Genomic DNA, 72,089 nt, shown 5'->3' with positions numbered 1-72,089 from the left:
CAATTTAGTTGCATATATTTGGAAAACATTCAAAGTAATCTTAAAAATGGTTTATAAGTATTCTCGTATTTGAAATGAAGAGGTAACACAGAAACTGCCTTTATCACACACTCTGTTCAGTTCTATCGCCCAGTTATGTCCAACTCTTTGCAAACCCATGGACTGAAGCACACCAGGCTTCACTGTCCATCACCAACTCTCAGAGCCTGCTCAAACTCATGTCCATCAAGTCAGTGATGCCATCCAACCATCTCATCCTCTGTCATCCCTTTTTCCTCCTGCCTTCAATTTTTCCCAGCATCAGGGTCTTTTCCAGTGAGTCAGTTTTTCACATCAGGTGGCCAAAGTACTAGAGTTTCAGCTTCAGCATCAGTCCTTCCAATGAATATTCAGGGCTGATTCCTTTTAGGATTGGGAATAAGCAGTTTATTGAGACATTAATATTATAGCAGTACAGTTCAGTTGTAAATAACTAGAGAGATGTCAAAGGAACAAAATAAAGATGACTAAACATTAAAGAATAATAAATAATACTAAACATTAAGGACCAGGTTCAAATGGAAGAAATAATCAATAAGAGCAATGAAAAAATTAGCTTTCTTAAGACAAACTCCAATAAAATCACCTTTCAACATGATAAACTTTTTTTTTTTTTTTAATGGGAAAATATCACACTATGTTTGGTTGGCAATGACTCCAGGCCAGAATATACTTTACTAAATATTATAGTACTCAGTGAACATGAACTTGTCAAACTACTGTGAATGCCATGAGTGCTCTTTAAGGAAATAATCACAGTAAAAAAAAAATTAAACTAATTAGTCAAGGCCTAAAAGAACTTGCAAAGTTAAAGTGTGTCAGCCTCTCTGAATCTCCACGTGGAGATTCTTTCTACCTAACATGTCCATGGAGATTTACAATTTAATTTTTATCCCACAACATACTTCTTGTCCTGCAATGCTGACTTACATATGTCTAAACAAATTACAGTCTAAACAGAGCACATTTGTCTTGGTATTACATTTTTTGGTAACTTTAAAAACTTCTCATTACTTATCATACCCATTTCTAATCACCAACTGTGTCTCTCTCAACTCACTCAACCCTTAAATATCATTTTATTTCTTCATTTAAATTCTATCATTTATTTTATGCTTAAAATATACTTACAAAGAAAAGGATATCATTAAATTAATTGTATTTATGGGGCAACAATTTTTCCTTTCAAAATTATTTATTATAAGCCAAATTGGAAAGAAAGGATCTAATAGAAGAATTTTCCACAGTTTATTGTGATTCACACAGTCAAAGGCTTTGGCATAGTCAATAAAGTGAAGTAGATGTTTTTCTGGAACTCTCTTGGTTTTTCGATGATCCAATGGATGTGTCAATTTGATCTCTGGTTCCTCTGGCTTTTCTAAATCCAGCTTGAACATCTGGAAGTCACAGTTCACGTCCTGTTGAAGCCTGGCTTGGAGAATTTTGAGAATTAGCTCACTAGCAGGTGAGATGAGTGAAATTGTGTGGTAGTTTAAGCATTATTTGGCATTGCCTTTCTTTGGAATTGGAATGAAAACTGACTTTTTCCAGTCCTGTGGCCACTGCTGAGTTTTCCAAATTTGCTGGCGTATTTAGAACTGGACACGGAACAACAGACTGGTTCCAAATTGGGAAAGGAATATGTCAAGGCTGTATATTGTCACCCTGCTTATTTAAGTTATATGCAGAGTACATCATGAGAAATGCTGGACTGGATGAAGCACAAGCTGAAATCAAGATTGCTGGGAGAAATATCAATAACCTCGACAGAAAAGTGAAGTTGCTAGTCATGTCCGACTCTTTGCGACCCCAAGGACTGTACCGACCAGGCTCCTCCATCCATGGGATTTTCCAGGCAAGATTACTGGAGTAGGTTGCCATTTCTTTCTCCAGAGCATCTTCCCAAACCAGGGATAGAACCTGGGTGTTCCACATTGCAGGCAGACTCTTTACCATCTGAGCCACAAGGGGGCTTCAAAAAGTAAAGACAGAAAGTGAAGAACTAAAGAATCTCTTGATGAAAGTGAAAGAGGAGAGTGAAAAAGGTGGCTTAAAACTCAACATTCAGAAAACTAAGATCATGGTATCTGGTCCCATTACTTCATGGCAAATAGGTGGGGAAACTGGAAACAGTAACAGATTTTATTTTCTGTGCTTCAAAATCACTGCAGATGTTGACTGCAGCCATGAAATTAAAAGACACTTGCTCCTTGGAAGAAAAGTTATGACCAACCTAGACAGCTTATTAAAAAGCAGAAACATTACTTTGCCAACAAAGGTCCATCTAGTCAAAACTATGTTTTTTTTTTCAGTAGTCATGTATGGATGCAGGACTTGGACTATAAAGAAAGCTGAGTGCTGAAGAATTGATGCTTTTGAACTGTGGTGTTGGAGAAGACACTTGAGAGTCCTTTGGACTGCAAGGAGATCCAACCAGTCCATCCTAAAGGAAATCATTCATGAGTATTCATTGTAAGGACTGAAGCTGAGTCTGAAACTCCAATACTTCGGCCACCTGATCTGAAGAACTGACTCATTTGAAGAGATCCTGATGCTGGGAATGATTGAAGACTGGAGGAGAAAGGGATGGCAGAGGATGAGATGGTTGGATGGCAGCACCGACTCAATGGGCATGAGTTTGAGTAAACTCTGGGAGTTGGTGATGGACAGGGAGGCCTGGTGTGCTGCAGTCCATGCGGTCGCAAAGAGCTGGACACAACTGAGCGACTGAACTGAACTGAATAGAAAGAAGATAAGAAATTTGCCAGATGTAAAATAAATTTCAATATTGTCAAGAAGCCGGCTCATTTGTATTAAGAAGATGAGCGAGATAAATGTTGAGAAACTACAAGCAAAGCTCAGAGTTTTAATTTTAGATTTTAGCAATGCATTTCTGGGAAGGCACTGGGATTTCCCTGGTGAATCAGGTGGTGAAGAATCTGCCTGCAATTCAGGAGCTGCCACTGCTGCTGCTGAGTCGCTTCAGTCATGTCCGACTCTGTGCGACCCCATAGACGGCAGCCCAATAGGCTCCTCTGTCCCTGGGATTCTCCAGGCAAGAACACTGGCGTGGGTTGCCATTTCCTTCTCCAATGCATGAAAGTGAAAAGTGAAAGTGAAGTCGCTCAGTCGTGCCCGACTCTTAGCGACCCTGTGGACTGCAGCCTACCAAGCTCCTCCGTCCATGGGATTTTCCAGGCAAGAGTACTGGAGTGGGGTGCCATTGACTTCTCCAGCAATTCAGGAGGACCGGGTTCAATCCTAGGGTTGGGAAGATACCCTGGAGAAAGGAATGGCTATCTACTCCAGTATTCTTTCCTGGATAATTCCATGAACACAAGAGTCTGGTGGGCTATAGTCCATGGTGTCGCAAAGAGAGGAACATGACTGAGAGACTAACACTGAGACTTTCTTTTTATCAAGGTCTTGGGTGTTCTCGCAATGGTTAGCCAAACATAAATGTAAATAACGAGTGTCTAGTTGTCAAGAACAAAATCTCAGAGACTGGCTGTGACATGGTCATTTGTAAGATTGTTAAGTCATTAATGTACAATAATAGAGCTTAAATTTGAAAAATAATTCTAAGTCCAGTTTAGATAGTACACATGAGAAGAGAGGAAACACAATTTTTTGTTTTGCTGTTAAACTAAAGTTAGTTTAAATAAAGACAAGTAGTGATTATCTGGTATAAGATTCAAGGATATTTAGATGGAAATTTTGGAAGATGAAGCCTTTAAAAGGTTGTAATTTTTGCAGCTTGTCAGTTTTTTCTTGTCAGCAGGCTACAGTCTTGTTTAGCATTCTAAAAATAATGCTGTTGGGTCACCCTCAGGATCTTGAAAGGTAGGTGATGAAAATGTCGCTCTCCAGAGGCATGTAAAAGAACTTACCTCCCCTGACTAGACAGTAGCAAGAAAGAATTCTCTGATTCCACTGTTTTCTGATAAAAGCAAAAAGTGGTCTGGTCCATTTGAGATCTGATACATCATATTTTGAACTAAGAACCTTCATAAGCAGGTGAAGTTATTCAGTTACTGTAAGGAGTTATTCAGTGTCTCCTTCCAGTAAGTCTTTTAAACACATAGCTAATAGAGAATAAGTTGATATTTAAACTTTACTCTTTTCATTGAGTTAGTGAGAGTGAAAAATACCACTGTGTCCCTCTCATATTGCTTAAAACCATATAACATGTTAGATGTGAATAGAGTGAGGAAAGACATTCGTATTTTTCCATCTACTATATTCCTGCAGTGTAAAAAGTACTTAGAAATGTTATCTCAATTAATTGGATTGCAAATTTTGGTGGAAAAAGGGTCTCCTATTCATTTTGAATAACAAACAAATGACATTCAAAACACTGTTATGTTCAATAATAAACAAAACCATTAAAACTACAATTAAGCATTAAATATGTAATGTATTGCTTGCATGACTTCCACCGAATTAAAATTCTTAAGAATTAAACTTACAGATACACATGATCAAAAACACCCTGAGTTGTCATTTATTCAGGAGAGGTTTTCTCAGGCATCGCGTTCTATGGCCATCTGTTTATTCATGTTTTAGCAGAATTTTTGAATATTTCCTTTTTATCTAATTAGTTTCATATTTAGGATTTAGGATTAAACGCACATTATATTACCTTTTCCTGTTGGTCTCACTCATATACTGCTACTTTCCTAGTTTTGCTTGTTTATTTGTTTGTCTCTAGTCTGCCCTAGCGGAGAAGGCAATGGCACCCCACTCCAGTACTCTTGCCTGGAAAATCCCATGGACGGAGGAGCCTGGTGGGCTGCAGTCCATGGGGTCGCTAAGAGTCGGACACAACTGAGTGACTTCACTTTCACTTTTCACTGTCATGCATTGGAGAAGGAAATGGCAACCCACTCCAGTGTTCTTGCCTGGAGAATCCCAGGGACGGGGGAGCCTATTGGGCTGCCGTCTATGGGGTCACACAGGGTCGGACACGACTGAAGTGGCTTAGCAGCAGCAGCAGCAGTCTGTCCTAGAATCTATTTTGTTACTCTATAACAGGTATTTAAAAAGTAGTAAAGCAGCTGAAAGAATATAAATAAACAATATAGTTGAGACTTCAGAAGGAATATTGGAAATTGCTTCAAATCAAGAAAAGGCTTCTCTAGAGGAGAAGCCCCTACGTCGCACCAGTGGTAAAGAACCTGACTGCCAATGCAAGAGACTTGGGTTCAGTCCCTAGGTATGGAAGATCTCCTGGAGAAGAAAATGGCAACCCATACCAGTATCTTTGCCTGGAAATTTCCATGGACAGAGGAGCCTGGTGGGCTACAGTCCACGCGGTCCCAAAAGAGTCAGACAACTTAGCATCTGAGAACATCTAGAGAATATCTATAGAAAACTAAGGTGGAAATCAGAAGTACTATTTAGTAAAGAATAACCAAATGAAAACATAATGAAGAGTAATGCAAGATGAGTGAAAGGAACTACAGTAATAGGATCTAAAAGCTGATTAGAAGTTTCAATATTTGATTCAAAGAGTTACAGGCCATCCTTTTAAATTCCCAACCATAATGTATTACATGGCTTATTCAATCAACAAATAATATACTTACTCATTGAAAAATAACTTGCAAATGCACAATCAATGTATAATTTAATAGAAAGATTTTTTTCTCTTTTTCTTCTCCTTCCTTTTCTTTTTAAAGAAGAGATCAATCCAAGAGCAATAGCCTAGCAGTTAAAAGAGCTTCCCCAGTGGCTCAGTGATAAAGAACCCACTTGCCAATGCAGGAGGCTCAGGTTTGATTTGAGGTTAGAAAGATCCCCTGGAAAAGGAAATGGCAACCCATTCCAGTATTTTTGCCTGGGAAATCCAATGGCCAGAGGAGCTTGGCGGACTACAGTCTATGGGGTTGCAAAAGAATTGGACACAACTTAGCAAGAAAACAGCAAAAGCAGTTAGAAACTCCATAACATTTGACAGTTACTTAATCAATGAGTATAAATAATTATACAGTTCATTAATAGGAAAGCTGAGATAATTTAATGAGGTGATATATATTGAATTTTCACTTTATGATTCTTAATAGCCTGCTTTTAACTTTGTGACTGAGGACATGTCTCTGACATACAAATTATCATCCCTTCACATGTAGCCAAGTCAAGCATCATCTTTTGGCAGCTCCTTTGCTTCTCCCTCACAATTTTGCATTGTCCCAGGATAGCCTATCCTAGATATTCTATCTATACTCATTCCCTAGATAATTACATTCAGTCTTATGTCTTTAAATGCAATCAAAGTATTTAAAATGTCCACATTTATTATATCTCCAGCTCACATTGCCAACTTTCTCCAGCAATGCTTCTAGTTGGATGATTAATCAACATCTTAAACTTGAAAAGTCTACAACTGAACTTCTGAAACTGCTCAAAATCTTGTGTAGCCTCAGATTGTCATACCTCAGTTGATGGCAGCTTATGCTTCTAATTGCTCAGGCCAAAAATCTTAGTGCTATCCTTGAATTCTCATTGCTGAATGAAAGCCGAGTGGGGAGGGGAGAAAAGATTATTGTTACTTCTTTTAAAATGTTTGCTAAAGCCAAGCACCTTTCATCATCCTTATGCACTCTGGTAAAACCGTCACCAAAAGTTCTCTTGTGGTAATTCAATCTCTAAACTAGAAGTGTAGCTTCCTCACTGTCCCTTTTCAGCTTGTTTTCAGCAGAGTTACAGGAATAATTCTCTTACAATACAACTCATAACATGTCACTCCTCTGCTCAAACTCACAGTAAATGCTATTTATTATTTTTCCAACTTCATCTTTCACTACATTTTGCTGGGTTGCTATACTCACAAAAAACCTTATCTAGTCTACTTTATTTTTATAGCATTTATTACATTCCAAAATACTTGATTTTATATAATTAATATGTTTATTATTTATATTACCCCCCTCTTCCCCAACTAGAGAGGGGAAAGAGGACTTCACAAGGGAGGAATCTGGACTAATTTCTTCACTGGTGTGTCCTAGGAGGCTAGGATTGTGTCTGGCATGCAAAGGTACACAATCGATATTGGCCAAATGAATAATTTCTACTCAATGTCTCAGTTGTGCATGACAGGATTAACTACGCCTTTCTTTTTTTTTTTTAATTTTTTTCATTTATTTTTATTAGTTGGAGGCTAATTACTTTACAATATTGTAGTGGGTTTTGTCATACATTGACATGAATCAGCCATGGAGTTACATGTATTCCCCATCCCGATCCCCCCTCCCACCTCCCTCTCCACCCAATTCCTCTGGGTCTTCCCAGTGCACCAGGCCCGAGCACTTGTCTCATGCATCCAACCTGGGCTGGTGATCTGTTTCACTATAAATGATATACATGTTTCAATGCTGTTCTCTCGAAACATCCCACCCTCACCTTCTCCCACAGAGTCCAAAAGTCTGTTCTGTACTTCTGTGTCTCTTTTTCTGTTTTGCATATAGGGTTATCATTACCATCTTTCTAAATTCCATATATATGTGTTAGTATGCTGTAATGTTCTTTATCTTTCTGGCTTACTTCACTCTGTATAATGGGCTCCAGTTTCATCCATCTCATTAGAACTGATTCAAATGAATTCTTTTTTAACGGCTGAGTAATATTCCATGGTGTATATGTACCACAGCTTCCTTACCATTCGTCTGCTGATGGGCATCTAGGTTGCTTCCATGTCCTGGCTATTATAAACAGTGCTGCGATGAACATTGGGGTGCACGTGTCTCTTTCAGATCTGGTTTCCTCAGTGTGTATGCCCAGAAGTGGGATTGCTGGGTCATATGACAGTTCTATTTCCAGTTTTTTAAGAAATCTCCACACTGTTCTCCATAGTGGCTGTACTAGTTTGCATTCCCATCAATAGTGTAAGAGGGTTCCCTTTTCTCCACACCCTCTCCATCATTTATTTCTTGTAGACTTTTGGATAGCAGCCATTCTGACTGTCTTTGGTACCTCAAAGACAACCTCTTTAACAAGTGGTGCTGGGAAAACTGGTCAACCACTTGTAAAAGAATAAAACTAGAACACTTTCTAATACCATACACAAAAATAAACTCAAAATGGATTAAAGATCTAAATGTAAGACCAGAAACTATAAAACTCCTAGAGGAGAACATAGGCAAAACACTCTCCGACATGAATCAGAGCAGGATCCTCTATGACCCACCTCCCAGAATATTGGAAATAAAAGCAAAAATAAACAAATGGCACCTAATGAAACGCAAAAGCTTTTGCACAACAAAGGAAACTATAAGCAAGGTGAAAAGACAGCCCTCAGATTGGGAGAAAATAATAGCAAATGAAGCAACAGACAAAGGATTAATCTCAAAAATATACAAGCAACTCCTGCAGCTCAATTCCAGAAAAATAAATGACCCAATCAAAAAATGGGCCAAAGAACTAAACAGACATTTCTCCAAAGAAGACATACAGATGGCTAACAAACACATGAGAAGATGCTCAACATCACTCATCATCAGAGAAATGCAAATCAAAACTATGCCTTTCTTATGGAACTTTCCTCTCTAGCTTCTGATACATGAAACATTTGGGTTCATATGCTGCCTCTCTATCACTTTCCTGACTACATCTTTTATTCCCATATTGACATTCACACCTAATCTTTTTTCATTGTCCATATTTGCACTACTTTTGTTAATAACATCAATTACATGGGTTTCAATGTCAAATGCATGGTAACAAATTTATGCAGGTTTCTGCATCAAAAACCTAAACATTTTGTACCAGACACATGTATCCAACTTTCTACTTGATGATTTGGTTAACTCATCATTATTTCTAAATGAACAGAACGTGGTAATCACTGGTTTCCTCCTAAAAATCTATTTTACTGATTTTAATAAGTGATAGCACCATTTGTAAATTAAAGTTAGAAACTCAGAATTCTATTATAGACATTCATTTCTATTTAATTAAATTTTAACTATGTATTTATTATTAATTTTCTTTTAGTATTCTAAACTTCATGAGATCAAGGAAAATGCCTAGTTCTGTCACCACTCTAAATATGATTTGCATGTATGTGTGCATATTTATATTGTTTATAAACATTGAGAATGAACTATTATTATTTTTATGATTCTTGTATTATTATTATAAAACATAATTATTGATTCTTCTAAGGTGATTGCTATATGGTTAAACAAAAATTAATGCACAAAAATAATTTTTAACACCATAACTCCAGGAAAATTAAATCAGCTTTCTTGTTTCACAGGTAGTATACATAAGCTGTGACAGAATACAATCTAGAGCCCACTTATTCTTTCTAACCTTTTTCATTATTACTTTTTTGTGGCTTTTGATTCTGCTACATTGCTATGAGTATATGTCTTTATTTTCTAGTAATTATATTCTATTTATTCAAAAGCCTACCGTGCTCTTTGAAGTATTTGAAAATAAAATAATATGAGACTACTTATACTTTGACCTTAATTTCAGATGCCTAATAATCACTTTTTGAATTGAATATATGAATAAATTATCTCTTCATTCTAGCAGGTACAGCAGCATTTTCATGAGTTAATAAAGAGCGTGTAAAATAGAATTTTGTATTTTTCTAAAGGTGATACTCTTTTCCACACAGTATTTTAAGCATGAATCAAGGAAATCTTATTCTTACTTAAAATACTATAGTATTTCAAACACAAATTAAACTATATTAGTATTCTTTTATTAGTTTAATGTTCTGGATTTTTCCCTTTCATAACGCCCTGTATTCTTTCAGTATTTTTATACACAATAGACAGAATTTTCTTTTAAAAATGTTTCTATTCAAAACTTGAGTTTTCTTAAAGAATAAGCTACCTAGTTTGTGATAGATTGATTGAATTTAGTAGAAGTGTCTAATTCTCTCTAATTTTTCTTTCAGGTTTTCAGTACTTTAACTGAAGTAGCCAATAAATATCTCATATACATATGTAATACATAGTGTTATGTATGAAAAATACTATGTTATGCATATGTATCTATATAGAAATATAATGGTTACTTATTTGTGTGAATAGAAAAATAGATAGACCATTAAATTATGAAAGAAATGGAAAGAGAAATGGAGAAAGAGAGAATCAGGTTTAAAGTGGACATACGATAAAAGTGCTGGAAATCTAAAAGAAAAGCTTGCAAAACATCACATATTTGTTTTGACCTTACACAGAGATACATGTGTGCTAAAGTAAAGCTAATGTGAATCTTTATCTTCAAAAGCACAACTTTGAGAATTTTCCTTTTCTTGTAATGGAAAACAATATTATTCTATTGGTTTTCGCTTGGTGTTTTATTTATGTCATATAGCTGAGTTCAGATTAAGCATTCTCTATTATTCAAATATATTGTTTACATAGATTGTTTTGGGGATCCATTTAGAAACTCATTTGAAAAACTCAGAAAGCTGTGAAAAGTAATGTCGTGTTTATATTTCTTTTTTGTTTTTTTTATTTTACCAAAGATATTTAAATTTAATATATACAGAATTAAATATACCAAGGGATATCAAAATAATACTGTAGTACTATGTGAAAGCTTTAAAATATTTGCACCAACTGTCAAAAGCCTTTTCTGTTGTTAACTGTGGTTGCTTAAGTTACAGATCTACGAAATTTTCATCAATCAGGCCAAATTGTACATGGATTGGGTGAAAGAAAAACTTTACAAAAGGTTACATTGAAGAGAGTTTATAAAGAATGTGCCATAATCAGTGACCCTTGTTTCTCTGCTTGTTATGATTCTTTCACTCATTACAGTCCATTACCTGAATCCAACCAGTTTTCTGAGTTCAAAGAAAGTTCATTTGAAGTTGCCTTGGCTTTCCCCAATTTTTAAGGATATAATTGGCATAATACTATGTAAGTTTAAGGTATAAAACAAGTTGATTTGATACATTTACATTTTGCAATATGATTATCACAATAACCTTAGCTGACATCTTTATCACCTCACATAATTTTAATTTCTTTTATGTGGTTATAATAATTAAGATCTACTCCCAGTAATTTTGGTGTGTATATTATAGCATTTGATTATAATCACTTGACTATTCATTAGATTGCCAGAATTATTTTCCTTTTCTAGTTACAAGTTTTTACTCTTAAATATCTCTGTAATATCCCTATTCTGCAGGCCCTACTAACCACCATTCTACTTTCTGTTGCTACAAATGTGGCTTTTGTAGATTCCACATATAACCGTTATCATGCAATATTTGTAGCTTTCTTTCTGACTTACTTCACCTAGCATTATGCCCTTAAGGTCCATCCATGGGGTTGCAAATGGCAGGATTTCCTTCTCATAGGTGAATAATGGTCATCTTTAAGTATTCATTTGTGGACAGACCCTTAGATTGCATTTTGGGTATTGTGAATAACACTGTAGTGAACATGGAAGTACAAATATGTTTTTGATATCTTGTTTTTGTTTCCTTTGGATATATATAAAGAAATGGAATTGCTAGGTCATATGGTAGTTTTATTTTTAGCTTTCTGAGGAACCTCCGTCTTAATTCCCATAGTGCCTAAACCAATAGACGTCTCCCCCAACAGTGCACAAGTGTTCCCTTTTCTCTGCATCCTCACCAGCATTTGCTCTCTTATCTTTTTCACGACAGCCATTCTAACAGCTGTGAGATGATACCATCTCATGACTTCAACTTGCATTTTCCTGATGATTCATGATATTGAACCTATTTTCAGGATCCTGTTGACCATTGGATAGCTTCTTTGGAAAAAATGTCTATTCAGTTTCTTTGCTCATGTTTTAATTGGATTATTTTTCTGATACTGAGTTGTTTGAATCCTATACATATTTTGGATATTAACCCTTTATCTGACATATGGTTATAAATATTTTCTCCCATTCTATAGGTTCCATTTGGTTGATTGTTTCTTTCATTGTGCAGAAGCTTTTTAGTTTGATGTATTTCGACTTGTTGACTTTTGCTTTTGTTCCTTGACCTTTTGGGGTCATATCCAAAAAAGCTTTACCAAGACCAGTGTCAAAGTGTTCCTCTCCTATGCTTTCCTCCAGGAATTTAGGGTAGCATGTTTAATGTTTAAGTCTTTACTTCAAGTTAACTTCTGTGAGTGGGATGTAAGGTGGTTTGATTTCATTTTTCTCCATGTGGTTATCCAGCTTTCCAACACCATTTACTGAAGGAAGTATCCTTTCCCCATATGTACCCTTTACTCCCTTGTTAAATATTAGTTGACCATATACACATGGGTTATTTTAGGACTCTCTATTCTGTTCCATTGGTCTATGTGTGTTTTTATGCCAGTACCATATTCTTAATTACTATAGCTGTGAAGCGTAGTTTGAAATCAGCAAGTGTAATGCCTCTGACTGGTCCTTCTTTCTCAGTATTGCTTTGCTATTCAGGGTTCAGTACAACAAACCAACAGCGAATATCATACTCCGTAGTAAAATGTTGAAAGCTTTTCTTCTAACATCAGGAACAAAACAAAGAAAAGGGTGTCCACTCTCACTGTTCTTATTCAACACAGACCTAGAAATATATTTAGAAGAATTAGATAAGACCAAGAAATAAAAGGTATCTGAATTGGAAAGGAAGGAGTAGAATTGTCACTATTTACAATGGATATTATCTTATACACAAAAAACCTTAAAAAATCAATTATCCAACTGTTGCATTTAATCAAAGATTTTAGTAAAGATTCAGGATATAACATAAACATATAGAATCAATTTCATTTCTAAATGTTAACAACAAAATATCTGAAAAAAATAAAACAATCCCATTAAATCCCACAGAGGATAATATAAATTTATTATATTAGTCTTAAATTTAATCACAGAAGACAAACAAATGGGAAAACATCCATGTTCATGGATTGGAAGAATTAATGTTGTTAAAATGTCCATATTATATAAAACATCTATAGATTCAATGCAGTCCTTTTGAGAATTCCAGTAACATTCTTGAAAAGTTCCAACGACATTAAAAAAAATTTATTTATTTATTTATTTGATTATGTCAGGTCTTATTTGCAACATAAGAGTTCTTCATTGAAGCCCAGAAGGGCTTCTTTAATTGTGGTACAGGGGCTTAGTTGCCCTATAGCATGTAGGACTTTAGTTCCCCAAACAGGAATTGAGCCCCCCACCCCCTACATTGCAAAGTGGATTCTTGATCACTGGACCACCAGGGAAGTCCCTCCAGTGGCATATTTTCACAGAAAATAAATATCCTAAATTTTTTATACAATTACAAAAGACTCCAAATAAGCAACATTATCCTAATCTTTTAAAATTTTAACAAATGAAGTTAAACATTAGGGGATAATTATTAAATCATGAAATTTAAAGTAAATAAAGTAAAACCATTCTGATTGCTAGAGATAGAATAATCACTATAGATAACAGGATCCTACAGGCATACTTTGATTTTCAATATAAGAAAAGTCAAGGTTGCCAAAATCGTGTAAAAATCCCTGGTATTGCTGAAGTTAAGGAGGATGTATATTTTCAGTAATCTTCATATATCTACTCCATATGTGTTGAATTTTCATTTGGAGAAGATGGAATAGCTTGTGAATCCTCAGTTTTAGTGAAGAATAAAAAATCGCAAACATAAAACTAATGGCTATAATGTAGATAAAATTTTAAGAAAATTTGATACATATTGCAAACTGTATTATTTTAGTCACACTCTTCATTCAACTAACATATTTTACACCATCAGTTCAGTTCAGTAGCTCAGTTGTGTCCGACTCTTTGCGACCCCATGAATCGCAGCACGCCAGGCCTCCCTACCCATCACAAACTCACAGAGTTTACTCAAACTCATGCCCATCGAGGCGGTGATGCCATCCAGCCATCTCATCTTCTGTCGTCCCCTTCTCCTCCTGCCCCCAATCCCTCCCAGCATCAGGGTCTTTTCCAATGAGTCAGCTCTTCGCATGAGGTGGCCAAAGCACTGGAGTTTCAGCCTCAGCATCAGTCCTTCCAATGAACACCCAGGGCTGATCTCCTGTAGGTTGTACTGGTTGGATCTCCTTGCAGTCCAAGGCAATCTCAAGAGTCTTCTCCAACACCACAGTTCAAAAGCATCAATTCTTTGGTGCTCAGCTTTCTTCACAGTCCAACTCTCACATCCATACATGACCACTGGAAAAATCATAGCCTTGACTAGATGGACCTTTGTTGGCAAAGTAATGTCTCTGCTTTTTTTTTTTTCATTTATTTTTATTAGTCAGAGGCTAGTTACTTTGCAGTATTGTAGTGGTCTGCTTTTTAACATGCTATCTAGGTTGGTCATAACTTTCCTTCCAAGGAGTAAGCATCTTTTAATTTCTTCGCTGCAATCACCATCTGCAGTGATTTTGGAGCACAAAAAAATAAAGTCTGACACTGTTTCCACTGTTTCCCCATCTATTTGCCATGACATGATGGGACCAGATGCCATGATCTTAGTTTTCTGAATGTTGAGCTTTAAGCCAACTTTTTCATGCTCCTCTTTCACTTTCATCAAGAGACTGTTTAGTTCCTCTTCACTCTCTGCCATAAGGGTGGTGTCATCTGCATATCTGAGGTTATTGATATTTCTCCCAGCAACCTTGATTCCAGCTTGTGCTTCTTCCAGCCCAGTGTTCCTCATGATGTGCTCTGCATATAAGTTAAATAAGCAGGGTGACAATATACAGCCTTGACGTACTCCTTTTCCTATTTGGAACCAGTCTGTTGTTCCATGTCCAGTTCTAACTGTAGCTTCCTGACCTGCATACAGGTTTCTCAAGAGGCAGGTCAGGTGGTCTGGAATAATAAATGAAAAAATCTAGATAGCAGCATACATTAATTTTGTTCTGTCTGAGGAATTTTCCCAATGACTGTGCCTCTACTTCCTTTGGTAGTAGAGATTAAATAAATGTAAGAAGACCACAAATCTGAACTAGTTACACAGAAATAAGTAAAGTAAACATATTAGTATTTGACCATGGTGAATATTGTATAGATTATTATTATTTCATGGAAAAATATTTTAATTGTGGAGATATGTGGCTCTTAAAATAAAGTATGTGCTCTTAAGACTACTATAAAATCATTAATGAAACAGTAATTAATTTGAGCAATTCCTAAATAAACTTCTGAGTCTTATGCCTAAACCATGGCAGGTGTTAAACAACATGAGACATTCTGACATCTTGCCAGATGTCAATGATAATACCTACTTGACAGTGATAAATATAAAGTGTTAGAAGAGAAAATCACTTCAAGTAGATTATTCCTGTCAAGGCTCAGCTGGCTTTAACTAGGAGTACACATAACAGTTGCTTTGATGTACCCTAGGGTATGCTCTGGGAGAAAATTGGGTAGATGTTGGAAATTTTTCCCATAATTTCTATGAAATCTGTGTTCTGTGCTAAAAAGAAAAGTGATGGTAACATAAAAAATTATCATATTCCACTGTTTTGAAATAACAGATACTGTTAGTGTCTTATAGTTTTAACTTGAGCAACCCCACAAAATCTGTTCTTCTCTTCATTCTTCAATGTGAACAGTTTGTCTGATTTTTAAATGCTTGCTAGCCTCATCTTTGAGAATCTAAAAGAAGACAAGCATTGTACTAATATACTTTTCAGTCTGTAATTATGTGAGGAAAAGTGAAAAGAAAGTGAAAGTGTTAGTCGATCACTCATGTTTAACTCTTTGCAACACTATGGACTATAGCCCAACAGGCTCCTCTCTCCATGGAATTCTCCAGGCAAGAATACTGAAGTAGGTAGTCATTCCCTTCTCCAGGGCATCTTCCAAACCCAGGGATTGAACCCAGTCTCCCGTATTGCAGGCAGACTCTTTACTGTCTGAGTCACAAGGGAAGCTCAATTATGCCAAAAAATAAAGTAAAAAAAATTGAGAAAGACTCAACTCATACAATACTGTGTGTCAATTATATCTCAATAAACCTGGAAAACATAATTTAGAAGAATGCTTGCCCAGCAAATTAAACAAATATATATATATATATATACATATATATATAGGAAAGGATTGTTTCCCATCCCCCTTCTTTCTCCTGAGGCATGTAGGTGTCTTACATACCTTGATAATGAAGCAACTACGTTAAACTCAATTGTATACTAAGATATGTTTTGTGAAGTTAATTCTTGGAATTGTTGTCCAAATCACTGGCAAAAGAAAAAAATTCAAATGCTAAAAAGTAGGATATAATCATTCTTTAACTTCAGTATATTTTAAAATGTCATAAAGAGAAAAGATATTACCTGTATTGCCATAATTATTATTTAAGTCCCAAGTCATAGGAAACAAAATGATCACTCAATAGTTTTTGTAAATATCTAAATCTATAAGCAATTGCTTTTCTCTTCCATTTATACACTTTAATAGAGCTCTTAATATAGTGTTTATTTAAAACTGAACAATTCTCCAACACCAATCTTAGAAGTTCTCAGCTTTATTTTTTCCTGCTTATACATTTTGTGGATGGATTCCAAAATTTTATGGGTATTGAAACAACAGGATATTATGGATATTGAAACACAGTGAGGACCATAAAAACTCGGCAAGTTTGGCTTTTTGAAAGTAATTCTCTCTCTCTCTTTTTTTTCCCATCAGAGAATAGCAATAAAAACACAAGGAAATATCTTAATAGGCTATATGGCAATGTCTAGCCTTGAAGACAGAGTTTTTATCTTTTCTATAAGCTGAACCTGCAATTACCATGTTCTTCTGAGTGGTAAAATTGTGTGTGTGTGTGTGTGTGTGTGTGTGTGTGTGTGTAAAAGTAAGAGAGATTCTTAAACTTCAAAGAGTTTCAGTAACGTCTTGTCTTTCTTTTATTAAAAAATTATTATATAAAAGAACTACAAAATGATCACTTGATTAAGTTACTGAATGTATAAAAAAGAGACTATGGTATCAGAATTAGTATGTAGTTAATTGTATTTATAGCTCAAGAGTAGAAGAAACTCTACTCTCTTAGATTTATTTGGTACATGAAGTATTCAAAACTTATGGAGATGACAAAGCCTCAGGTTTATAAAGTGAAATCTAAATTCAATAAAAAATATTATTCAAGGATTACATCGGATAAAATATTTTAGTACTTAAAAATCACCATTGCAAAAGGGAAACATGCTGGAACTCTACTTCAAAGATTTTCTTTTTACTCCCTCTTCAGCTTGACTATTTCTAGTTTTTGGCCACTTTCATCTAGTAAACTGATGTCTAGCTGGTCATAGAATATGTCCTATGGTATTGTTGGTGGCCCTGTGTTTGGAGCAGTGGATCCTCAAGGGAAAATGAACTTTATAGATCTTTCCTTTTTGAGCACTCTCGTCTACTTTCTATGGATTCACAGAAAATCAGTTGTAACTGGGCTTTATGCTTTGCTTCTTTTCAACTGAGCATCCATTGCTTAAAAAATATGGATGACAAGATACTTTCTATCATTATCAAATACTCCTGTGGTCCTTATCGCTTTTCAGATTTTATTAATTTGCCATCCCTAATACATCCCTAATTAATATTATTTTAGACAGTCATTCATACAACTGCTCTGATTGACTATTTGTAGGAATCTTTGTATTAAATTCTTTGTATGTTATTTTAGAAGAATCATTCATAAACCATAATAATTAATTTAAGAAGTAAATATACTACATATAATCCACTTGCTATAAAACATAATAAAATAATACTCCTAATCCAACCACCTAATCTAACAATTAGAACCTTGCCAATAACTTTGCTGTGCAAACTTCCCCATTTCTTCTTTCTTCTCCCCAAAGGTCAGTACTATTGAAAGTTTTAGCACTATTGTACTTTTGTAAAGCATTGTATTAAAGGTTTGTGTGTATTATACCACAATAAGCTTTCTTCACAAAATATTATATTTCTGCCAGTAATCCATGCTCTTCCCTATAGGTCTCATACATATTTTGTGAAATTGAATATATATGTATATATATATATATATGTATATACAGGAGTGTTATGACCAACCTAGATAGCATGTTAAAAAGCAGAGACATTATTTTGCCAGCAAAGGTCCATCTGGTCAAGGCTATGGATTTTCCAGTGGTCATGTATGGATGTGACAGTTGGACTGTGAAGAAAGCTGAGCGCCAAAGAATTGATGCTTTCGAACTGTGGTGTTGGAGAAGACTCTTGAGAGTCCCTTGGACTGCAAGGAGAGCCAACCAGTCCATCCTGAAGGAGATCAGTCCTGGGTGTTCATTGGAAGGACTGATGCTGAAGCTGAAACTCCAGTGCTTTGGCCACCTCATGCGAAGAGCTGACTCATTGGAAAAGACCCTGATGCTGGGAGGGATTGGGGGCAGGAGGAGAAGGGGACGACAGAGGATGAGATGGCTGGATGGCATCACCGACTCGATGAACATGAGTTTGAGTAAACTCTGGGAGTTGGTGATGGACAGGGAGGCCTGGCATGTTGCGATTCATGGGGTCGCAAAGTGTCGGACACGACTGAGTGACTAAACTGAAGTGAACTTATATGTATATGCATATATATGTATCTATATATATATAAAATCTGTGTCCCAGTAATGTTGTGTGTGTGTGTTCAGTTGCTAAGTCATGTCCCACTCTTTGTGACCCCATGGACTTCAGTACAGCAGGCTTACTTGTTCTTGTCTTCCAGAATTTGCTCAAATTCATGTCCATTGAATTGGTGATGTTATCTAAACATCTCATCCTCTCCCACCCTCTTCTGCTCTTGCTTTCAATGTTTGTCAGCACCAAGATCCTTTCCAATGAGTCAACTCGTCATATCAAGTGGCCAAAATGTTGGCGCTTCAGCATCAGTCCTTCTAATGAATATTTAGAGTTGGACACGACTGAAGCGACTTAGCAGCAGCAGCAGAGTTGATTCCGTTTAGGATTGATCAGTAATTTTACTCCTAGATATATGCCATGGGCAGGGGGTGTGTGGGGGGCACTTGCTAATTTTCACTAGCAGATCTATAAGTCATGAGTAGACATTCAATTGTTTATTGCAGCATTGGACAAATCAGTAAAAACAAATGCCTATAAAATTGAGAAAAATTCTATTTAGGTAAATAAACTGTGCTGTACTCACACCTAAATGGTGCAGTAGTACTTTATTTTTGAAACACAGAAATAATTAGTTCCAAAAATATTTTCTAGGGCTTCTCTTGTGGCTCAGCTGGTAAAGAATCTGCCTGCAATGTGGGAGATCTGGTTTTGGTCGCTGGTTTAGGAAGATGTCCTGGAGAAGGGTAAGGCTACCCACTCCAGTATTCTGGCCTGGAGAAGTCCATGAACTATATAGTCCATGAGGTCGCAAAAAGGGACTTTCATTTTCACATTCAAAAATATATTTTTATCTAGAAAAGTTTTCTATCTGCATTTATCAGATATTCAGGTAATTCTGTATTTAGGGAATTCTGAAGTTATCATTTAGGAATTTACAATCTTTGATTGGACCTTCTCTTGTTTTTCAAACACTGCTTTGTTGAAATCAGCTTTCCTCCAGTCTCTTATCTCCCTTTCCTTTGTTAACATGGTTAGAGATCTGAACAAGATTACTTTGATCTGGATCTTTTTTTTCCCCAACCGCATCCATTTGCAGACAAAAATCTTTCATAGTGTCCATATGGCACTATCAATTATTGATGTAATATAGACCCCACAGCTGCTCTGCTTTTATAAGTGCTCTAAAACAACAATGAGAATGACATAAATAAGTAAATATCCACCAGTAGTTTTGCTGCTTGAAGAAAAATATGTGGGAGAAAAGAAATCTAACTTTTTTTTTTTTTTGGCAGCTGAATTACCTCTGCTTGAGTCAGACATTTTCCCTATGAGATTTGTGAATTAATTGTGGAATAGACCAGAAACTTGCAGAAAAAAATGTATGTCTATGGTAGCAGAAACCAGTCTAGAGGGGTTATAAAATAGATCTACAATAAGAATAATATGCACATGCATTAACATGAGGTTTTCAAGAAGATCATCTTGCAAACGAAGACATTAAATGTTATGAGCAGTGATTTCCTTCTATCAAAATAAATTTAAGGCTGTGGAACAGAATGCTTATAACACTTCTACTCTCATCTTGAAAATCTGCCAACCATCAGAGATGAGGCTAAAAGGATAAAGAGGAAAGAATAGAGGGACATAGGGATAAGTGATGCCTTAGAGAACTAGACACTTTTTTAGCTGCTCTCTTTTTCTGGATGCTCAGTTCAGTCAGTTCAGTCACTCAGTCATGTCCAAAGTTTTGCGACCTTCTGGACTGCACCATGCCAGACCTCACAGTCCATCACCAATTCCTGGAGCTTACACAAACTCATGTACATTGAGTCAGTGATGCCATCCAATCATCTCATCTTCTGTTGTCCCCTTCTCTTCCTGCCTTCAATCTTTCCCAGCATCAGGGTCTTTTCAAGTGAGTCAGTTCTTCACATCAGGTGGCCAAAATATTGGAGTTTCAGCTTCAGCATCAGTCCTTCCAATGAATATTCAGGACTGATTTCCTTTAGAGTTGACAGGTTGTATATTCTTGCAGTCCAAGGGACTCTTAAGAGTCTTCTCCAACACCAGAATTCAAAAGCATCAATTCTTCAGCGCTCAGCTTTCTTTATAGTCTAACTCTCACATCTATACATGATTACTGGAAAAACCATAGCATTAGCTAGACAGAGCTTTGTTGGCAAAATAATGTCTTGCTTTTTAATATGCTGTCTAGGTTGGTCATAGCTTTTCTTCCAAGAAGCAAGCATCTTTTAATTCCATGGCGGTGGTCACCAACAGCAGTGATTTTGGCGTCCAAGAATATAGAGTCTCTCACTGTTTCCATTGTATCCCCATCTATTTGCCATGAAGTGAATGATGCCATGATCTTAGTTTTCTGAAGGCTGAGTTTTAAGCCAACTTTTTCACTCTCTCTTTCACTTCCATTAAGAGGCCTTTTAGTTCTTCTTCACTTTCTGCTATAAGGGTGGTGTCATCTGCATCTCTGAGGTTACAGATATTTCCCCCGGCAATCTTGATTCCAGCTTATGCTTCATCCAGCCTGGCATTTCCCATTATGTACTCTGCATATAAGTTAAACAAGCAGGGTGACAATATACCCCCTTGATGTACTCCCTTCCTGATTTGGAACCAGTCTGTTGTTCCATGTCCATTTCTAACTGTTAGTTCTTGACCTGCATATGGATTTTTTTCAGGAGGCAGGGTTGGTGGTCTGGTATTCCCATCTCTTGAGCTTTTTTCCACAGTTTGTTGTGATTCACACAGTCACAGGCTTTGGCATAGTCAATAAAGCAGAAATACACATTTTTCTGGAACTACCTTGCTTTTTTGGTGAGCCAACAAATGTTGGCAATTTGATCTCTGGTTCCTCTGCCTTTTCTAAATCCAGCTTGAACATCTGGAAGTTCACAGTTCATGTACTGCTGAAGCCTGGCTTAGAAAATTTTGAGCATTGCTTTGCTAACGTGTGAGACGAGTGCAATTATGCAGTTATTTGAACATTTTTTGGCATTGCCTTTCTTTAGAATTGGAATGAAAACTGCCCTTTTCCAATCCTGTGGCCACTGCTGAGTTTTCCAAATTTGCTGGCATTTTGAGTGCAGCACTATAACAGCATTATCTTTTAGGGTTTGAAACATCTCAACTGGAATTCCATCATCTCTACTAGCTTTGTTTGTAGTGATGTTCTAAGGTCCACTTGACTGCATTCCAGGATGCCTGGCTCTAGGTGAGTGATCACACCATCATGATTATCTGGGTCATGAAGATCTTTATTGTATAGTTCTTCTGTGTGTTCTTGCCACCTCTTCTTAATGTTGTCTGCTTCTGTTAGGTCCATGCCATTCCTTTCCTTTATTGTGCCCATCTTTGCTTGAAATTTTCCCTTGGTATCTCTAGTTTTCTTGAAGAGATATTTAACCTTCCCCATTCTATTATTTTCCTCTATTTCTTTGCATTAATCACTAAGGAAGGCTTTCTAGTCTCTCCTTGCTATTCTTTGGAACTCTGCATTCAAATGACTATATCTTTACTTTTCTCCTTTGCCTTAGCTTCTTTTTTTTTTTCTCAGCTATTTATAAGGCCTCCTCAGACAATCATTTTGCCTTTTTGCATTTCTTTTTCTTGGGAATGGTCTTGATCATTGCCTCCTATACAGAGTCACGAACCTCTGTCCATACTTCCTCAGGCACTCTATCACATCGAATTCCTTGAATCTATTTGTCACCTCCATCACCTTCACTGTATAATCATAAGGGACTTGATTTAGGTCATACCTGAATGATCTAGTTGTTTTCCTTACTTTCTTCAGTTTATGTCTGAATTTTGCAATAAGGAGTTCATGATCTTGTCCATAGTCAGCTCCCAGTCTTGTTTTTCTGACTGTATAGAGCTTCTCCATCTTTGACTGAAAAGAATGTAATCAATCTGATTTTGTTGTTGACCATCTGGTGATGTCCACCTGCAGAGTCTTCTCTTAGGTTGCTGGAAGAGCATGTTTGCTATGGCCAGTTCATTTTCTTGGCAAAACTCTATTAGCCTTTGCCCTGCTTCATCTTGTAATCTAAGGAAAAATTTGCCTGTTACTCCAGGTGTTTCTTAACTTCTTACTGTTGCATCCCAGTCCCCCATAATGAAAAGGACATCTGTTTTGGATGTTAGCTCTGGAAACTCTTATAGGTCTTCATAGAACCATTCAACTTCAGCTTTTTCAGTATTACTGGCTGGGGCATAGACTTGAATTATTGTGATATGGAATGGTTTTCCTTGCAAACAAACAGATCACTTTGTCCTTTTTGGGACTGCATCCAAGCACTGCATTTCAGACTCTTTTATTGACTATGATGGCTACTCCATTCCTTTTAAGGGATTCTTGACCACGGTAGTAGATATAATGGCCATCTGAGTTAAATTCACCCATTCCAGTCCATCTTAGTTCACTGATTCCTAAAATGTTGATGTTCATTCTTGCTATCTCCTGTTTGACCACTTCCAATTTGCCTTGATTCATGGACCTAACATTCCAGGTTCCTATGCAATATTGGTCTTTACATCATTGGAATTTACTGCCATTGCCAGTCACATCCACAACTGGGTGTTGTGTTTACTTTGGCTCCTTCTTGTCATTCTTTCTGGAGTCATTTCTCCACTGTTCTCCAGTAGTATTGGGCACCTACTGACCTGGGGAGTTGATCTTTCAGTGTCCTATCTTTTTGCCGTTTCATACTGTTCATGGGTTCTCAAGGCAAGAATACTGAAGTGGTCTGCCATTCCATTCTCCAGTGGACTGCGTTTGTCAGAACTCTACAATGTGACCCGTCAGTCTTGGGTCACCCTACAAGGCATGATTCATAGTTTCTTTGGGTTAGACAAGGCTGTGGTCCATGTGATCAGTTTGGTTAGTTTTCTGTGATAGTGGTTTTCAGTCTGTCTGCCCTCTGGTGGATAAGGATAAGAGGCTCATGAAAGCTTCCTGATGGGACTCACTGTGGGGGAATTTGAATCTTGTTCTGATGGGTGAGGCCATGTTCAGTAAAGTTTAATCCAATTTTCTGTTGATGGGTGGGGCTGTGTTCCCTTTCTGTTGTTTGAACTGAGGCCAAACTATGGTGGAGGTAATGAAGATAATGGCAACCTCCTTCAAAAAGTCCCATGCACACAGTGCCACACTCAGGGACCCCGACCTTGCAGCAGGCCACCGCTGACCCACACCTCTGCTGGAAACTCCTGGACACTCATGGGCAAGTCTGGATCAGTCTCTTGTTGAATCACTGCTCCCTTCCCCTGGGTCCTGGTGCACACAAGGTTTTGTTTGTCCCCTCCAAATGTCTGTTTCTCCAGTCCTGTGTAAGTTCTGGTGGATCTATGGTGGGGTTAATGGTGACCTCCTCAAAGAGGGCTTATTCCATACCCAGGTCTGCTGCACCCAGAGCCCCTGCACTGTAGCAGGCCCACTGATGGCTGATATAGCGAGATGGCAGAATAGAAGGATGTGTGCTCATCTTCTCATGTGACAACTCCAAAATTACAACTCACTGCTGAACAACCATCAACAAGAGAATGTTGGATCCCATCAAAAAAAGACACCCCGCCTCCAAGGGCAAAGAAGAAGCCACAGCAAGACAGTAAGAGGGGAAAAATCGCATTTAGAATCAAACCCCATACCTGCCAGAGATCCTCGGAGGGTTCAGACAAAACCTTGTGCACACCAGGATACCCCATAGAGACTGAGCCAGACTTGTCTTTGAGTGTTTCTTGATTCTAAATTTTATGAATTCAAAGAATAATCATTCATTTTGCTTATAAATATTTACTGTGTTTAATACTGCAATGGACACTAAAATTATAATGATGAAGAAAATATAAACTGATATTGCTCATCACTCATGAGTTATATACGCTACTATTTTCTATACTTTCCCATCCATTTAAAGACTAAAGACAAATATTAGTAAATTGTCAGAGATGTTGTTCTTAGTAATTACAGGCTTGAAAATTAGATCATAATTTTTGTTTGACTATTTTGGCTATAGTTGTGTAAAACATAACAGAGAAAATGGTCAAAGTCTAAACGTGAATCAAGAGAGTTGTGGAACTGCAAAGAGTAAATTTCCAGTAAAAAGGAAACTCTAACTTGATTGACCTACCCATAAACACACACACTCACACCATATATGTGTGTGTGTATATATATACCTGCATTAATACATACATATTGTACTACTGAAATTTTCAACCTGATTCCTCAAATTTTTATCAAGTTATGCAAAGAATTTTCTTTGTTGAAATTCAGTTTTTCTGGGTAATCAAGTATGAGAATGCAGAACAAATAAACAGAAGTGACTGGATAGTGCATTTCCTATTACTTGAATTTAGATTCATTGAATAAACCCCTTCTAGAGAGCAATTTGAGTTGGCAAGACAAGAAACAGAAAAAAGAAAAAGAGGGAAAAAAATATCTGTATTAAGAAGAGAATTGGTAACACCAATAAAATGTGATTTACTTTTGGTTCATTTTATGGATGTACCTATACAATATATCAGAAAATATGAGAAGTAAAAGTAGTTGTGACAATCCTTTGTTGAATATTCCACATCAAAGAAGGAAAGCTGCATAAATAATACTGACATGGGAATAAGCCCTCATGAAAACACCATAGTTAATGGAATGGAATACAAATTGTGAGTGAATTAGGTTCAGTATTCTATGGTGAAATTGCTAGTGGCACAGAGAATCATGACATATAATATCTTCAGAAGACGTGACTGTGATACAGTGTGACAGGAGTCTAAGGCAAAATGGAAAGCCATTATACATTATTTCATTTTTCAGGCAGAATTAAGTAGATTTAGTTTCAACTCAATTTATGGTTGCATTTTAAATTTTACTGTTTACATTAGTAATTAGCATTTGGAAAGGATGATAAACAAGGAGATAGCATTACTATACCACACTAAAAATATATTGAATAACTCTAAACATATGCATATATATATTCTCACCACCTATATTATAAATTATTAACTTACTCTTAAAATTTCATCATATTCACATAGGACATTCTGTGATTTTCCACATCAGTGCTTACTGTAAACAACTATAATTATTTATTCAACTAAATAGGTAACTGAACTTTTTCTTAATTTGAAAGTCATATTGCAATCCTTAATCTTCTTCATAGTAGAAGTATAACCTGAATCAAAGGACATGAACAGACAATCCTTTAAAAATTAAAATACTTAGATAGTAACAGATGAAAAAAAAAAAAAAACAGTTTCACCACCTTTAGAAATCCAATAATTTAAATGATAACTAAAGAGGCCGTAAGAATTGATATGCCCCTCAAATTAGCTTAATTAAAAACAAAACAAAATAATGAAATTTGTAGTGCTCTTGTGTATTAAAAGATAGTGGAGATATAAATTCATAAAATATTTGGGGGAATCTTTTTGGAAATATATATCAATCTTGAAAGTGTTTATATTTTGACTATGGCATTTTATTCATTAGAGTATATCATAAGGACAGTCTGAAAACCAGACAAATATTTATTCATTTTGATAAAGTTCAGAAAAATATGTTCATTATTATTAAAGATATTTAACACAATGCCAGATAAAGTAGGGATATTTAAATTCAATAAGTATTTATTGCATCCATTTTTCTTCCAAGCTCCATATTGCAAAGATGGACAAACACAGCATAATGAACTAAAGGGTGTGTGTGAATCTCCTCATTTACTCCTGCTTTCTGAGAGTGACATATTTTTCTCCTTTACTATTTTTTCTCTGCCTATAATTCAGTGCTCCTTAAAGCTCAGTTGATATTCTCTTTATATAGAATCTTTCTAGCATACATACATTGCTGAGTGGAAACCTCCTCAGAAGCTTCCCATGTGTGATCTGAAATCATCCCCCTTGTGCCGAGGGCAGGAAGAGACAGAAGAAAGAGGCAGACCACTACAGACTGGTAACCGGTAGGTTTCCTAAAAGCAGGGAAACTTACAAGCTTGTTTTGGGTGGCCACAAAATGAGTAGTTTTCCACACTGACCACCCAAATCTTAAAAGTTATCTAAAGGCTTTAACTGGAATCACTCACTCATTACATCCAGATAGTCTCAATGCCAGGTTTCTATCTCAAGACTGTATCCTTGGGGAAGCTTCTGACAATGGGGAAGGCAAGTGTGGAATGCACATTCCAAAGATAGGTGAGGAGGTGGGGAGCCTCCAACTGCCTGGGTCCAGATTTCAGGCCACATCTGCTAGATAATCTCTCCCAAGTTCAGTGAATATTCTCCTGATATGACAATAACAACTTTAACATTATGTTTCTATCTCAGACCTCTTGCCTGAGCTCTGAACCTACATCTCCATTCCAAATCAGCTACTTAAATGTATCCCAGGAGATACAAGCTTCGCACTCCAAAATCAAAGTTTATCATTTCTCAGAAATCATTTTCCTTCCTTGACATATCTTTGTTTGGTAAATAGCTCCACGTTTTTACAGCAGCAGAGAGGGACCACATCCTTCTGCAACATTCTATCCAATCATTTTGAACTTCTGTAGAATTCAACTCTTCATTAACACCATTATCCAATCCTTTGCCCAAAAGGACCCATTAAAAAAAAAAAAAATTAAGCCAACTTTTTCTTTGAAAAAATTGTATATTTACATGCAATTGTAATTAAGACAGCAGAAATATCCTATGTACTTTTTACTGAGTTCCCCAATGGAGACATCTTGCAAAACAACAGTGTACTATTACAACCAGGATTTTGACATAGGAAAAATACTTTACAGTTCCATCAGAACAAGGATCCCTTATGTTGCCATTGAAAAGCCACAGCTAGTTTCCACACCCTCATTCCTGACAACAACTGGTCTGTTATCCACTTCTACAATTTTGTCATTTCAGAAACATAATATAAATGATATACTGTGTGAGATCTTTGTAATTGGCTTTTTTTTTTTTTTTTTTTGTCAATCAGCATAACTCTCCAGAGACTCATCAAGTTGTTAAGTATATAGATGCTCATTGTTTCTCATTACTGATTAGTATTTCTTGTCCTGGTGTACCACAGTTGGTAGAAGCATTTTTTCTTTGAAGGGAATCTATTTTCAGTTTATGGCTATTGCAAATTAAGCTGCTGTAAGGCTTCATGTACAGGTTTTTGTGTGAGTTTACATTTTTCATTTCTATAGGATAATCGTCCCAGAATGAAATTTCTAGGTCACATGATAGCTGCATATTTAGTTTTATAAGAATCCACCAGCTGTATCATTTTGTATTCCCACTAGCAATATATGCTTTATACATTGATTTTCTGCATGTTTGCCAACATTTGCTGTTGACTCATATTTTTTAAATGATATGTCTTCATGAGTTAGACTAGTAAGTAGTATAGTATTGCAGTAGCTCAATAAATGTTTGTTGAAGATTTGTTGAATGAGTGAATGAAATGCTTTGTTAATATCTTTAAAGATATTTCTATTTAGGTTAGGATACTTAGTATTTGGGGATAATTTAAGTTCTCCCAGAAGAATGTTATGATAAAAATTAACAAAGTGAACTGGATTACTACTTAGATAGTTATTGATTAAAATTGATTTTGTTTTCACAGCTATAGAAAATTTAAAACAAAATTGCCATCTTTCACAAAATAGAATATGCATCATAAAGGCTTTTTTAGAATATCCTGGCCATTAAAATGTATGTCATTTATATAAACTGTTAACAAAACAACATGGAAATGCAAGCTATTCTGAGTATATTAAATTGAGGAAAAATTAATTCTACTGCTAATAAAGCTAATATGGGTGCTTGTGTTTTTCACTGAAACTTATTTTAAAAGACTGTGTTAGATCCATGAGGTTTGCATTATAAAGACAAAAGGAGAAAAATCTTTAATTTTGAAGTATGTATGAAAATTTTAATAGAGGGGCTTCATTTATTTAGCCATATTTACTTCAATTAATATTTATTGACAACTAATCATATGCCAAACATTGTTCTCTTCATTAGGATACATTCAGTGAACAAGAGAGGAAAGTTTCTTGTATAAGTGAGACTTACATTTTAGTAAATGATAATAAATAATATATCATTGTCTTATAATAAGCAACTAAATTATAGCTTACATCATAAATAATATGAAATAAAAGAGAAATTAAACAAGATTGAGAGAAACAAAAATTTTGAGAGAATGTGGTAGACTGTAATTTAAGATATGAGGTTAAGTTAGACATCATCAGGAGGTTAAAATATGAAAAGCAATTTTTTTTTTTCATTTTTATAGGTGAAGAACATTCTTAACGATACAAATAGCTAGTGCCAAAACTGTAAACTGGGAGAAAGAATGTTTGTAAAACATCGAAAGGGAAGGAGAAATATGTGTGGTTATAGCAGAGTCAGCGATTGGAAGAAGATAAATATTAAGTCATCGTGGAGACAGAAATGGCAACCCACTCCAATATCCTTGCCTGGAGAATTCTATGAACGGGGATCCTGGCAGGCTGCAGTTCATGGAGTTGCAAAGAGTTGGACACAACTGAGTGACTTTCACACTTACATAGTCGATGATGCAAAAGCATATCCTAAAGGTACAAAGAGTCAGACATGACTGAGTGACTGAACTGAACAGGGGTGCAGAAGCCCGATTCACCTTCATTATTCTTTGCCCCAACTGCTCAACCCCCAATTTATTGGTCTGTCATGCAGCAAGCAGAAAGGACTTGGACTCAGTAACAATGATTTATCTTATCAACAATATCATGAGTCAGCTGAGGAACTGGAGACCCAGAAAGATTTACCTAAATTAGCAGAAGAGAAGGGAAAAGGCCAATGATAGTTTAAGATCCATATTTTACTGACAGCAAAATCTGATGATTCTTTTATACATTGTAGCTCCTACTGTTTCTAAAATTATCAGAGTCATTTACTTGATGTTCTCATCATAAGAGAAAAGTTTTGAAATATATTTCCCCCAGAAGATAAAGAGAAGAATTCCTAAATAATTTTAATATTATCCTAAGCATATAATAGCTACATCTTGAATTAAATAATATAATAAAACAGATCCTTTATTAGATTAAATAGCTATAACCATGGAGTTCTCTGCAATTTTCATATGTCCAGGGTCACATATTGTTAAGTTTTCAGGGCTGCTATAAGAGCTACCAAAAATTTAGTGGCTAAAAGCAACAGAAATATATTATTCTGGAGGATAGACATCTGAAATCAAGAGATTGGCAGTGTTGCTTCTCTCTAAGAGCTCTGATGGAAAATCTGTCCCCTGACTTTCTAGCATCTGGCGACAGAGGAGAATTCTTGCCATTCTTTTGCTTACAGATGCATCACTCCAAAACCTGGCTCAGTATTCACATGGAGTTTCCTTATGTGTCTCTTCTCCATACTTATGAGGATATTGTTTGTATTAAATTAAAGGCTCACTCAATCTCAGTATAACCTCATCTTAATTATGTCTGCAGAGATCCGATCTCCAAATCAAGTTACATGCAGAAGTATCAGGCATTAAGATTTCCACATATCTTTTGAGCAGACACAGTTCAACCTATAGAATATAGAAATCATGCAGCAGAGATCAACTAAAAACAATGAAGTGAAAAACTCTATAGGCTGCAATATCTGGGTACTTTTGGAATATTGATGTCTATATGAGTATGTATATTTGTGTGTTTGTTTTTATGATCATGGTTTCAAATTTACGTGTTGTGTCACAATTCATGCACTGCTTTTAGGCTACAGTCGGCCTCCATAACTGAGGATTCTCAATCCACAGTTTTAAATAATTGCAAATTGAAAATACTTTTAAAAAATTCCAGAAAGTTCTAAAAAGCAAAACGAATTTGCCACATGTTGACAAATATTTACACTGAACTTATGACAATTTATGTAGCATTTAGATTATAAAGGTAGAGATTTTTAAAATACAGAAGGATGTGCATGGGTTTCATAAAAATACTATACTGTTTTATGTAACAGAGGAACATCCTCAGATTTTGATATCAGAGGGGATCTTGGAACCATCCCCTGCAGCTGACCTTGGTTCTTTTTCGTGCTAGTGGTAAAGAACCTGACTGCCTATGCTGGAGACAGAGAAGACGTGGTTTTGATCCCTGGGTCAGGAAGATCCCCGGAGGAGGGCCTAGCAACCCACTCCAGTATTCTTGCCTGGAGAACCCATGAACTGAGGAGCTTGACAGCCTACAGTTCATCGGGTCACAAAGGGTCAGACATGACTGAAGTGACTTAGCATGCATACATGCAAACACTATAGAGGAGCAGAATTTGCTACTTTCCTTGATATGTTAAGATGCCTGCCAATATAGGAGATGTAAGAGATGCAGTTTCAACCCCTGGGTTGGGACGATCCCCTGGAGGAGGGCATGGTAACCCATTCCAGTATTCTTGCCTGGAGAATCCCATGGACAGAGGAGCTTGGTGGGTTATAGTCCATTGGGTCACAAAGAGTCAGACATGACTGAAGCAACTTGGCACACATGTAGCAAGGGCACAAGAAACATTCGCATTTATAAGGGAAATCTCCATTGTAAGAGTGTCTCTCTAGATGTACTCGGAGGAAGAAAATGATCAAATCTCTAGAAGATCTTATTAACGGAGAAGGCAATGATGTAAACCTGTTTAACAACTTTACCCTGGTTTATTGTGCTTTTCCTGGTAATGTCCATATCTGATTCTAATTTCATATTTTGTCCCTAACTGAAAATGTTATTTATTGAAAGTTACTCAAATGACTTGGGTCTCTCCGAGGTATACATATTATAAAACATGTATTTGTCTTCCATCTGTTAATCTGCCTCATGTCAATTTAATCTCAGACCATCCAGAAGACCCTAGAAGGGTAAAGCAAAATTTCTTCCCCCTCAACAAGTATAAAGCTGTAGAAAGATAAGGATTTGAACAGACTGTTTCAATGATCTTATATTCATTTCCTTCCTCTTTTCTGTCTACAAATAATTAACCAACATAGATTTCTTAATTGGAGATTTATCTTCAAGAAGACTACCAAGACCTTCCCTTTGGGACATGTAAATTTTGCTCACCAAGAATGCTCAAAATGCTCCAAGCTTTTAATTAAAAAAATGTTTTGGGACTTGTAAATTTATTATCCGTCTTCATAAAAGTTGGAATTTAGCCTTGCTTTCTTGAAGAATTTTTATCATGAATAGTCATTATATTCTTGGCCTTACATTTTAATTTTCTGATAGTCAGATATTTTTTCATCAATATTTCCCCAATAGCTAAAATTATACCTCTATAATTATAAAGGTTTAGCTAATGTGGAGAATTGAATATACAATATAAGTCTGAAAGCAGCTTTATAGAACAGTCAGTCAGTTCAGTCATTCACTTGTGTCCAACTCTTTGTGACCCCATGGAATGCAACACTTCAGGCTTCCCTGTCCATCTCCAACTCCTGGAGCTTGCTCAAACTCATGTCCATTGAGTCGGTGATGCCATCCTACCATCTCATCCTCTGTCGTCCCCTTATCTTCCTGCCTTCAATCTTTCCCATCAGGGTCTTTTCCAATGAATCAGTTCGCATCAAGTGGCCAAAGTATTGCAGTTTCAGATTCAGCATCAGTCCTTCCAATGAATATTCAGGAATGATTTCCTTTAGGATGGTCTGGTTTGATCTCTGTGCAGTCCAAGGGACTCTCAAGAATTTTCTCCAATACCATGATTCAAAAGCACCAATTCCTCGGTGCTCAGCTTTCTTAATAATCCAACTCTCACATCCATATATGACTACTGGAAAAATCATAGCTTTGACTAGATGGACCTTTGTCAGCAAAGTAATGTCTATGCTTTTTAATATGCTGTCTAGGTTGGTCATAGCTTTTCTTCCAAGGAGTAAGTGTCTTTTAATTCCACGGCTGCAGTCACCATCTGCAGTGATTTTTGAGCCCCCCAAAATAAAATCTGTCACTGTTTCCATTGTTTCCCCGTCTATTTGCCATGAATTGATGAAATTGGATGCTATGATCTTAGTTTTTTGAAATTCTGTAATTTCTGAATTTCTAATTTCTGTAATTTCTAAATTCCTAAATTCTAATTTTTAAATTTCTAGACATTAATTTCTGAAGTCTAAAATCTGCAATTTCTAAATTCTGAAATTCTGGTAATTCTGTACCCTGACACTGAATTAAGTCTCAGACACAGAGTTTTGGGTGACGTTAAAAAGGATGGCTTTATTATTTTGCCAGGCAAAGGGGGCCATGGCAGGCTAATGCCTTCAAAACTGTGTGTTCCCAACTTGGGGAGGTAAGTGAGAAGTTTTATAGTAAAAAGTCAAAGAGAGTGTGATCAGCTCAGGGATATTCTTCTAATTGGTTGGTGTTGAGGTAAGTAGGCCTCAGCATCATTATCCTTCAGGTTCCAACAGGTCTGGGATCTATGTGCTTGTGGGTAGCATACCACCATTAATCGCAAATCTTTCCCACCTGGAGGAAGTTTTAGTATCTGAAAAACATCTCAAAGATTCTGCCGTATGTATTGATGGGGAATCTGGGCCTTGCCCCAACACTGCATTATTGTTTCTCTTAACTGTTTCTTTTTCCCTTCTTTCATATCCCCCCACTTCCCTAATTAACAACTGCTTGAATCTGCCCCTTAGAACTCAGGGAAGGTCATGGAAGCTGAATGAAGGCTATTTTCTATAATCAAAGAAATGGACACAGAAAGACTTTGTGCCCAGGAGAACCACAGGACCCTGTTCATTACCAAGAACAACTTTATTGGGAAAGCTGAGAGTCTATGTCAGAATAATGTCTTAGGGAATTCTGACATCAGTCAGAATTCAGGCTTCTTTTATATTGAAAGAGGAGGTACAGGTTGGTTGTAAACTTTTTGGTGTCAAATCCTTTGTTCTTACATCTGTCCACATAGGTCAAGTCACTATATTCCTATAAATCTCCAATAAGACAAATGTTATTCTCGGTTCTGCAACTTTTTATCTATATATGAATGGGAAAGTGTTAAAATACCCTTAGTGATCAGAACCTTGAGAATAGGTTACCCTGTATATTTAAGGCTATAGGCAACATTATTAACTCAAACTCAAAGCAATAGAATACAAAGGTTGAGGTAGAGGACATAAATATAATACAGGGTTAAATTTGTTCTTCATAGAAAAAGCAAGGGAATTTCAGAAAAACATCTATTTCTGCTTCATAGACTATGCTAAAGACTTTGATTGTGTGGATCATGACAAATTGGAAAATTTTTAAAGAGATGGACCAGCATACGTGCCTTCTGAGAAACCTGTATACAGGTCAAGAAGCAATAGTTAGAACCAGACATGGAACAATGGACTGTTTCCAAATTGGGAAAGGAGTACATCAAGGTGGTATATTGTCACCCGGCTTATTTACCTTATATGAAGAGTATATCACGCAAAATGCTGGACTGGATGAAGCTCAAGCTGGAATCAAGATTTCCAAGATAAATATCAATAACCTCAGATTATGCAGATGATACCACCCTAATATCAAAAATCAAAGAGGAACTAAAGAGCCTCTTGATGAAAGTGAAATAGAAGAGTGAAAAAGCTGGCTTAAAACTCAACATTCGAAAAACTAAGATCATGACATCTGGTCCTCATGGTAAATAGATAGGCAAAAATGTAAACAGTGACAGGCTTTATTTTCTTGGGCTCCAAAATCACTGTGGATGGTGACTGCAGCCTTGAAATTAAAATATGCTTGCTCCTTGGAAGAAAAGCTATAACAAACATAGACAATATATTTAAAAAGCAGAGACTTCACTTTGCTGACAAGTGTCTGTTTGGTCAAAGCTTTGTTTTACCAGTATTCATGTACAGATATGAGAATTGGACCTTAAAGAAGGCTGAGCACAAAAGAACTGATGCTTTCACACCGTGGCACTGGAGAAGATTCTTGAGATTCCCTTGGACAGTGAGGAGACCAAACCAGTCAATCCTAAAGGAAACCAACCCTGAATATTCATTAGAAAGATGGCTGCTGAAGTTGAAGCCCCAATACTTTGGCCACCTGATGCAAAGAGACAACTGCATAAGACCCTGATGCAGGGAAAGATTGAGGGCAGGAGGAGAAGGGTGTGACAGAGGATGAGATGGTTGGATGACATCATTGACTCGGTGGACATAAATTTGAGCAAACTGGGAGATACTGAAGGACAGGGAAGCCTGGTGTTCTACAGTCGATGGAGTTGCAAAGAGTTGGACATGATTGAACAACAGCAAATTGCAATATCAGCTTAGTAAAATTCTTATAAAGTATAAAATACTATGACTTTTCTCATTTTTTTCAGTAAAGAAAGGACAATTATAATTTTTACTCAATATGGAGAGAGAAACACTGCTTTAAAATTTTGACTTCTCATAATTTATGTTAATTGCTGAGATATTTCACTCAAAAGAGAAAAAAACAATGCTTCATTCTAAGAAAGATAGGAAATAGCATGTAAATATTAGTTACCTCTTTGATCATTGTAACTATTGTTTCATAAAGCTATACCCTTCTAAAGAAATACCAGGATAGCAGCACTAACATTTTGTGGTGTTATTGTTTTACCTTAACTTCACAGCTTTTACAATGACACTAAAGTGGAAAGAGATTACTGAAACTCAATTCCGGTCTTTATAAAAATATTTCCAACTTTTGTCACAGAGATAGTTTGATTTTTTTTTTTTAATACTCATGTCCACAAAAATAAAATGGATGAAATTTTCCAGAACTGTAAGTCTAACCAGCTCTTCTTCACATCATCCATAGCAAATAGTATTTACTGTAGGATATCAAGGAACCACAATGGTCGGGGTGGGGGGGCACGGAAAGAACAAATATTGTTTTTTTCTTTCTTTCTTTTTTTTTTTTTTTATAGCTTTTGCTTTCACAGTTCAACAGTAAATCAACAGTGAACATTTGGTTTGCCTGAGGCCAACGTGAAATCAGCTTGCCTTTTGGAGTTTATATTGTCTTTTGTTCTTATCTGATAAGTCTTCAAAATACGCACAAGCTTTCCCATCTTGGAGATGCTCAGCACCAGTGGTAGTCCCCACTGACTTTATTCATTTCATCAAAATGATATGAAATTCAGCTGTCCAACTTTGTATTTGTGAGGGATATTGGTAATAGAGTTCAAAATAAAGTTACAGAGAGGAATTCATTCAGCACACAAATGATTTCCCCTATAGCTAATCCTGTTTTTATTCAGACAGAGACTTGTCTCCACAAGGCTATTTCTCTCCCTAGGAAGAAGACAGGGAAAAACATCTGATAAAACATATTTAAGCACACAGACAAGAAAATTCCAACTTAGGGTATTTTCTTGACAAATGAGTGTCCCCTTGGTCATACCTATGTTCAATGTCAGATTCGAACCTTACTAGTGACAAAGGAAGCTGTCAAATCAGTCATGTCAGATCAGTCATGATTTGAAAACACACTAAGACAGGGCAAGCAAGTGAAAAGAATAGGGCATAAAGAAATTCAAACTGATAGGTCTGATTTAGCTGATAGCTGCATCATGAAACAAAATTTTTATTTGCTGAAGCCGTATATTGAGAGCTTGAAAATATTTCCTTTTATACTTCTTTTATTTTGTCCTATAGATAATTGAATTTTGAGGATTATCAATTTCTTAAAACAATGAATCTAATGTGGACCAAAAGGATTTGTAAGTGATAAAACATACAAATAAAGTTGAAATTATTCTTAACACAGCTCATGAAATGACCCTTTCCCCTTTAAACTAGGGCAAATACATTTAAACGGTTGAAAAATAAATGTTGCTTAGGGCTTCTGACATGTTACTTCTCTGAGGACTAAGGGAGATTAAGGTCTCATCCTTCATTTTAAAGAGAGCACAAAAAGCTGGGCATCTACCTCTGGGCTTATTGCAGTATCAAAATCTCTCTCTCTCCTGCCACAAAAACAGGAAGTTCAATGTTCCTTCTTCCACAGTTCTGAATGTCCCAGAACTGTGTTAATGTTTTGACCAGTGGAATATGAGGGAAGTCATGTCGTGCCTACCTAAGCTACCATGCTGTGTGGAACCCAGGCAGCTCCATGGAAACCCTCCAGTGCCAGGGAACTCATGCCAGTCCTTCAGCTGAGCACCCAGCTAGTAACCAGCACCAACATTCTAGTCACGTTGATTGGCCTCTTTGAAATGCATCTTCCAACCCCAGCCCAGGCACTCTAGAACACATAGAACAGAGATAGAATTCCCACAAAGCCCTGATCAAATTGCAGATATTTAAGCAAAAGAAATGACTCTTCTTGTGATAAACCAGTAATTTGGGGGATGTATTGATACCAGTAGTAGAAAACTAGAACAACTTGTTAGGAGGGAGCCTGACTCTGCTACCCTTACCATATATCTAGCACCCCTCTTTGTTTTTTTTTTTCTTTCTTTCTTTCTTCTTTTGTGTGTTTTTGTTTTGAGGACTAGGGAAAATGTAGAACAGAGTGAGTTCTCAGAGTTGTAAATAGCTGACCATAATTCTCTGGGTGTCAGGTAAAGGGTAGAGGATAAGGTGGGAGAATAGGTTTGTTTCTCTTTTAAGTCTCACTGCTCACATCCTGTAACACAGGATTAACTCTCAATAAGTCACTTGCATTTAAACTACAGTTGTCTCAGTATCTGCAGGGGATAGGTTTCAGGATTTAAAGGAACACCAAAATCTGAAAAGGCTCAAGTTTTTAAATAAAAAGGTGTTGTATTTGCATATAACCTATGGACTTTCTCTCATATGTTTCAAACCATCTACAAGGTCACTTGTAATACCTAATACAATACTAACTAAATAGTTGTAAATGTAATTCAAATGCTATGTAAACTATAGCAAATTTTGCTTTTTGAAACTTTCTGGAGATTTTTCTTTTTAAAATATTTGTCATCAGTGCTTGCCTGAATCTGCAAATGTGTAATCTGGGGTAGGGAAGGGCCAAGTGTAGTGTCTTGAGAGAATCCTAACAATGACAACCTTTAACAAGTGATGCAGGTTACATTGTACTAGTCGAGTAAATATGCCTTACTTACCACTATTTTTACTCATAAAAATAACAGATGTAGAGTCTTCTGATATCTGTTTTAAGGCCTTTTGGTTTTGAGGCATATGACTGGCTGATTGAACAATGCAGATTGTGTGTTTCTGTTGTTGTTGTTCAGTCACTCAGTAGTCTCCAATTCTTTGCGACCCCATGAACTGTAGCATGACAGGCTTCCTTGTCCTCCATTATCTCCCACAGTTTGCTCAAACTCATGTCTACTGAGTCAATGATGCCATCCAACCATCTCATCCTCTGTTACCCCCATCTCTTCCTGTCCTCAATTTAACTAGCATCAGGATCTTTTCAAATGAGTGGACTCTTCACATCAGTTGGCCAAAGTATTGGAGCTTCAGCTTCAGCATCAGTCGTTCCAATGAATATTCAGGACTGATTTCTTACAGGATTGACTGGTTTGATCTCCTTGCTATCCATGGGACTCTCAAGAGTCTTCTCCATCACTACAGTTTGAAAGTATCAATTCTTCAGTGCTCAGCTTTCTTTATGGTCCAACTCTCACATCTATAAATGAATACTGAAAAAAACTTAGCTTTGACTATAACTGATCTTTGTCAGCAACATGATGTCTCTGCTTTTTAATATGCTGTCTTGGTTTGTCATAGCTTTCCTTCCAAGGAGCAAGCATCTTTTAATTTCATAGCTGCAGTCACCATCTGCAGTGATTTTGGAGCCCAAGAAAATAAAGTCTGTCACTGTTTCCACTTTTCCCCCATCTGTTTGTCATGAAATGATGGGACTGAATGCCATGACCTTAGTTTTTTGAATGCTGAGTTTTAAGCCAACTTTTTCATTCTCCCCTTTCACTGTCATCAAGTGTTCTTTGCTTTTTTAATTCCTTTTCACTTTCTGTCATTAGGGTGATGCCATATGCATAAATGAGGTTATTGCTATTTCTCCTGGAAATCTTGATTCCAGCTTGAGCTTCATCCAGCTAAGCATTTTACATAATGTGCTCTACTTGTAAGTTAAATAAGCAGGGTGACAATATACATATCTTGATGTACTCATTTCCCAGTTTTGAACCAGTCCATTTTTCCATGTCTGGTTCTAATGGTTGCTTCTTGATCTCCATACAGGTTTCTCAGGGGCAGGTAAGATAGTCTGGTATTCCCAACTCTTTAAGCATTTGCCATAGTTCTGTTGTAATTCACACAGTCAAAGGCTTTAGTGTCGTCAGTGAAACAGAAGTAGATGTTTTTCTGGCATTCCCTTGCTTTTTCTATGATCCAATGGATATTGGCATTTTGATCTTTGGTACTTCTGTGTTTTCTAAATCCAACTTGTACATCTGGAAGTTCTCAGTTCATGTACTATTGGAGCCTAACTTGAAGGATTTTGAGCATTGCCTTGCTAGCATGTGAAATGAGTGAAATTGTGTGGTAGTTTGGAAATTCCTTGGCATTGCCCTTATAAATATGAGTAAATTTAAACATATTTTATTTTTTGTTTCTTCATTTTTTTCCACTTAATTCCAAGTGGATAATACATAATCTCTCTTTTATAATGACTAGTAAATTCCTTAATTATAAGATTATATGACACCTACTATACACTTTCTGTTATTCATCTCTGGAATAGCCCTGTAGTTAAAAACTCCAGTTAAAATTCAATCTAAGTCATATATCAGGTTTTTGCAACAAACAACTGATTGGTTGTTTCAGACCCAGGAATGTGGAGTAAACAAGAGGCAGGATCAGTTCTTTCAATCTTTCATCCTTTACAGTGGAGATGAGTGCATTGTAGCTATGTGTTTTGTGGGTATTTCTGGTCTACTCTCTTCTGCTTCTGGGTTCACCTCCTCTGATGTGGGCAGGGAAGGAAAAAAAAAAAAAAGGGCCTGGTAAAGATTTTTAAAACTAGGCACATATCAAGATGGAATGGTCTGGGTATAGGTTTGATTTAGTCTGGCTGTCTTTGTTACTCATCACTACCCCTGAAATGGTATTCTGAAGAGATGGAAGTCAATGCTAACTTCATAAATGGTCCATCGCTGCTGTTATTCTTAGAGAATTTCATTTTTTTCTGAAGACTCTGAGAGTTATGAGAACTGGGGAGGGTATTATTCTGTTCCTTCTTTTCCTAGAATATGCCATTCTACAGCCTCTATTCATTGTGTGTTTGAGAGCTTTTCTAGCATGACTTCTACTTTCAGAAATATTCAAAGATTTGAGATAAATTTCTTTATCTCCATATGTTGCAAAATGCTAGTTAGATAACAGCAACATTACAGTGAGTTTTTCCTCTTTATATCACTTTAGCAGTAACATGACAAAACAACATTTTCCTACCTTATGAAATGCACAAGCTGCATCACACATATCTACTTGAAGAGCAAGTTAACTTTACTCTCTGCTTCTGTGTGTGTGTGCTTGGATGCTCAGCTGTGTTCAGCTCTTTGCAACACTCTGGACTATAGCCCACAAGGTTCCTATGTGCATGGGATTTTTCAGGCATGGTGTGGGTTTCCATTTCCTCCCCCAGGGGATCTTCCCAACCCTGGGATCAAACCCATATCTCCTCTGTCTCCTGTAATGCAGATGGATTCTTTACACCCAAATCATTGGGGCAGGACCACTCTCTCCTACAATTATTCAAATTTTTGACTTGTCAATTTTCTTAAAACAAAACAAAGCAGAACATTTATAAGAGGGTCACTAGGATGTCCAAAATATTAACTGCTCAATTTGTTTCAAATGCAGAAACACCCACCGCAACTTTCCTAGACTCCACTAATCCACACCCAGTAGTTTTGCTGATTTTAGTTACTACCATCGTAGGACTGAAGCTTCTGCCCATGTCAGGCCAAAACTGATAAAATCGCTCATTTACAGTTATCATGAGGCCTGGGGACACCAATCTCATGAGTTCTAGACATTGTTTTTCTCTATGCTTTATATAGTAGAACAATTGATTCCTTCTGATAGGATACTAGCTCTTTGGTTTCCTAGCATAAGAATCTCAAAGGGTGCATGTGTCTCTTTCAGATCTGGTTTCCTCAGTGTGTATGCCCAGAAGTGGGGTTGCTGGGTCATATGGCAGTTCTATTTCCAGTTTTTTAAGAAATCTCCACACTGTTTTCCATAGTGGCTGTACTAGTTTGCATTCCCAACAACAGTGTAAGAGGGTTCCCTTTTCTCCACACCCTCTCCAGCATTTATTGCTTGTAGACTTTTGGATAGCAGCCATCCTGACTGGCGTGTAATGGTACCTCATTGTGGTTTTGATTTGCATTTCTCTAATAATGAGTGATGTTGAGCATCTTTTCATGTGTTTGTTAGCCATCTGCATGTCTTCTTTGGAGAAATGTCTGTTTAGTTCTTTGGCCCATTTTTTGATTGGGTCATTTATTTTTCTGGAATTGAGCTGCAGGAGTTGCTTGTATATTTTTGAGATTAATCCTTTGTCTGTTGCTTCATTTGCTATTATTTTCTCCCAATCTGAGGGCTGTCATTTCACCTTACTTATAGTTTCCTTTGTAGTGCAAAAGCTTTTAAGTTTCATTAGGTCCCATTTGTTTATTTTTGCTTTTATTTCCAATATTCTGGGAGGTGGGTCATAGAGGATCTTGCTGTGATTTATGTTGGAGAGTGTTTTGCCTATGTTCTCCTCTAGGAGTTTTATAGTTTCTGGTCTTACATTTAGATCTTTAATCCATTTTGAGTTTATTTTTGTGTATGGTGTTAGAAAGTGTTCTAGTTTCATTCTTTTACAAGTGGTTGACCAGTTTTCCCAGCACCACTTGTTAAAGAGGTTGTCTTTTTTCCATTGTATATCCTTGCCTCCTTTGTCAAAGATAAGGTGTCCATAGGTTCGTGGATTTATCTCTGGGCTTTCTATTCTGTTCCATTGATCTATATTTCTGTCTTTGTGCCAGTACCATACTCTCTTGATGACTGTGACTTTGTAGTAGAGCCTGAAGTCAGGCAGGTTGATTCCTCCAGTTCCATTCTTCTTTCTCAAGATTACTTAGGCTATTCGAGGTTTTTTGTATTTCCATACAAATTGTGAAATTATTTGGTCTAGTTCTGTGAAAAATACGGTTGGTAGCTTGATAGGGATTGCATTGAATCTATAGATTGCTTTGGGTAGAATAGCCATTTTGACAATATTGATTCTTCCAATCCATGAACACGGTATGTTTCTCCATCTGTTTGTGTCCTCTTTGATTTCTTTCATCAGTGACATGCACCCCAATGTTCATTGCAGCACTGTTTATAATAGCCAGGATATGGAAGCAACCTAGATGCCCATCAACAGATGAATGGATAAGGAAGCTGTGGTACATATACACCATGGAATATTACTCAGCCATTAAAAAGAATTCATTTGAATCAGTCCTAATGAGATGGATGAAACTGGAGCCCCTTATACAGAGTGAAGTAAGCCAGAAAGATAAAGACCAATACAGTATACTAACGCATATATACAGAATTTAGAAAGATGGTAACGATAACCCTATATGCAAAAAAGAAAAAGAGACACAGAAATACAGAACAGACTTTTGAACTCTGTGGGAGAAGGTGAGGGTGGGATGTTTCAAAAGAACAGCATCTATACTATCTATGGTGAAACAGATCACCAGCCCAGGTGGGATGCATGAGACAAGTGCTCTGGCCTGGTGCACTGGGAAGACCCAGAGGAATCGGGTGGAGAGGGAGGTGGGAGGGGGGGTCGGGATGGGGAATACGTGTAAATCTATGGCTGATTCATATCAATGTATGACAAAACCCACTGAAATGTTGTGAAATAATTAGCCTCCAACTAATAAAAAAAATAAAAAATAAATGTAAAAAAAAAAAAAAAAAAAAAAAGAATCTCAAATGGACCAGGCAGTAGATATAGCTTCAGCCTACTGTTTTCCCCTTGAAGAAAAGTGACTTTCAGGGATCAGGACATGTAAGCAAGCAAAGCATACATTTACTGAAAGTCTTTTCTTTCCAGATATGGAACATAGAAATGTTCCATATATGATTCTCTGATAATGATTGTAAAATGTTCCTTCTACTTCCCCTTGAATTCTCAAATCTATCTATTCTGTGGAATGAAATGAATCAGCCTGTACTGGTTGTTGAGCCCTAGCACACTTTTCATCTCAAAGAACATTTCCCAAATGACAAAGACACCATATGAGTCTTTAAATATGGCTTTAAGTCAAATTTCCATAAGTTTAGCTGTCCTCCTAGTGATGTAGACTACAGTATCAAGGCCCATTTTACACACTGTGAGATGGACTTGGAGTAATACTTCACTTATTATATGGAATTTAAAACTTTCACTCTAAAAAATGGTCCTTAGTCAATGACAGCCCACAGTATACTGAGCAAACCTTGAACAATTTATGTATTTCTCTTTCTCCAGTATACAATTCCTCTGATGAAAGGCCATAAATTTCCTTGAGACTGTTATTCAGTCACTAAGTTGTGTTCAACTATTTGTGAACACATGGACTGCAGACTACCAGGGTTCCCTGCCCTTCACTATCCCCAGAATTTGCTCACTCATGTCTATTGAGTCAGTGATGCCATCCAACCATCTCACCCTCTGTTGTATCCTACTCCTCCTGCCCTCAATCTTTCCCAGCATCAGGATCTTTCTAATGAGCCTGCTCGTTGCATCAGGTGGCCAAGGCATTGGAGCTTCAGTTTCAGCATCAGTCCTTCCAATGAATAACTTTGATACAGTCCATCTAGTCAAGGCTATGGAGTTTCCAGCAGTCATGTCTGAATGTGAGAATTGGACTCTAAAGAAAGCTGAGCACCGAAGAATTGATGCTTTTGAACTGTGGTGTTGGAGAAGACTCTTGAGAGTCTCTTGAACTTGAAGGAGATCCAACCAGTCCATTCTAAAGGAAATCAGTCCTGAATATCCATTGGAAGAACTTATGATGAAGCTGAAACTCCAATACTTTGGCCACCTGATGTGAAGAGCTGACTTATTTGAAAAGACCCTGATGCTGGGAAAGATTGAAGGTGGGAGGAGAAGTAGATGACAGAGGATGAGATGGTTGGATGTCATCACCAACTCAATGGATATGAGTTTGAGAAAACTCTGGGAGTTGGTGATGGGCAGGGAGGCCTGGTTTGCTGCAGTCCATGGGGTCGCAAAGAGTTGGACACAACTGAACAACTGAACTGATCTGAACTGAACTGACATATATCTTTGAGATATACTTGAATAATTACTACTATGGTGGTGCTAGTGGTAAAGAATCCTCCTGCCAATGCAGGAGAAGTAAGACATGTGGGTTTGATCCCTGGATCAGGAAGATCCCCTGGAATAGGAAATGGCTACCCACTTCAGTATTGCCTGGAAAATCCCATGAACAGAGAAGCCTGGCAGGCTACAGTCCATATAGCCACAAATAGTCGGACATGACTGAAGAGACTTAGGACATACATATTATAGCATTAAATTCCTGTTTCTCAAAAAGCCCTTGTCTCTCCTTCAATAAAAAATACTTAGGTATGAGGAATGGCTCAGATCTGGAAATTGGATTAAGAATTGCTATTTGCACTGTGATAATTGTCATCAGGAGATCAGTCCTGGGTGTTCATGGGGAGGACTGATGATGAAGCTGAAACTCCAGTACTTTGGCCACCTCATGCGAAGAGTTGACTCATTGGAAAAGACCTTGATGCTGGGAGGGATTGGGGCAAGAGGAGAAGGGGACGACAGAGGATGAGATGGTTGGATGGCATCACCGACTCAATGAACATGAGTTTGAGTCGACTCCAGGAACTGGTGATAGACAGGGAGGCCTGGTGTGCTGTGATTCATGGGGTCACAAAGAGTCGGACACGACTGAGTGACTGAATTGAACTGAATTGTCATCAGTCTTTTGTTTCCCCATTCTTTAAATTTCTATATTATAGGAGTCAAGGAATACACTCAACGGCTGCTCAACTACCTTGTCCTTAAGAAAATCATAGTTGGCCATCCAGGTATCCCTGAAAGTCAACAGTGTCACATCAACCTTTCAATCATTGTCACCATTATGCCACCCCAAAATTCATGTCCACCAGAAATTTCCATCTTTGGAAATTGGGCCTTTCCATATTTAATCAAGATGAGGTCCTACTGGTTTAAGGTGAACCCTCGATTCATTAACTCATATCTTCATAGAGAAAGGAAAGGGAGATTTGGATATAGAGATACAAAGAGAACACAGGGAAAAAGGCCATGGATGATACAGACAGAGATTCAAGTGATGGAACTAAAAGACAAAGGATACCAGGGATTTCTGGCAATTATCAGAAGGAAGGAGCAAAGAAGGATTCTTTTCTAGAGGCTTCTAGAGTCCAAGAAAATAAAGTCTGTCACTGTTTCTGTTGTTTCCCCATCTATTTGCCATGAAGTGATGGGGCCAGATGCCGTGGTCTTCTTTTTTTGAATGTTGAGTTTTAAGCCAGCTTTTTCAGTGTCCTCTTTCACTTTCATCAAGAAGATCTTTAACTTCTCTTCACTTCTGTCATAAGAGTGGTGTCATATGCATATCTGAGGTTATTGATATTTCTTAAGAAACTATTCATCTAGAAATCTAGATTAAAATTAAATCACAGTAATTTAATTTTTTAAAGGTGCAACACCTCCCTCATATTTTAAAAGGATCCTTTGCCTAATATGCACAAATCAGCAGTCCATTTGGAATAAATATTTGGTTAAACTGTTTACAATTCAAGTCTTTCTGTTTTATATATACATTTTTCTTTGCATATTCTTTGTTCATTTTCCATGGATCTGATATATGTTGGCTTACAGAACTTAAAAGCAGTTTTGAAAACTGACAGTTATTTTATTTTTACATAAATAACTTTTTTTCTGTAACGATATTCTCTTAATCCCTTAATTTTCATATGTCCTAAAAATGTGTTACTTGTTTTTCATTTAGAAACTAGAGCAGTATAAAGTACCCATGGTACTTGTTTCTCTTATTTAAATGTGCTTGCTCTGCCTTTGATGTGACAGAGATTACAAAATAAGAATGAAAGTAGACAATAGTTATGAATTCTTATTCTCCCTCTTGTTGAGAAGGTAGTTACCTAAATGTTTTACTAAATTTGAAGAATATAATATTACCTCCATGACCCATATCTTTCTCTAATCTCCTGAATAGACTTAAGTTTAGTTCAGTTCAGTCCCTCAGTCATGCCCCACTCTTTGCAACCCAATGGACTGCAGCATGCCAAGCTTCCCTGTCCAACACCAACTCCCGGAGCTTACTCAAACTCATGTCCATTGAGTTGGTGATGCCATCCAACTGTCTCATCCTCTGTTGTTCCCTTCTCCCCCTGCCCTCAATCCCTCCCAGCATCAGGGTCTTTTCCAATGAGTCAGTTCTTCGTATCAGGTGGCCAAAGTATTGGAGGTTCAGCTTCAGCATCAGTCCTTCCAATGAATATTCAAGACTGATTTCCTTTAGGATGGACTGGTTGGATCTCCTTGCGTCCAAGGGACTCTCAAGAATCTTCTCTAGCACCACAGTTGGAGAAAAAAAGCATCAATTCTTAAGAGCTCAGGTTTCTTTATAGTCCAACTCTCATATCCATATATGACTACTTGAAAATCCATAACTTTGACTAGACAAACTTTTGTTGGCAAAGTAATGTCTCTGTTTTTTTTTGTTTTTTTTTTTTTTTTAATTTTTTTATTAGTTGGAGGCTAATTACTTCACAACATTTCAGTGGGTTTTGTCATACATTGATATGAATCAGCCATAGATTTACATTTATTCCCCATCCCGATCCCCCCTCCCATCTCCCTCTCCACCCGATTCCTCTGGGTCTTCCCAGTGCACCAGGCCGGAGCACTTGTCTCATGCATCCCACCTGGGCTGGTGATCTGTTGATAGTAGGTCTCTGTTTTTTAATATGCTGTCTAAGTTGGTCATAACTTTTCTTCCAAGGAGTTAGCATCTCTCAGTTTCATGGCTACAGTCACCATCTGCAGTGTTTTTGGAGCCCCCCCCCCCCCCAAAATAAAGTCTGTCTCTCTTTCCATTGTATCACCATCTATTTGCCATGAAGTGATGAGGCCAGATGCTATGATCTTAGTTTTCTGAATGTTAAGCCAACTTTTTCACTCTCCTCTTTCACTTTCACCAAGAGGTTCTTTAGTTCTTCTTCACTTTCTGCCATAAGTGTGGTGTCACCTGCATATTTGACATTATTGAATAGACTTAGTGTCCAATAAACTAGTGAGCACAACCATGTGAAAGCAGTCATGGGACACTCATCGTGAATATATTAAATCAGGTCCTGCTGCTTCCCCCTTATAAAATGAATACTCAAAACTGTTGGTAGAAAAGAAATGTGCTTTTATCAGATTGTTGGCAATCTGCGGAGACATTGCATATTCAGAGTTCTCGCAAAACTACCCCCAAAGACTCTGCCTGGACATGGACATTTTTTTAAGGGAATCAGGGAAGTAATTCAATTAATCATTGAGATAGGGTGTCAGAGTCATCACCATTGCCCTTTGTCTGTAGGCTTGTGTGCAGACTTGTCAACTCTTTGTAATATTTATTTGTTGTTGTTCAAACAAAGTGATTAAATCATGTCCAACTCATTGTAGCACCATGGACTGCAGTACATCAGGCTTCTCTATCCTTCACTATATCCTGGAGTTTGCCCAAACTCATGTCCATTGAGTCAGTGAAGCCATTCAGTCATCTCAAAATCTGTTCTCCCCTTCTCCTGCCCTCATTCTTCCCCAGCATCAGTGTCTTTTCCAGTGAACTGACTCTTCACATTAGGTGATCAAAGTACTGGAGCTTTAGTTTCCACATCAGTCCTTCCAATGAATATTGAGGTTTGATTTCCTTTAAGATTGACAAGTTTGGTCTCCTTGCTGTTCAAGGGACTCTCAAGAGTCTTCTCCAGCACTGCAATTCAAAAGCATCAATTCTTTGGTGCTCAGCCTTCATTGTCCAACTCCCACATTGTAGATGATTGTAGAAAAAAAATTGCTTTGACTATACGGACTTTTGTCTTTAGATGCTAGCTTGTTCATATAGTTTGTTTGTGAGATTACTGAAGGGGAAGCTAGGAAAGTGATCTGGTCATCAGTTAATTACTTATTCTTCCTTTCTACATCTTCAATCTATGAGAAAAAAAAATGCCATGCAAAGTGTTGTATGATCAAAAGTTTTGAAAGGTGCACAACTTTCAATGATAGAGATGAGTAGAACATGGATGCCTGGTTGAAGGTTAGTGACAAGACATATGAGTGCCTTTTCAGAGAGTTCTTTCCTGTAAAGAACATTTCCTGTCAGAGGCTGCTTACAAACACTGCAATGAAGAGTGATACTTGGAGCCATCCAGCTCTTCTCCAAATCCAGATTCTGGATTGTGAAGTCAAACATTTGAAAGATGTAATTAACTTTGAGAGGCTTGCAATCCATAAAGAATGTCTATCATATGGAGGAAAGATTACAATATTCTAAAGTATAGTCCATAGTTAAAGAGTTCTGTGAGATGTTACTGGTGATATGAAGGGGGGGGGTATATTTCAGGAACAAATAACATTAGGAAACTGTGAGGTAAACAGAAATAAATAGGTTGACCTAATTCAGAATTTCTTAGATCTCTGAATATGATAATATACATTGTGAACTACTGAAAACTGGGAAATTGGGATATACTATGCAGTTAATTTGTTCTGTCTCTAATTCCTATTTGAGGACGTGGGACATGTCCCTCACACCTACCTGGAGATAGCATCAGGTTCCATCGGTAGAGGGCTCAATCCCAAAGACCACCCTCCACTTCAGATGTCAATCACAAGTCCAGGTTGTCTGCACATCTAACCTACTAGCTATAGATTGGAGGTCCCAAAGACCCCCTCCATCTCAGGATGCCAATCACTAGTCCAAGTCATTACCTGCACTATGGATGGATGGCTGTGCATCAAATGTGCCCATTGTAAGGGGAGATAATTCAGCAACAGCCAGATGGAAGAGATGAATAAGGCAATTATGTATAAAATATCATTCATGGGAAACTTTCATGCTCCTTGAGAATGCCACTCTCCCAAATCTCTACTTACGCACCAACATAGAAGCCCTTAAACCCTTTGTTTTGGGGATTTTATGGAGGCTTCATTACACAACAGCAATTGATTAAATTATTGGAAGAGAAATGGGCTTGCAGTCTTATGGCACAAAAAGCCAAATTCTGACAGTGAGCATTCAAAGTAAAGTAAGGATTTGTTTCAGGGCACTAAGCAAAGTAGTGGAGGAAAGACAGCTTGAGATCTCCTCCAACTTGGTCTTTGAGTTGGGGATATTTTTAAAGGTGAAGAACAAAGAAGATAAATTAATCACTGTGATGTGATTTTTTTCTTAGGTGAATTTAGGTTGAAGTGGATTATTTAGAGAGACACACATTCCATGGGCCAAATGCAGTCCATCTCAGAACATAGCTGCTTATGGTATTTCTTAATCATAGCTTTTGAAGTCAGGATGTGTAAACTTTAAAAGTCTCTTTTCTGGTGCCCTATGACCTTGGGGTCTGTTAGCTTATCTTTCTCTGGAGAAACCACCTGAGTCTGTGCATTAATGATATCATCAACACCAGCAATTTTAGTACATTAATGATGTTACAAACTACAGCAATTTTAGTCATCTGACTCTGGTGCATTAGTGTGTTCAGTTAGTACAGGGGACAAGAAATGGAAAAGCTTTGAATAGTGTTGATCATAAACTTAGCAGAGAAATTCAGTTTTATGGGTACTCAGTTTCACTAGCAGTCATTCTTCACCATCAGCCCCAATTTTGTAGATGGAGTGAAGGCATATCCTGCTCTATCAGGACATTTGATATTGTGACATAAAAGTTCAAAACAGTTTCTTGATTAAGTGCAATCCCTGCTTCCAGCCTTGGCCATTGCAGCCCTGATCATATGACCACTGTATGGAGTGGGGGTGGGGAAGGTGATGTGTGGAAGAAAGGGCACTGCCATCCTCTCCTCTCCCTCGTCCTCACATCTTCCAGGAAAACAGAGAAATCTATCCAGTGTGGACATCCCTTAATCCTACCCATGTTCATGGTGAATGTGAGAACATTCATGAAGGCACATAACCAGCCCTTCATGGTCTTATCTATCCACTTTAGACAACAATTTTTTAATTGTTCATTCTAATTTTCTATTAAAACTATTACTGCAAGGAGGTTGTTACTCTCTCCATTGTTGGAAATTAGGGGCTGTAAAATATGTTCCTTGATTTGAAGAAGTAAGTTAGTCATTCAAATTGGTATAATATCTTCTCTTCTAGTTCTTCTATCATGCTGTAAGCATTTGTCCAGAGTCAAAATCTATCCTTGTCAAGATCCAATGATGAACTTATTTACAAAACATAATTAGATTCATGGACATGGAAAACACATTTATGGTTATCAAAGGAGAAAAAATAAATTAAAAGCTCAGGATTAACAGATATACACTACTATATATAAAATAAATAATCATCAAGGTTCTACTGTATAGCAGAGGGAAATGTATTGAATATCTTGTAATAACCTATAAGGGCAAATAATCTGAAAAATAATATGTGTGTGTCTGTGTGTGTGCACAACTGAGTCACTTTGCTATACATTTAAAATTAACATAACATAATACATCTACTATACTTCAATTTTTAAAAAGAGAAAAGACCCATTTGAAGCCCCCAAGAATACAGATTTACATGTCTTTTGTTTTAAAGTATAGACAGCTTTTACAGAGAACTAGCCATTGAAACTAAGTGGGTAAAGATTGCTTGAAAACTCTTTGGTTTTTCTTTCTGAAAAATACTGGACTCACTCTTTAGAAGAGTCATTAAAATACTTTTCAAAACTTATCTCCAAACCTGACATCCCCTACTTTCCTAGAACTATATCCATCACTCCTCTTGACACCCTTAGTGTTTCCAACTTGGCAAGATTCTTTTCCTTATGTATGAAGTTTGTTTCCATAGTTTCCTTTTCTCCATTCACGTGTTTTAGTCAACTTGAATTGCTTTGTTTCCTTTGCTTTTCTTGTATGTTCATTATATACTGTTGTTCAGTCACTAACTCGTGTCTGACTCTGTGAAACCATGGGCTAAAGCATGTCAGGCTCCCCTATCTTCACTATCTCTCAAAGTTTGCTCAGGCTTCTGTCCATTGAGTTGATGATGCCATCCAGCCATCTCAACATCTGCCACCCTCTTCTCATTCTGCTCTCAATCTTTTCCAGCATCAGAATCTTTTCCAATGAGTTGACTCTTTACATCAGGTAGCCAAAGTATTGAAGCTTCAGCATCAGTCCTTTCAATGAATATCCAGGGTTGATTTTCTTTAGGATTGACTGCTTTGATCTCCTTGCTGCCTAGCAGACTCTCCAGAGACTTCTCCAGCAACACAAATTGAAAGGATCAATTATTCAACACTCAGACATTTTTATGGTCCAACTCTCATATCTGTACATGACTACTGGAAAACCATACCTTTGAATATATGGACCTCTGTTAGCAAAATGCCGTCTCTATTTTTTATATGCTGTTTAGATTTGTCATACCTTATCTTGCAAGGAGCAAGCGTTTTTTAATTTCATGGTTGCAGTCATCATCTGCAGTGATTTTGGAGCCTGAGAAAATAAAATCTATCACTGTTCCCATTTTCCCCCATCTATTTGCCATGAAGTGATGAGACCACTTGCCATGATCTTAGTCTTTTGAATGTTGAGTTTTAAGCCAGCTTTTTCACTCTCCTCTTTCACCTTCATCAAGAGGATTTTTAGTTCCTCTTTGCTTTCTGCTATTAGGGTGGAATCATTTGTGTATCTGAGGTTGTTGATATTTCTCCTGGAAATCTTGATTTTAGCTTGTGGTTCATCCAACCTCAATTTTGCGTGATGTATACAAGCAGGGTGACAATATACAGACTTGATGTACTCCTTTCCCAATTTGGAACCAATCTGTTGTTCCATGCCTGGTTCTAACTGTTGCTTTTTGGCCTGCATACAGGTTTCTCAGGAAGCAGGTATGGTGGTCAGGTATTCCTATCTCCAAGAATTTTCCACAATTTTGTTGTGATCCACACAGTCAAAGGCTTTACTGTAGTCAATGAAGCAGAAATAGATGGTTTTTCTGGAATTCTCTTTCTTTTTCTATGACCCAGTGGAGGCTAGCAATTTGTTCTTTGCTTCTTCTGCCTTTTCTAAATCAAGCTTATTCATCTGGAAGCTCTTTGTTCATGTACTGCTGAAGTCTAACTTGAAGGATTTTGAGCATTACCTTTCTAGTGTGTGAAATGAAGGCTAAATATATTTATGATGTTTTCCCATTCAACCCATCTTGAATAAATGCTATTAATTTCCTACTTTATTGTTATAGTCTAGTACATTTTTGATAGCTTATGGTGGTCGGTGTCAGGTTTGTGGCCTCTGAAGGAGAAGATTTCACTCCACTCCAGTACCAAAGACACAGTCTCAGTCACTTAGAGCTTTGTGCAACAGAGATTTTATTAAAGAATAGAGAAAGCTTCTGATATAGACATCAGAAGGAGATAGAAATAGTACCCACCTCACTAGTTTAAATAGGGCATTATATAATTTTCAACTGGCTGCTAGAAAAGATGAAAATAATACCTCAGTTTGTAAATGTTCCACCAAACCCTTTCCCAAGGCATACATGCTGAGATAACTTTAGTACAAGATTAACCAGAAGGAAAGTGTTCCAGGCAACAAGTCTCTGGGCGAGATATTCTGTTGCTGAGAAACAGGTTCCTAGGCAAGATTTGTTACAATTATAGTCATTAACATAGAGCCTAAGAAAAGCATATTCATAAGTAAGATGTGTGTAATCATTAGCTCCTGACTTAATGAAAGGCCAGATCTCAAGTGAGATACATTGTTGCAATATCTGTACAGGGTGTAAAAAAAACATGTCTTACCCTGACTAAGGGAAAAAAAAAAGTATAAAGGAATGTTTACCTCCACAAGGGGCCTTGGGCTGCCTGTCAACCTGCCTAAGATTTAACTCTCTCATTTTCCTATCACTATTCAGTATTCTGAGGTATAAAAAGGTATATATTCTGAAGTATAAAAACCACACAATTTAGTTGTCTTCATTAACTATATTGATTATATGATTCTTCAAATTCCTATTTGACTTTTCTTTTATATACAATTTATTATGAATCTAACTTAACTTGAAACAAAATAATGCTTTGCAACTAAAGTGTGATTTCAAAGATATAGATTATCCTCTCAATTATATTTGCAGTGTTGGAAGACCATTTATTTGGAGCAGTTATGAGCAGCCAGGCTTTATAGTGATTAAGAGGCCAGGATCTGAAGCAGGTGTTTTTATCTTGGTTTTTGTGACCATGAGAAAATAATTTCAACATTTTGTGTTTTCATTTCCTGAGCTGTTAAATTGCCACATTTATAGTACCTGACATAGAGTTGTAATGAGGTATAAATATATATAAAAAGGTTAGAATGATTTGTGACACTTGTTAATGTCTAAGCATATTTTGCCTATTTATACTATTACTTGTGATTATAATGGTAAGACCAGAAAACAAGGGATCAGTGTTGGTCACAGTATGTACTGGATAAGAGGAGACAAAAGCACAAGCAGATGCACACCAATGAGTTTTATGCCACAATTTCCATGGTGGCTCAGTGATAAAAAAAAAAAAAAAAAAAAACAAACAAAATCTGCCTGCAATGCAGGAGCTGCAGGAGATGTGGGTTGAATCCTTGGGTCAGAAAGATCCCCTGGAGGATGGCATGGAAACCCACTTTAGTATTCTTGCCCGAAGAATCCCATAGACAGAAGAGCCTGCCAGGCTATAGCCCATAGGCTCTCAAAGAGTCAAACACAACTGAAGTGACTTGGCATGCATGTGCACGCAGAAGAAGGTACTAGGAGACTGAGAACGTTATGAGAGAAGCACTGGAGAAGATGAGCCATCGGGCATGAGTTATAGAATTCTACTAAAAGCTAGCAAAAATAAAATAAAGAAGTAGTATGAGAAATTTAAAATTGAAATCATACCAAGCATCATTTCTAATCATAATGCTATGAGACTACAAACCAATGATAACAAAAAAAGAAACTGCAAAAAATAAACACTTGGAGGTTAAATTATATGCTACTAAACAACCAATAGATCACTGAATAAATCAAAGGTGAAATAAAAAAGACACCTTGTGGACAAGTAAAAATGAAAATGAAATGATCAAAACTGAGGCACAGCAAAACAACAACAACAACAACAACAAGGGGGGTTAATAGCAACACAAGCCTTCTTTAAAAAATGAGAAAAGCTTAAAACAATCAAAATTTATCCCTCAATTAACTAGAGGAGGAAAAATAAACACAATCCAAAGCTATTAGAAGAAAAGTAACCATAAGTATTAGCAAAAATAATGAAAAAAGGGACTTAAAGTCAATAGAAAATATCAATACAATAAGAGCTGCACCTTTAAAAGAGCAAATAAAACTGATAAGCTTTTAGCAATCCTCATCAAGAAAAAAAAAAAAGAGAGGGCCCAAATAATATCAGAAATGAAAGAGGACAAGTTACAACACATACTACAGCACCACAAAGCATCATAAAAAATTATTGCAAACAATTATATGCCAGTAAAATAGACCACTTAAGAAATACACTGATGTGTACGTTCTCCCAAAAATGAATCAGGAAGAAATGTAAAATTGTGTAGGCCAATTACTGAAAGTGAAATTCAATTGGTAATAAAAGAACTCCCAACAAACAAAGGCTCAGAATCAGACAGCTTCACAGGTGAATTCTACCAAACATTTGAAAAATTAACACCTATCTTTCTCAAACTGCTTCAAAAAATTGCAGAATGTATTATGATTCCAAAATCATCCTATAAGGTCAGCATAATCTGATATCAAATCAGACATATTCAACAATACATTAAAAAGTTTATACAGAATGATTAAGTGGGATTATTTCAGGGAGGCAAAAATATTTCAGTATTCAAAAGTCAGTCAATGTAATATACTACATAATAAATTTAGGATAAAAAACATATGATCAACTCAAAAGATGTAGAAAAATGGCTTTAGCAAAATTCAACATCCATTTATGGTAAAATATCTCAACAAAGTGGATTTAGAGAGAATATACCTCAACATAATAAAGAACATATATAGTCAACATTACACTCAGTGATGAAAAGCTGAAAGCATTTCCTCTGAGATTAGGAACATGACAAGGATGCCACCTACACTACTTTTATTTAACACAGTACCGGAAACCCTCACCAAGACAATCAGTCAAGAAACAGGAGTAAAAATAATCCAAATTGTAAAAGAAGTAAAACTGTCACTGTTTCAGATTAAATGAAACTAATTTACAGAGAAATTTACAGATAAACTAATTACAGAGAAAATCTGAAGATGTCACCAAAAATACCGTTAAAGCTAAGAAATAAATTCAGTAAAGTTCCTGGATATAAAATTAGCAAAGAGAAATCTATTGCATTTCTACATACTAACAACAAACAATGATAAAGAGTAAATAAAGACAAATCCCATTTGCAATTGCTTCAAAAGAATAAAATACTCAGCAATAAACCTAAGGACATAAAATACCTGTACTCAGAAAATTATAAGACATTGATAAAAGTAATTGAAGGCAACGAAAACAAATGATAAGACATACCCTATTCATGGATTGAAAGAATGAATATTGTTAAAATGACTGTGTTTACCTAAATAATCTTTAGAGTCAACACAATTCCTGTCTAAATAACAATAACGTTTTTTTTTTTTCACAGAACTATAGCAGATGATATTTTGAGATTTAGAGTATTACAGGGAAATCAAAAAGATCTTAATGACTTTCCCACTTGACTCCATTACTTGGAAACTTCTTTATCCTTTTCCCTTTGCATCATAGAAAAGGAAATAAAGTCAGACATTTCCCCACACCACCTCTTAAACATGGAATGAAGGAGAGACTGGGCCCAGCACCCCATAAGATTCACCCTTCCCCCACACCTTCTTTCTTTCAAAGTGGCAAGTTTAGAAAAAAAAATTACATTGTTTTTCTCAAGGCACAAGACCAAGGCCCCTTTGAAGACAAGAAGGAAGGGGAGGGGCAGATGAGGAAGGACTTCTTAGGCACAGAAGCCCTCCTCTCAGGGAGAGAAGCTGCCCTGAGAGTCTGTTGGGAGAGGTGGAGATAGGTTATGTTGCAGTGATTGGAGAAGAACCCTGAAATCTTTTCCTAAACCTGATATGCATTTACAGTTATAAGAAAAGAGAGAAAGTTTGAGGTAATATTAGTCCTTCGAAGGCGGGATATAGAAGTCAAATAGCACTTCTATTGTGGTCACATTTTTCTAACTCCTAGCTCCTAAAAATTTAAGACAAGAAAATGATAAAAAGGAAGTGGGTGGTGAAGGGATGAAGGCATTGTTTGAAGATCCAAAACCCGCAGCTCACTCCAAAAGAAGATGAAGCAGCAGAGAGGATGTGAATGGGTACCACCATGAAAAGGGCCTTGAAAAAGACTTATGAGAAGCAGTCACTCATACTCTGCCTCTCCATCACTCCCCACATTTTCACCTAGCTAGGCATGGGTTCTTTCAAACCCATTTCCTCCAATGTGCTTTGGGCCACTCATCCTCCTCCTGCCAGCTGGTCAGCCTCCCCCATAGTCTTCAGCTTGGAGCTGTCCTGGACATCACTTCTCAGTGAAACTGCATACAAAGGCTTCCCTGGTGGCTCACTGAAGAAGAGTCTTCATGCCAATGTAAGAGATATGGATTTGATCCATGATCTGAGTAGATCCCACATGTGGTGGGAGCAACTAAGCCTGTGCACCAAAACCATTGAGCCTGTGCTCTAGAGCCTGGAAGCCACAACCATTGAGCACATGCACCACAACTACTGAAGCCTGAGAGCCCTAGAGCCTTTGTTCCACAATAAGAGAAGCCACTGCAATGAGAAGACTGTATACGACAGCCAGAGAGTAGCCTCCACTCACAACAACTAGAGAAAAGTCCATGCAGCAAGAAAGAACTAGCACAATCAAAAATAAATATATTAAACAAAATCCATCCATGATGAAGTAGGCCTTCTCAAAACTGAAGATAATGTCCAACTTCAAGTATTTGTCCAAGAGCTCTACTTACTGGTCAATCAGTTCCAGAGTTGAAGACATGTACAAGCTCCTTTGTCCTTGTCTTTTGAAGTAAAAGGCTGACTTCAGAGTTAATAACGGTGATATGTGAAGATGTAGAAACAAAGAATACCTGTTGGACTGGGGCTGTTGTTCAGTCATGTCCAACTATTTGTGACCTCGTGAACTGCAGCACACCAGGCTTCCCTATCCTTCACCACCTTCTGAAGTTTGCACAAACTTCTCCTGGAGTTTGCTGAAACTCATGTCCATTGAGTCAATGATGCCATCCAACCATGTCATCCTCTGTTGCCCCCTTCTCCTCCTGTTCTCAATATTTCCCAGCATCAGAGTTTTTCCAGTGATTTGGTTCTTTCCATCAGGTAGCCAAAATATTGCAGCTTCAGCATCAGTTTTCCAATGAATATTCTAGGTTGATTTCCTCTAGGATTGACTGGCTTTATCTCCTTTCTGTCCAGTGGACTCTCAAGAGTCTTCTTCAACACCACAATTTGAAAGCATCAATTCTTCAGTGAGTGTTCAGCCTTCTTTATGGTCCAACTCTCACATCCATACATGACTACTGGAAAAACCTTAGCTTTGACTAGACGAACATGTTGGTAAAGTGATGTCTCTGCTTTTTAATATGTTGTCTAGGTTGTCATAGCTTTTCTTCCAAGGAGGAAGAGTCTTAATTTTGTGGCTGCAGTCACCATCTGCAGTGATTCTGGAGCCCAAGAAAATAAAGTCTGTCAGTGTTTCCATTGTTTCACCATCTATTTGCCATGAAGTGATGGGACAAGTTGCCATGATTTTAGTTTTTTGAATGCTGAATTTTAAGCCAGCTTTTTAATTCTCCTCTTTCACCTTCATTAAGAGGCTCTTTATTTTGGGCTGGGGAACTAGTATCAGCTTAGACTATAAATCTGTCACATAGCAGTTCCCTGAGAGATATAGATAAAAGCCTGACACACATTCCTAAGTTGTTTTTACAGGAAGCAGACTCCCAACAGATGAAAACTGCTAACCTCAAGAACATAGACCCTAGCTAGACTGGTTGGAACTAGTAGGTTCCAACTGACTCTGCATCACTTCAGCTAATTAGAAGAATGTTCATGAGCTAGTTGTGCCCTGCTACTTGAACCATTTTATGAGTTTTCACTATATTGTTCAGGATGGGACACACAGCCTTGAGAGCATTAGCCCACAGTGGCCCCGTTTCCTGGCAAGCGGTTGAACTATTCTTTCCTGCTTAACCAAACCTCTGTGTCTTAGGTTCAATTTGGTGTCAGTGTATTGAAGCCAAGTTTCAGCAACACATGACGAGTTCATTGTCTGGACCCTCATTGACCCAGAAGAAATAGGGACTGGAGTGTTTCTTATAGATGACCTTAAGGTTTCTCCACTTCTGGAAGATGTAAATTCTAATCTTGCAAGCCAGAATGACCTGCATGCTCCTGAACCATCTTCTTTTGCTGCTTGACTGATGTGGCCAGATACCACTTTTTATTGCCATATTATCCTCAGCCTGTCCATAAGATTCTCCAGGCAAGAATACTGGAGTGGCTTGCATGCCCACTTCAAGAGGATCTTCCTGACCCAGGGATTTAATCCACATCTCTTAAGTCTCCTTTATTGGCAGTCAAGTTCTTTACCACTAATGCCACTGGGAAGCCAGAACATCAACTTAAATCACATTGTTTCACAGCTTCTAGCTCTGTGTATCCCTCTTTGGACCACAGGTGCCATCTCCACCTCCTTTATTAACCTTTACTTATCTTCATTTCTCCCTCTCACTGAAGCCCAGCCTGCCCTGGAAACTTGAGACTCAAAATCATGAAAGGTCATAAAGGTATCTCATTATGAGCACCTTAGGGTCCAACAGTCTTTTGACAAGTCTATCTGCTCCCCTGCTGCCTTTACCTGGAACCCACAAAAATTACTTGGGGCTTTCCTATTTAGTAATCAGCAGTTACTGCAAAGTTGACATTTCTGTTTTGTCCATGAGCTGGACTTTGGAGAATTTGGAACATAATTTTTGTTATACAGTAAAGTATATATAGGGAAAATTCAAAGTAGCCTCAGTGATATACGTGGACATATTATGAATTAGCAAATATATCTTTTAACCAGTTTTCCAAAACATTTTTAGAACTGACTTAAAATAATGGTAATTTAATTTTTTTTTAAACTGAGAAATAATGGTAATTTAATTTAAATTGCTTTTGAAACCAATACAAAGTCATTCTTTGCTAATGACTGTTTGATTCTATATTTTAAAGTTATCTTTGTATACAATTATAGCAGGTGGATTCTATAAAGTCTGTATAATACATAATTGAACAATTTATGCTGTCAAGTATCTATTCTTCCAGTTAATCAAGGTTTTAAATCGTGAAAAACTAACATTTCAATGGTAAAACAAACTCTTGTGTTATTGTTAGAAGAGTGGAAGCTATGTAAAAATGTAAAGTTCATCATATGACATTTGGCACTAGATTGTTTGGGTTGAAATACTTTCCCCATGACTTACCTCACGTGGAACTTTGGGAAAGCATTTCATTTCTTTGTACTTCAGTTTCTTCATCCACAAAAATGTACTTTCATCATTCATTATCTTGTTGTAGGTATTAAATAATTTAGAGATATTACACTAAAGTAGTAAACGTTATTTGACATATAGTTTGCATTCAATAAGCATTATTATTTATCTATTCCTTTCCCACAGAGAGATTTGGGGAGGGGTTAGGCCAGATAGTTCATGAATTGATTTGCTTTTTTTTTTTTTTTCCTGTTGTCAAAAATAATGCTATAGTACCAATGAGGTACTGAAGGTGACTTCTACTGGGAGAACTGATAGTGAAATTTCCAGGAATTTTGAGAGTTTGTTGATATTATGTTGATAGCTTAAGACTGGCTACAATGGAAGTAATTAATGAATCAGTCCCAAAAGGCAATTGCTAAACATTTGCTAGAATGATTCTGGGGTTAAGTTTGTTAACCAAGTCAATTGATGTCTCTTGCACTGATCTGCTGGGCAAACATAAAGGATCCACTCATTTAAAAAAGAAGAATTTGAAAATTTGGCAGTTTCCTGCAGTTTATAGGAACAATTTTATATACTATTGAATGTTTGTTTAACACGACCCAGAAATTTTGCTTCAAGTTTAGAGAGATAAAGAGAAATGAAGGCAGCTGTGCACAGAAAGAATTGATCAAGAGTCCCCTAGCAATATTATTCATTATGGCCATAAAAAGAGTTCTCTCAACAGGTGAGTATATTAAAAATGGTTTTATACTCATACCAACAAATACTACACAATAATAAAAAGAAATGAATCACTGATGAATAAAACATGGAGAAAAAATCTCACAGAATGAAGCTAATTGAAAGAAACTAGATAAAAAAAAGTGTGGAGCATATGACCTTATTTATATAAAGATTAAAACTGAAAAAAAAGATAAGACTTGGAAAGAGTGATCTATAATGAGAGAAATTAGAACTGTCGCTGCCTTTGGTAGGTTGTAGTGGTGGTGGTAGTGACTAATGGGAAGGAGGGTGATAGAAATGTTTGCAGTGATAGAAATATTCTATATCTTAAAATGGGTGTTGGCTTCATGGATATACACACTCATCATATGCTACCAAATGTACACTTAACATTTGTGCATCTTAATATGTATAAATTATATCTCAAAAAAGAAAAATAAAGCAAAATATTTCAGTGGAAATGCTGATTAATGTAGAAATTAGTGAAGATCAAATTAGATAATTAAAAAATAAGTTTTAGGGGAATTTACATATATAAAAAAGGAAAAGAGTAATGAGTGTACAGTTCATCTAATCTTTTCAAGGTGCTATAATTTTTTGAGTGTGTAATCTTGGATAATTTTTTTTTCTAAAATTTATTTTTATTGGAGGATAACTGCTTTACAATATTGTGTAAGTTTATAAAAACTCTGCTTTCTAATATTCTAAACTTGGTTTAAATAAAATATTAACCTCATAAGATAGCTGGTTGGTTTAAAAGAAATAATCCATCCAAAGAATTTAAGATGCCTCATTTTTGGTAAATGCATAATAAGTTATTTTACAGCTATTTTTATTATTAAGAAATACACATAAAATGGAAAGAGAAAAAACTCATTAATTGCTAACTCCATCTCATAAAAATGACAGAGAGAATGGATCAGGTAAAATGAAGAACTAAGTATATTTCCCCCTACATGAACACTTGGAATATTCTTTGAAACAATTCAGGAGATGACAAATGAAAAAGAGAAAACAAACCTAATCAATCTTGCTGCACGTTAATTTTTGATTGAAAGGAGCAAGTATTATCCAAAAAAATGGGAGAGAGAAGAGTAGTTTGGTGGCTTTGAAATGGATGGGAGACAGACTGTCATCTTACTTTTAACCAGCAATAATGTATATTCTAGAAAACAATGAATTAGTGTCTTCTTATGCACATGGAAAATAGTTTTAAATTTAGACTTCAATATGGCAATAGAATAAAAATTTTCAGACATACAAGTACTCAGAAATTAATTTTGACATACTTTCCTTTTCTGGGGGGAAAAAAAAAAAGCTTTACCATTATATATTTAGCATTAGTAGTAAACAATGAAGATGAAGGAGGGGTGTTAATTTATTTTGCTGTTTACTTCTCTATACTTCTTTTCTTTTTTTCTCTATACTTCTAAAACAACTTTTTTACTATGATTATATATTACTTTTATAATTTCAAATAGATATTTTAAAAGATTCAATGAAGACATCATATATTATTAAATATCTTCTCTTTTCATCTGATTTCCTAAATAAAGTATGTAATATTATTATTCCTTGTGCCATGAGAAATATGAATCATTATTACTGCTGCCACTGTATTTTAGATTCATATTTCTACAGAAGTAAAATTAACATATTAATAAATTGCATTGTACTTAGTCAGTCAGTTTTACATGTATTGAGCATTTTATACAACCCTGTAGCTATCATATTCAGCAAGGTATAGAAAATTTTTATCATGCTCCAAAATTACTTTTTGTCTCCTCTATCCTACCCATTCACACTTTATTCCTTGCAGCTACTCATCTTATTTCTATCACCAAAGTCTATCTGTTACTTGAGTTCCATAAAGCTCACACATTTGACCCTTGAACATACTGGGGGAGGAAGGGGTGGCAAAATCCCAGGAGGTGGAAAATCTGCATATAACTTTAGGGTCAGCCCTGCATATCCACCATCCCCTCTTCTGCTTCTGTGAGTTCAACCAGCTGTGGATACTGTAGTTCAGGAGTGCATGTTGGTTGGGAACAAAAATCCATGTACAAGTGGACCTATGCAGTTTAAACCCATGCTGTTCAAAGGTCTACTGTAAACAATATTTATTCTTTTGTGCCTGACTTCTTAGACTGTTTTTTTAGTAAAAAAAAAAAAAAAAATTGTCAACGTTGAGTACCAGTAGTGTTTTCTTTTTTAATGGCCAGAAAGTAAATCATTCTTTGAGAATATCACAAGTCATTATCCAATTTGTCAATTTCTCTGTTAATGAGCATTAGTGTTGTTTCATGTTTTTGACTATTATGAATAGCTCAGTTCAATTCAGTTCAGTTGCTCAGTCATGTCCGACTCTTTGTGACCCTATGAATCACAGCACGCGAAGCCTCCCTGTCCATCACCAGCTCCTGGAGTTTACTCAAAATCATGTCCATCGAATCAGTGATGTCATCCAGCCATCTCATCCTCTGTCCTCCCCTTCTCCTTCTGCCTTCAATCCCTCCCAGTATCAGGGTCTTTTCCAATGAGTCAACTTTTCGCATGAGGTGGCCAAAGTACTGGAGTTTCAGCTTCAGGATCAGTCCTTCCAATGAATACCCAAGACTGATCTCCTCCAGGATGGACTGGTTGGATCTCCTTACAGTCCAAGGGACTCTCAAGAGTCTTCTCCAACATCAAAAGCATCAATTTTTCAGCGCTCAGCTTTCTTCACAGTTCAAATCTCACATCCATACATGGCCACTGGAAAAACCATAGCCTTGACTAGACGGACCTTTGTTGGCAAAATAATGTCTCTGCTTTTTAATATGTTATCTAGGTTGGTCATAACTTTCCTTCCAAGGAGTAAGCGTCTTTTAATTTCATGACTGTGATCACCATCTGCAGTGACTTTGGAGCCCAAAAAAATAAAGTCTGACACTGTTTCCACTGTCTCCCCATCTATTTCCCATGAGGTGATGGTGCCAGAAGCCATGATCTTAGTTTTCTGAATGTTGAGTTTTAAGTCAACTTTTTCATGCTCCTCTTTCACTTTCATCAAGAGGCTTTTTAGTTCCTCTTCACTTTCTGCCATAAGAGTGGTATCATCTGCATATCTGAGGTTATTGATATTTCTCCCAGCATTCTAGATTCCAGCATGTGTTTCTTCCAGCCTAGCATTTCTCATGATGTACTCTGCATATAAGTTAAATAAGCAGGGTGACAATTTACAGCCTTGACATACTCCTTTTCCTATTTGGAACCAGTCTGTTGATCCATATCCAGTTCTAACTGTTGCTTCCTGACCTGCATACAGGTTTCTCAAGAGGCAGCTCAGGTGGTCTGGTATACCCATGTCTTTCAGAATTTTCCACAGTTTATTGTGATCCACACGGTCAAAGGCTTTGGCATAATCAATAAAGCAGAAATAGATGTTTTTCTGGAATTCTCTTGCTTTTTCGATGATCCAGCGAATGTTGGCAATTTGATCTCTGGTTCCTCTGCCTTTTCTAAAACCAGCTTGAACATCTGGAAGTTCACAGTCCACATATTGCTGAAGCCTGGCTTGGAGAATTTTGAGCATTACTTTACTAGCATGTGAGATGAACGCAATTGTGTGGGAGTTTGAGGATTCTTTGGCATCGCCTTTCTTTGGGATTGGAATGAAAACTGACCTTTTCCAGTCCCGTGGCCACTGCTGAGATTTCCAAATTTGCTGGCATATTGAGTGCAGCACTTTCACAACATCATCTTTCAGGATTTGAAATAACTCAACTGGAATTCCATCACCTCCACTAACTTTGTTCATGGTGATGCTTCCTAAGGCCCACTTGACTTCACTTTCCAGGATGTCTGGCTCTAGGTGAGTGATCACACCATCGTGATTATCTGGGTCGTGAAGGTCTTTTTTGTACAGTTTTTCCGTGTATTCTGGCCACCTCTTCTTAATATCTTCTGCTTCTGTTAGGCCCATACCATTTCTGTCCTTTATCGAACCCATCTTTGCATGAAATTTTCCCCTAGTATCTCTAATTTTCTTGAAGAGAACTCTAGTCTTTCCCATTCTGCTGTTTTCCTCTATTTATTTGAATTGATCACTGAGGAAGGCCTTCTTATCTCTCCTTGCTATTCGTTGGAACTCTGCATTCAAATGGGAATATCTTTCTTTTTCTCCTTTGCTTTTTGCTTCTCTTCTTTTCACAGCTATTTGTAAGGCCTCCTCAGACAACCATTTTGCCTTTTGCATTTCTTTTCCATGGGGATGGTCTTGATCCCTGTACAATATCACGAACCTCCATCCATAGTTCATCAGGCACTCTGTCTATCAGATATAGTCCCTTAAATCTATTTCTCACTTCCATTGTATAGTCATAAGGGATTTGATTTAGGTCATACCTGAATGGTCTAGTGGTTTTCCCTTCTTTCTTCAATTTCAGTCTTAATTTGGCAATAAGGAGTTCATGATCTGAGCCACAGTCAGCTCCCAGTCTTCTTTTTGCTGACTGTATAGAGCTTCTCCATCTCTGGCTGCAAAGAATATAATCAATCTGATTTTGGTGTTGACTATCCAGTGATGTCCATGTAGAGTCTTCTCTTGTGTTGTTGGAAGATGCTGTTTGCTATGACTAGTGTGTTCTCTTGGCAAAACTCTATTAGCCTTTGCCCTGCTTCATTCCGTACTCCAAGGCCAGGTTTTCCTATTACTCCAGGTGTTTCTTGACTTCCTACTTTTGCATTCCAGTCCCCTATATTGAAAAGGACATCTTTTTGGGGGGTTAGTTCTAAAAGGTCTTGTAAGTCTTCATAGACCCGTTCAACTTCAGCTTCTCCAGTGTTACTGGTTGGGGCATAGGCTTGGGTTACAGTGATATTGAATGGTTTGCCTTGGAAACGAACAGAGATCATTCTGTCGTTTTTGAGATTGCATTCCAGTACTGCATTTCAAACTCTTTCGTTGACCATGATGGCTACTCCATTTCTTCTGAGGGATTCCTGTCCACAGTAGTAGATATAAGGGTCATCTGGGTTAAATTCACCCATTCTTGTCCATTTTAGTTAGCTGATTCCTAGAATGTCAACATTCACTCTTGCCATCTCTTGTTTGACCACTTCCAGTTTATCTTGATTGATGGACAGAACATTCCAGGTTCCTATGCAATATAGCTCTTTACAGCATCGGACCTTGCTTTTATGATCAGTCACATCCACAACTGGGTGGTGTTTTTGCTTTGGCTCCATCCCTTCATTCTTTGTGGAGTTATTTCTCCACTGATCTCCAGTCGCATATTGGACACCTGGAGAGTTCATCTTTCAGTTTCCCATGATTTTGCCTTTTCATACTGTTCATGGGGTTCTCAACGCAAGAAAACTGAAGTGGTTTGCCATTCCCTTCTCCAATGGACCACATTCTGTCAGACCTCTCCACCATGACCCGACAGTCTTGGGTGGCCCCACATGGCATGGCTTAGTTTCACTGAGTTAGACATGACTGTGGTCCTGTGATCAGATTGGCTAGTTTTCTGTGATTGTGGTTGCAGGGTGTCTGCCCTCTGATGTCCTCTTTCAACACCTACCGTCTTACTTGGGTTTCTCTTACCTTGGACGTGGGGTATCTCTTCACGGCTGCTCCAGCAGAGTGCAGCTGCTGCTCCTTACCTTGGATGAGGGCTATCTCCTCATGGCCGCCCCTCCTGACCTTGAACGTGGAGTAGCTCCTCTTGGTCCTCCTGCACCCACGCAGCCGCCACTCCTTGGATGTGGGGTTGCTCCTCTTCGCCGCCGCCCCTGACCTCGGGCTTGGGGTAGCTCCTCTCGGCTGCTCCTGCGCCGTCGCAGCCTGGCGCTCTCGATGGTCTAAAACTCCTTTTAGTATTAGCATGGATGTGAGAGTTGGACCATAAAGAAAGATGAGCACTGAAGAATTGATGCTTTTAAACTGTGGTGTTAGACTCTTGAGAGTCCCTTGGAATGCAAGAAGACCAAACCTGTCAATCCTAAAGGAAATCAGTCCTGAATATTCATTGGAAGGACTGATACTGAAGCTGCAACTCCAATATTTTGTCCACCTGATGTAGAGAGCTGATTCATTGTAAAAGACCCTGATGTTGGGGAAAACTGAAAGCAGGAGGAGGAGGGGACTACTAGGATGAGATGGTTGGATGTCATCACTGACTCTATGAACATGAGTTTGAGCAAGCTCCGGGAGTTGGTGATGGACAGGAAGGCCTGGCGTGCTGCTATCCATGGGGCCGCAAAGAGTCAGAAACGACTGAGCGACTGAATTAGACTGAAAAATCCTTTTATCAGTGTTTATAAAAACATATATTTTCACTGCTTTTTGGGTAAATGTGTAAAAGTGGAAATTCAGGCTTAACAGATGTATATACACCTCTGGTTTATAAGATACATGTTTATGTACATATGAATATGTATATATGTATTTTATGAGCCATGTACAGACATAAATTATATTTTTATGCAATAATAATATGCTATTTTGTTATACCATTATAAATGCCAGTTCTCCAAAGTGTTTGTACCACTTACCACTCTCACCAGCAGTATGTAGTTCCAGTTGCTTCATAACTTCAACAGCACTTTTAGACTTTTTCAATCTATGCATTCTAGTGAGTGAAAAATTATAACTATTTGTGACTTCAATTAGCATTATCCTGATGGCCAAGGATGTTGAGCACTGTATGTGTTTTATCAGTCATTTTTATGTCTCATTTTGTGGTATTTCAGTTCAAGTTTATGCTCATATTTGTTGTATTTTTTATTTTGTATTAGTAAGAGTCTTTTATATTGTGGATGTATATTCAAAACATGGGTATTTTATCAAACAAAATAACGCAAAAGGTTTTTAGTTCCTTTTTGAGGCTTGTATCCTCCTTTTCTTAATGGGAATTTTTCATCAACTGAAACTTAATTTTAGAGAAGTTCAGTTTTTAATTTTTCCTAGATCAGTCCCTTTTGTGACCTCAATAAACTACTCAGCAATAATATGTTTTCCCTAAACCTCTTGGATTGAGGTGAAAATATTCAACCATCCTAATTATTTTTTGTACATTTTACCTTCTCATGAAAATAATGAAATAAATTGGAAAAATGAATGAAAACAACTTTCTGCTAGAAGTCACTAAGTAAGTGTGGTTTCTTCTAAAATTACAACACATCTTCACAGTGTTGTAATAGGCTACATTTTTGTGGAGGAATTTATATTTGAACTATTTCCTTAGAAAAGGAGAGAAAAAATATCATATTTTAAGTAAATTTTATACAAATCATTTTATATAAATCAGTAAGTTCAGTAATTCAGTAGTATCTGACGCTTTGCAATCCATAGACTATAACAAACCAGGCTTCCCTATCCATCACCAACTCCTGGAGCTTGCTCAAACACATGTTCATCAAATAAGTGATGTCATCCAACCATCTCCTCCTCTGTCATCCCCTTCTCCTGCCTTCAATCTTTGCCAGCATCAGGGTCTTTTTCAATGAGTCAGTTCTTCCCATCAGGTGGCCAAAGTATTGGAGTTTCAGCTTCAATATCAAACCTTCCATTGAATATTCAGGACTGATCTCCTTTAGGATTGACTGGTTGGTCTCCTTGCAGTCCAATGGACTCTCAGCAATCTTCACCAGCACCACAGTTCAAAAACATCAATTGTTTGGCATTCAGCTTTCTTAATGGCCTAAATCTTATATTCATACATGATTACTGACAAAACCGTAGCTTTGGCTAGAAAAACCTTTGTCAGCAAAGTAATGTCTCTGCTTTTTAACATGATGTCTAGGTTGGTCATTGCTTTTCTTCCAAAGAGCAAGTGTCTTTTGATTTCATGGCTGCAGTAACCATCCCCAGTGATTTTGAAACCCAAGAAAATAGTCTGTCACTGTTTCCATTGTTTACCCATCTATTTGCTGTGAAGTTATGGGACCGGATGCCATGATATTCTTATTCTGAATTTTGAGTTTTAAGCCAGCTTTTTCACTCCCTCCTCTTTCACTTTCAAGAGGTCTTTAGTTCCTCATTGTTTTCTGCCATAAGAGTGGTGTCAATTGCATATCTGAGGTTATTGATATTTCTCCTGGCAATTTTGGTTCCAGGTTGTGCTTCATCCAGTCCAATATTTTGCATGATGTACTCTACATAGAAATTAAATATACAGGATGACAATACACAGTCTTGACGTACTCCTTTCCCACTTTGGAGCCAGTTCATTATTCCATGTCCACTCCCAACTGTTGCTTCTTGACCGGCACACAGATATCTCAGGAGGTAGGTAAGGTGGTCTGGTATTCCAATTTCTTGAAGAATTTTCCACAGTTTGTTGTGATCCACATAGTCAAAGACTTTGGCATAGTCAATGGAGTAGAAGAAGATGCTTTTCTGGAACTCTCTTGCTTTATTGATGATCCAACAGATGTTGGTGATTTGATCTCTTGTGCCTCTGCCTTTTCTAATTCCAACTTGAGCATCTGAAAGTTCTTGGAATGGAATGAAAACTGACATTTTCCAGTCCTGTGGCCACTGCTGAGTTTTCTAAATTTGCTGGCAAATTGTATGCAACACTTTCACAGCAGCACCTTTCAGGATTTGAAATAGCTCAACTGGAATTCCATCACCTCCACTAGCTTTGTTTGTGGTGATACTTCTTAAGGCCCACTTGACTTCATATTCCAGGATGTCTGGCTCTAGGTGAGTGATCACACCATCATGGTTATCTGGGTCATGAAGATATTTTTTCATATTGTTCTGTGTATTCTTGCCACCTCTTCTTAATATCGTTTGCCTCTCTTAGGTCCATACCATTTCTGACCTTTATTGTGCCCATTTTTGCATGATATGTTCCCTTGGTATCTCGAATATTCTTGAAGAGACCTCTAGCCTTTCCCATTCTATTGTTTTCCTCTATTTCTTTGCATTAATCACTGAGGGATGCTTTCTTATCTCTCCTTGCTCTTCTTCAGAACTGTGCATTCAGGTGGGTATATCTTTCCTTTTCTTCTTTGCCTTTCAGTTCTCTTCTTTTCTTAACTATTTGTTAGGGCTCCTCAGACAGCCATTTCTTTTTGTATTTCTTTTTCTTGGGGATGGTCTTGATCACTGCCTCCTGTACAGTGTCATGAAGCTTTATCCGTAGTTCTTAAGCCAATCTATCAAATCTAATCCCTTGAATCTACTTGTCCCTTTCACTGTATAATCATAAAGGATTAGATTTAGGTCATACCTGAATGGCTTAATGGTTTTTCCTCCTTTCTTCAATTTAAGTCTGAATTTTGCAATGAATAAAACTTCAAATACACATCTGGTCAAGTGGGAAACTCTTTCAACTTCACAGGCTAATGATGTAGTTAAAAGTTACAGAAATTTAAATCTATAAAGTGTTTTAAAAGGTTATGATTTTACAAATGCAAACTCATGTCTACTTTGCAGAATACATAGAGTAGCTACAGATGTATTTAAACTCATACTAAAATATGAAAGGACAAATCTTCTTGACAATGTTATTTTTTTACCCCTAACAATCAAAAAGATTTGTGTTTGTATGGACAAAAGCTTTTAAATACAGAAACATTTCATAAATTTCCAGGTGATGTTTAATTTTGTATCACAAGTAAAACATTTGAATTCTTAATTGGAAGTGACATTACTCTTTACCACATGTTTATACTTTCATCTGCTGGCCAGAGGATGCAAAATTTTTTTAAAAAGCATACATTTTGAAAGGGTAGTCTGTGCACTCAAACTTAAGCTTTGTTCAAATACATATCTTTCCTATAACAAAAAACTAGGAAAGTAAAATTTTATTTTGCTTCTTTATCATATGCATTTTTTATAAACTCAACTACTGTGCATTGTTTAACTATATTTTGAAGTATATTTGAATAACTAGAACACTGATGGGTAATCATGCTTTATTGCTCTCCCCCTGATTTCTGAAAACAACCAAGTGATGTGTCACTTCAAGATCAGAATTGCTAGGTTTTTTTTTTTTTTTTTTTCCCCAAAATGAACTGAATCTGTAATGACCGATATGCCTGAAGTTAGCTCACAGGGCTCCCAAGTGAAATGTGTAGTTCTTGGTTTCTTTTTTATTTGATCCTAAAATTTAGAATCTTAGTTGCTTTCCTTTTCACATTACTTATAATATTTGCTTTTCCAGTTATTTAATGAAAATTCCTAAGCTTGGGTATTTAGAAATCTAAACAGATTAAAGATTTTATTTGTAGTCAGTGAGGATGAGATGGTTGGATGGCACCACCAGCTCAATGGACTTGAGTTTGAATAAGCTTCGGGAGTTGCTGATGGACAGGGAATCCTGGTGTGCTGCAGTCCCTGGGGTCGCAAAGAGTCAGACACAACTGAGTGATGAACTGAACTGAAACCTTTCAGATTTTCCCAAAGCTTGAACTATTGATATAGGTAGTACTTGATCAAGGACTTCTATGTGATATCGAATAAGAATACAGAAAGTAAAGGCGGTTGATGAACTGACTTTTTTGTTTGTGAGCTGGTTGAAATCAAGTTTTCTTCTCTTATAATTGTAGTCAGAATGGTCACATACTAAGATATGGCCCAGAGATATGGCAAAACTTTGCATGATTTACTCTTAGCTCTGGATATATGTTTCCATATTTTTTTTACCCTTTGAGCATAAAATGCTCAATTTTTTAATACATTTTCAGAATCACAATATTTAACCAGTTTTTTACACCACAAAACAAGAAAGAGTGTCAGCAACAACCTTGATTTCCAGGAGTGTATATCATGAAGGCTAGTGTGTAAACTATTTAGTTAGAAGGTTGTCATGGTTACACTAGACATAAGAATTACATTAAACTAGAAATAAGAATTTATATCAGAAATGTAGGTAGATTATTAACTTTATGTTATCAAATAATAGAATGAAGACAATATGGCAAGATTTAGTTTTATTTCCCAGGTTCAAAAAATATATTCTATATATCTTGATTTTAGTTACTATTTTTTGTATCACATCTCATTCTTTTTCATCTCTCAGAGCATACAACAGAAATAGCAGACACTCTATAAATTGAACACACAAGCAAGGAAGAGACAAAGAGTACCTAGAGACATTAAGGAAGACTTCTGAGAGACGTGAAGTCTTTTTCCAGATGGACAATGCAGTTTTAATTATCCTTTATACTCTCCCATCCAGATGTTTTGTTTGTAAGTTTTGTTGAACTGTTGATTCTTATACTTGTAATATTTTTTCCTTCCCTTATAGAGTGCATTTGGGAAAATTATGACTGCAACTGTTCTACACTGGTTATTGCAGATGCCCAAAGGGTGTAAGGATGAAGAGGTTTTTATTCCATGACAGAGGGAAGTTTATTTCTATAAACTGTCTCAAATCACATATGTCAAAATACCTCTTTCTCTCATAGTTGTTAAAATATCTAGTGAGCATTTTTTATACACACAAGGTTTTAATGCAACAATCACCTGCACGTTTGTTCTAATTAATCTTATGTTTAAAAAATAGCTTCTTACATTCTTTCTGCAGCTATAAGCATATAGAAAAAAGTTTCTGGAAATATCAACTTCAGGGATTTTCCTAAGGCATAGTAGTAAGTATCATGACCCTAACACTTATTTCTGTGCACATAGCTTTTAGTGTAATCTGATTTCATTCTTTCTCAGCCTTAATTGCCATCTCTTTTTTCATGGTTAAGTAATGCATTAAGATTTATGAAATTCTAATGAACTGCACAGAAAGAAACTGTTATGTGTCTCACAAAAAGACTAGAAAAAAATAACTTTTCCTAAATCTAATATGGAAATTGACATTAAATGTTTGTTTTAATGTATTTAAATATAACTTTTTCATAAGACATAACTCAATTTCAGCAAATAATAGTCATGGGAAAGGCAATATGACATTTAAAAGTTGAAATTAGACTATTGAATTGCAGTAATTTATGTGTTATCTTTTATGTGCTTTTTTGTAAGCAGGTTGAACCACAGAGAATATAAAATTATATTAACAGACAAAGAATCTAGAAT

At 36.9% G+C, this 72,089-nt stretch overlaps 1 long non-coding RNA gene across 1 annotated transcript; it reads right to left on the bottom strand.

Annotated features, from left to right (window-relative positions):
* Window positions 1-51,560: 51,560 nt before the first annotated feature.
* Window positions 51,561-68,417, bottom strand: LOC122686973. The gene is made up of 3 exons (XR_006338970.1): window positions 68,264-68,417; window positions 66,224-66,226; window positions 51,561-51,577 (listed from the first exon to the last, which is right to left on the bottom strand). It is a non-coding gene; the product is annotated as an uncharacterized LOC122686973 (long non-coding RNA).
* Between the last annotated feature and the right edge of the window lie 3,672 nt (window positions 68,418-72,089).

The sequence above is a fragment of the Cervus elaphus genome, chromosome 30 (assembly GCF_910594005.1).
Source record: "Cervus elaphus chromosome 30, mCerEla1.1, whole genome shotgun sequence".
NCBI lineage: Eukaryota > Metazoa > Chordata > Mammalia > Artiodactyla > Cervidae > Cervus > Cervus elaphus.
This window is presented reverse-complemented; position numbering and strand designations above follow the sequence as displayed.